The following is a 72,089-nucleotide window of genomic DNA, read 5'->3' as shown; positions in this document are numbered from 1 at the left end:
ATGCATCACGTTCATGACAAAACAATGTGAAAGGCTTTGTGTAATCAGGCATACCTAAAGCTGGAGCCCTACACATGCATTCTTTCAAGTCAATAAAAGCATCCATCTCATCTCCTTTCAGCTCAATTTGATCCAAGGCATCCTTCTGGGTCAGCTTCAGTAAAGGCTTTGCTAGAGTTGAGAAGTTGGGAATCCACTGATGACAGTAGCTTACCATTCCCAAAAACTTCCTCACCTCCCTCCTTGTCTTTGGTGGACTCATTTGAAGTACACTTGTTATTCTTTCCTTCATTATTCTTCGTGACCCTTTCTCTATCTGGTGACCCAAGTATTTCACTTTCTTCTGACAGAACTGCAATTTGGAAGGAGACACCTTGTGTCCATTCCTTCCCAAATGGTTCAACAGGGCAATGGTATCGGCTGTGCAGCCACTTTCTGTCTTTGATGCAATCAGCAAGTCATCGATGTACTGTACTAGGGTTGATTCGAATGGCAATTCTAATGCTTCCAAGTCTTTCTTTAGAACCTGATTGAATATTGACGGTGACTCAGAAAACCCTTGAGGAATTCGACACCAACTGTACACTCTGTCTAGGAATTTGAAACAAAAGAGGAATTGGCTGTCCTCATGAAGAGGCACAGAAAAGAATGCTTGTGACAAGTCGATGACTGAGAACCACTCGGCATCGCAAGGGACTTGAAACATTATCACAGCTGGATTTGGTACGACAGGGCAACATTTAATTATGATGTCGTTTATTTTCCTCAAGTCCTGTACAATTCGGACCTTTCCACTCGGCTTTATTAGTCCCATGATTGGTGAATTACATGGACTGCTTAACACTTCTTTCAGTACTCCCTGCTTTACAAATTCGTCAATGAGTTGGGCAACTTTCATGAGGGTGTCTTGTGCCATGTGGTATTGTGGGGTCTGGGGAAAGATTGCATTGGGTTTTACAGTCACTTTCACTGGTTCCACTCCTTTCATCAATCCCACCTCTTTCCCTGTCATATCCCACACTTCCTTTCCGACTGTTTCCCGTAATTCAGCTGGAATATCTTCTTCAGTTATCATCGGGAAAAGACAAATCAGAGGATACTCTTCATCGACAGTTTCCATCTCATCCCCCTCTACACTGTCCTCTTCTTCCCCATCACTGCTCGTCTGAATTTTAATTCCCTCGTTCGAACACATAATCGAACATCCCAACTTGCACAATAGGTCTCTCCCTAACAGTGCTATCGGGCTTGAGTCACACACCACAAATTTATGTAACCCTTGATAGTTGCCAATGCTGACTGGTACCGGATCTGTGATTGGGTTCGTCAGGTGCCTGTTTGCTACTCCCACCACTTGAACTGTTCTCCCTGAGAGTGGCAAATTTGGTACTTCAATGCTCTTAACAGTTGAACGTGTGGCTCCAGTGTCAACCAAGAATGAGACACGATGACCCATTACTCTTCCCTCCACGTACGGACCCCTTTGATCAACTTCCAAGGATGCTGCAAGCACACAATCTCCTTCCTCTCCTGAACTTTCACTCTCCCATACATTGTTTATTCCATCCTCACTGTGTAATGGGAACTGTTGTACGGTGCCATTTGTATTCATTACCTGACCCGAGACCTGTGGAGGAACCATCACTTGCTGCTGACTCATTGGTGCCAAGGGTATTTGCATTTGCTGATTAGGTACCATGGGTAACTGCTGTTGCATTGGCTGCATTTGCGTCATCTGCATACGGGGCATCTGCATCTGCTGCGGCTGCATAGGTTGTAATCCCTGCAACTGATTTATGGTCTGAAAATTTGGGTTTGGACCTCTCATTTTTGGTCCCCTCATTGTCTGAAATGCATTGACATCATTGTTTTGCTGACCAACACCTGCACCTTCCTGCACCACCATCGGGCACTCGCGTTTCCAATGACCGACGATTCCGCACACGTGACACGGCATCACCTTTTTCAATGCCTGCACACCATTCGGAGTCACAACAGTGTTCAAATCCGGACCATTATTCCCAAAACCTCCTCTGCCTCTGCCTCTCGCCTGTGGCTGAAACATTATATTTCCCTGCAACTGCGGCTGCGGTTGCGGTACCTGCTGTTGGAACCCTTGCAACCCTTGCAAACCTTGCAGACCTGTCTGAGCTGCTTTAAGTTGCATCATCATCACTTTCTCTTTCAACTTTTTCTGTTTCACTTCAATTTCGTCGCTACAGTATTTCGCATAATTCAACACCTCATCAATAGGTTTCGACTGCCAACAAATCAAATGCGACTTTATCATCTGACTTATCTCTGGTCTCAGCCCTTCCACAAATCTAAACACAAAATGAAGCATGTCCTTCGCCTCTATTGTTTCCGTGCCGCTGTAGTTCTTGAACGCCTTCAACAACCTCTCATAGTAACTATGAATCGATTCTTTAGCCTCTTGGGCAGTTCGATCGATCTTCTGCCAATCCACGTTTTTCACGGCAACCTTCGTCTTCAAATGCTCAATCACCTTATAGTACAAGCTCATCACCATAGGTGATGGTGCACCCGTATCCCTGTCTCTCTCTGGTTCACTTGTCGGCCAACCTACAGCTCTTTTGCAATCCTCCCACAAATCTGCCGGAACCACAATCTCAAAGAGAGTGTTCAGGTCTTCCCAGAGACATTTTGCAAGCTTCACAAACCTGTCAGTCTGTTGATACCATTCAATCGGTTTCTCTCTCAGTTTAGGAAAATCATCCGTAAAAGACTGAATGTCGCTTCTGTGCCATGGTACATGTATTAACTTTCCCCCTGCTGTCTCCCTCATTGGTAACATTGTTACTGCATCACTACTCTGTGGTCTTTTCTCGTTGAGCTCTGGGACACTGTCTTTCCTCTTTTCTTTTCTCTTTACCCATCTGCTTTCCCATTTGTCTAAGCACCTCCACACTTGTGCACTCTGCAGCAATTCTCTAAGGTGCGCCTTCATGCCTGCTGACCTCATGTGTTCAAAGTCTGTGGTCCCAAAGTCCAATCTGTAGCTCCTGCTCAAGTGTTTTGTCTTGTCTATGTCAACCCCGTTTTTGTCAGCTATTTCCTGCAAGCTTTTATGTACCTTGTTCACTTCTCTCGTAATCCTGGGACATAGATACCTCAGCTCTTCTTCCGAGTAGGACTCTAACCTATTCACACCCATAGTCCCTTCCACCAATTCTTGTGCTTCCATGTTCAACCTGACCCTATTCAGATAATCTTCTCCCTTCCCACTGGCTGAGCTTTGTGTGGAATTCAGACTGTTGAACCACTGTGTCAGCTGTTGTGCATTCAACCCCGTCAGTGTAGCATTCACATCGACTGCCATTGATGGTTGCGGCAACTTTTCAGTGTTCGATGTTAGAGGTATTATCAATGGGGGACTCGACCTCACCAGTGTCGAATGAGCACATATAGGACTAAACTCCATCAAGGACCCAGATCCAGTTGGCTGAGCCGCTATCGGAGTTATCCCTGGAGTGTTTTCTATGCACCTCCTTTCTGTACCATTCTGCAGCATTGATCCCTGACCGCTCATACCTAAGTTAGGCTGACTGTACAAAGGTACCGGTGGACCTACAGTAATGGGAAGTGATATCGCATCTGGGTTCTGTCCATTCCCCATGTTCTGAGACATGTTCATTCCCACACTATGGGTCATCATTGCCGGCATGCCCCTCTGACTCCCCGTCATTTGAGCATGTGCAGTTCCCCCCTGCATCTGCTTTTGAGGCATCAAAAACTGGGTTGATTCAGCTTGTGCCAGGGTTGGGTTGTGACCATTCTGTCCTCCCATTACGGTTGGATCTAGAATCATTCCCGTACTGTTGTCGCTGCTGTAATACCTTGGGACCTGCGGCTGATAATTTTCTGCTGGTTTCAACATGGGCACATCTGGATATATTCTCCTAACCTGCGGTATCTGCGGGGTGAACAGTAAACTCGGGTCCTTAGACCCCGATGATGCTCCTGAACTCTGAGTTTCACTGTTCTGTACCGGTGCCGGAGGGGCAGAACTGGTACTTGGACCTTGTCCACTCTCTGCATAAGGTGGTGGACGGTCGTTCAGCAATTGCATGATTAACTCCTCATCCTCTAACTCCTCTTCTCTTCTCAACTTTTCCTCGTCCTCCCTATCCTTGGAACACTTCCTGTTTGTCTTACAGGTAGCTTTCTTACCTGTCTCCTCTTCTTCCTTAGTAATTGCGGGAAACAATTTTATCCCCTGCAATACATCTGACCTCCACACCTTCTGTGCATTATCCCACCTAGCGTCCGCTAGTGTCTTTTCTACCTTTCTTATCCTGGTCTCGAACTTATTTTGCTGTTGCTGTCTAGCCATCAGTTCCCAAATTGCTAGAGCCTCAAACTGTGCTGGCCTTGGAGGTACCTTCATGTCGTACATCGCGAATCTCAAATTCTCTAGGATCCTTATATTGAATGTCCCATGGATCGGGAACGCTACGCTCCCATGTTTCTCTGTCAGCTTGTGCCATTGCTTTAGCCAAAGGCACGGAGCTACCCCTTTTTCCTCCATTACAATGTAAGCTGGTGTACCTTCGGGCGGCGTCTCCTCTCCTACGCTCGCTTTAATGTAAGACTCCCCTTTCATCGCACTCCTTAATGCTTTAAAAAATTTCATTTTTCTCGTCTTTTGTTTCACAAAATTTGTAATCAATAGGTGACTTTAATTCCCGGAATACTCTTCGCTTGCCTTTCCCCTTCCAATCGAGCCCTACGGACTGCGTCCAATCCGTGCGCGACCCTTCTCTGCAACCAACCTATCCCAGCGCGGCTCCTAGTGACGTCACACTCATACACACTGCGGCTGACAAAGCCTCGCGGCTAGTCTTCCTTCACTCAGCTCCTCTCGTAACAACTTCTTGCATGTATCGCGAGCTACCAAAAATATAAAACAGATCTGTCGGTTTACTACAGGAAGGGTAACACAATCGCTTCAGGACCTTAGGGATTTTTCACTAGCCTCGGCAGTTATTCCATCTTTCTCGGTCCCCACATTCGCAAGCAAATCTGACCCGCAGACTCTGCTCTCAACTTGTCAGTGATCTATTCTAGCGCACTTAGAATTTTGTCAAAGCCCGAAGTCGAAGTTTCTTTCACTCCCTTAACACGCGTACCGACTCGTTGACCACGCCCGATCAACCTACTAAACCGCCCAGACCACAACATAAAACAACATACTCCGGAGTCTCTTGACCTCGCAGGGCCCGTCTCAACAACAACAACCACGTGGACCTTTTTATGCACGAAGCGCCACACGCACATGAAGTTCGACGACTTCCCTACTCTCACACTCGGAGTCGCACCTCCGCTATTTCTATGAAGTTCGACGACTTCTCTACTTCTACACTCAGAGTCGCACCTCCGCTATCCTCTAAAAAGAAAAAAAAAATTCCTCGCAACCTTTTCACACAATCTGCGGCAATAAGCTGTGCAAGCGCAAAAACCCTAACTTCACTCATACCATCACTAGTACCGCCAACGCTGACCTCACACCTCCATTCTGTTCATTCGCAAGCTCCGAGATCCCGGGAAAGTCGCGGTGGACCTAGCCCATCATCATTCTGTCAATCTGTTTTATACAAGAAAAATCTAATTCAACTTCTCTGGTGGGGTCTCAAAGGGCGTAACCGTTAATTCAACACCATGTACTTTAAGAGTACGGGGTCCCAAAAGGCGTAACCGTCCTCTGCTACCATCTACTGATAGAGCGTTCCGTACTAATAATTTACCTGTTTCTGGACGCTCTTTAGGCCGATGAATCTTTTGGCTAAGTGGGACTCTCCTTACTCTATATCGGTCAATTTAATCTAATCAATAATCAATAACGAACATAAGCAATACCCTGATCAACATAACACTTAACAATTAATCCAGAATACATTTTGGCGAACCCTGACCTTTCAGTCAGGAATAACCACACCAGTTTATTCAAAGTTAGTGAATTTATTTCCCTATATTAACAAAGCTAGCACAATATAGATGTGTCTCAACACCAAATGATAAACATAAATGAACATTAATAGCTGTCCATAACGGCGAAACAAGTGCAATCTATGCAGCATTTGAATAACAAGGCATTCGATAATAGCAATGCAAATCACTAAAACTATAATCTGTAATGAGCTAATTGCATACATTTAGCCAGCATAACAAGGTCTCAAATTGCATCGTGCAACAAAAGGAATCCTCATCTAACCTCAAATTAGCATCGGCATGTGGGACTTCATGCAAAAACAATTTAGCAACATTAATTTAGAAAACTCCTAGCTAGGGATCTTGTCAAAAAATCAGCAGTTGGTTACCTAAAAGAAACACAATGCAATTGTACAATTTCCTTTCATATTTACCAATTACAATCAGCATTCAAGGAAGTCTTCGTCTCACAGGTACCGTTTCTCGATCAGCATGGGACGGGGCAAAGGGGCAAGGTGGACGGGGCAATTGCCTCACAGCGCCAAGATAAACTACTACTTCATGCAAAGGGATCAAAGTTAAAGTCTCTAGGGCAAGAATTAATTAAAGTCTCTTTCAAAATGGCGTCGCAGCAAGGTGGGCCATAATAGCTGCAATGTCCTGCAAAATGGCGGGATGTCCAATAATGGCTACTTTCCTCTCGTGCACCTGGGTTTTATAGGCAACAGTTCAAATCCAGTAGGGTCTTCCATTGGAGGGTTCATAGGTTAGCTTCAAATTGTCCAATCAAAAACGACAGTTCTCAAGCTTTTACTTAAGCATACATTATCCTTGGAGACGGGTACGCAAGTTGCAACATTTTATACCAATTAACTCACTTTCAGAGCTTCCATTGTCCGCACCTGCAGATTGACCTTGGAGCACAGAGAAAAATGCCAAGCTGGCACGAAACCTTAAGATAAGCATGTGAACGATCTCAGTGGAAAAGTACAGCTTCAAGCAGAAATACACGTTTATTAGCACATTGGAAAAATACGAGCATCTAAATCGTGAGACCAGGCAACTAGGCCGAAGCCTGCACTAAAGTAATGCTAAGCTAAAACATTTCAAACAAGCAAATCATAGCACACGTTTACGATTATGTCGGATTAGTGCAAATCTAATACATCACATTATATAAAGCACGCTTATAAATGTTGGCAAACTACTCTGAGGGCACATTTTGTCCCCGTACAATCTTTATTAGTTCGGTTAAAGTCACACATGATTATTTCACACTACGTTTATGCGTCAAATAAATGTAAAACCTTCATTTCAGCTTCATCAAAAGGAAGAGACACAGTAGCAGCTTTTTTGTCCCACCTTGGTGCCCTAGTCACATTGTGTCTTGTATGCTGGGCTTGTGTGCGCTCTGCTAGGATTTTGTAGAGGTGGATGAAATCCATACACTCTGGGGAAACCAGGGGTTAGGTAGGTCTCTGTTCAGTGCAGTGCTTAATTTGTGCTTGTTGTTTCCGGTGCTGAGCACCGGCACTTATTTGTGAGGGCCGGCGCTTATTCTTCTGCCTCAAGCATTTGCTGCGAGCAAAAGACACATATGGGAAAGACGAAAGAAGGAAAAATTAAAAAGCGTCATAAAGGGAGAAAGTAAAAAGTTGCAGGATGAGCTGAAGGGGCGCGGTGGCCGTAAATGGATTGAAGAGGCCCGAGGTGGCTTCAGGATTACGCTGCCTCAGTATTTAGTGCTGGCAGATTTAATTACAGCAGCCGCGTGTTTAAGAGAAGGGCTGTGAGCACCGGCACCTCTTTATTTACAAATTAAGCACTGGTTCAGTGTACTTAACTTAGCACCTAATCAGCAAAACGTAACAAATTATATTGTTTTACTAGACAGCATTGCTATCACCGTTATGTGTGAGAGGCTGCCACAGCAAGGACTGTTCCAACAATATGTATGATTTGATTGCAGGTTGTTACCTTTAGAAGTACACTAGTGTGTGAGAAAAGCAACACCTAAACAGGAAGTGCCAGTCATAAATTTATCATACGGTCAGGTGTGCAGTATAACGTGTTGCTTGAGGTTTACTGGCTTGTGTTAGACATAAAACAACCCCCTCCAAATGCTGGCTTTAAAAGCAAAATAGAGCTAGTTTAAGTACACTGATAGTAAAAATTTTGATTCTGGTCCAGCCCCATAGACGGTAGTCATCAGAATGCAACTCTACAGCCATTCTCCAGATACTGCTAAACTGGCTTCCAACCATCCCTGCTGGAGGTGTCATTATTCACCAGACAGAGCTAAACAATAATGTTAAATATGACACCCTCTGTGAACTGCCTGGGTCACAGAAAATGGAAACAATATTTTTTAATACTATCTTACCCCCCTCCTTCTCAGACCTTCTTAGTCGCCACTTTCTACAGCATGCAGTGATGAAAATGCAAGGTGACCAGGGCATAATCGATAATTGCTGGTACATGTCTTTATCAAGCAGCAGGCAAATGGGCATTTTGCCATGTATTCTCCTGACAAAAGAGAAATATTAAATGGCTGAAGGCGACAGAAGAGGCGGGAGATTAATATTTACTCATATAGAACCTGCCAAGGAGGGCCACACTCTGGGACTCGAAGAGAAAAGTTTTTTTCTTAGCTAAGCTCGTGGGAATGTTTAGTAGAGAAAGAGTAACCAGATCTAAACAGTTCTGCGATAAATTAGCAATTGTGTTGAAATTTCAGGTGCCACCGAGTGGAAAGGCTCCCGAGACTTGATGGCATGGGTAAAAATGTAGGTATGTTTAAGGTAAAATAGAACAGAATATGCCTCGGTGTGGCATGAGCAAATTCAAAACGAAAGCAATCAAGACAGTTCCAATTTGATATCAGTGAAGATGTCAACAACACTGGTCTTTCTATTCATTCCCTTAGGGTAACTCGACCAACAGCTGAAATATTCAATGTAATCCCAGTCTGTGTTAATATATAACCCCATATTGCCATATTTAGCATGGAAATCAGGTCCAGCTTTATGACGGCTCCACCTTGCTGCAGTCCTCTGAATGTCACGAGCAGGCAGCAAGAGAGCAGTTCTAGCCAGAGGAAACATGACTGCACAGTGAGCGGGGATACTGGGTGCACTTCCCACTATAGTACCCTCCAACTACAAAGTGTGAGGATTTTGTGAAGTGAACAATGTGACAGGCTTGCTGGGGTAGGGGGTGTGTGAAAGGAAGGTCTGTAGCATGTCAATTTTATTCTAATACACAACAACATTTAAATATCTGGAAAATGAACCACACAAATATTTTAAAAATAAATGAGCCATAAGGAAATCACACAACACACATTTTTTGTAACTATGAATTGTGATGGAAACAAAGATGTAATGGGATTAAAACAAATCAAGACCCTTTTCTCTGCCACGTGTAAATGATAAATATTTTCTGAAAACTCTATTTCCACATATCGTTTGTGCACTATATAGTTTTATCAGTAAAACTGCATGTTTGTGACAATTTAGTGGCCATTTCAGTGGAAAATGTGGTTTCTGTAAACAACAGTGCACTACCACACCACGCTTTAGTAATATATCTGTGATAAGGGTGCTCCAAAATGTACTACTCGCAACACACTACAATCATATCAAATGGAATGGGTTGGCTCATTTGCTACACTTGTTCTTTGTGTGATGCATTGACTTCAGTGAGGTAACATTGATGGCAGCATTTTCACTCTAAATATTATTCCAGCTCCACTTTTAAAGCATGCTTGTAACAGCCGTACAGATCGAGAAAATAAAGGGCGCCTGCATTAGTGGTAATGTGTGCACCAGCACCAGGAAAGAACAGGAGTGTGCCTTATCCTTGAACATATGACACAGATGTGCTCTCTCCCCGTCACACAATAAAGCACGTCAACTTCACTTGCTTTGTTGCATTACATAACATTTTATTAACTATGCCCCACAATCCCTCAATTTATGTGACTTCAGACAGAGGTGGCCAAAATATTTTAAGCAGTAGGACTTTTCCATCTATTCATCTAGGATCTTGAACAACATCCCATGTCCACGAGGACCTCCCTAACATTGTCTCAATTTAGGAAGAGTTGAAAACACTCCTACATCACAATGCAGTAACATGGCTACCTCTTATATCACTCATGACTTTGTGCTTGTCCATGACCCTGTAAAGTGCTTTGCTACGTTTGGCTAGGTTTGTGCTATATAAATAACCTCTACACAGATGAATAGATACACACTGCAAGATAATATGATAAAATTACTGTAATATTGGCATGTTATATCTATGCTTCGCCATATTGTACATACAGCAATAATGTTTCAAGCAGTACATATCTGAAGGCATACTGAACAGTGAGCTAAATCATAGAGCACAATAGTATTCTGGTGATTTAAGGCTTATAAAATCAAAGTTGCAATGCGGGGGAATTGGAGCTCCAAAGAGGTAACCTGAGTTGTGTGCGAGATTGATAAATGTAGAGGGGGATGATGGGTCACCCCTGAAAATCTGCTGTGATAAAATGAAGTTGGTGGGTTGGCTGCATGGAAGTTGGTAAGATCTATAACAGTAATCCTCTGTGGGAGTTATCTCTAAGTGCAGGCAAATGTTGTTTCAGTCACCAGTAATTGGCAGTCTACATAGGTCTTTGACTTCTTCTGCTTAAAGATCTGTACTTTCAGATTTCATCCAGTATAGTAGGTGTTAAACATAACAGACTGGTGTGGTCTTCCCCCATGCTTTTTGCCTTCTTCCCTCCTGTTTGCTGAAATTTGTTTTTGTTGGCTTTTGTACTGTGTGCACTTTGACCCTGCAAACAGTGCTAAGGTGTTTATGCTCACTCCTTGAAACATGATAAATCTGGCCTACTCCTAATGGGCATGTTTAATGTATGTGTAAGTTTCTTATAAAGTGCTGCAACATGTACCCATGGCCTGTAATGCAAATGCTACTAGAGGGTCTGTAGCATTTATTCTCCCATCCATTTTAGAAGCCATTTAAAACATGAATCGGGCCTGCCATTTCAGTCTTTGTGCATTTCAAAATGCCATTTCAGTCTGGCAAAATGTTTTGTCAAGATTAATCCTTCATTTTTAATATGTATAAGTCCCCACAAGGTAAGCTCCAAACAGCCCATAGAGCAGGGTGCAATGTATTTAAAAATTTCAACATGTATTTTTAAGTTTTACATGTTCTGGCGTTTAAAAACTCTTAAATTCGTTTTTCAGTACTGCAAGGCCTACCTCTCCCAAAGGATAAGATTGGGTTACCTTATAACATTTAATAAGAGCTAATTTTTGATTTGGAATAGGTAGAAATGTCACGTTTTGTCTCAGAAGAATTTGAAATCCTCTATAATGGTAAAGTCCGATTTTAAGTCACAATTCTGAAAATGTCACTGTGGGAAATTGGCACTTGTTGCAGTTACCCGCCCCCTCCCCCCCCCCCCCCAACACACACACACCTTTTGCCTGATATTGATGCTGACCTGACTGAGAGTGTACTGGGATCCTGCTAACCAGGCCCCAGCACCAGTATTCTTTCCCTAAAAAATGTAACATTGTTTCCACAATTGGCATACCTCTGGCACAGGATAAGTCCCTTGTAAAAGGTACCAGTGGCACTGAGGGCCCTGTGACCAGGGAGGATCCCTATGGGCTGCAGCATTTGTTGTGCAATCCTAAGGGACTCCTCACCTAACACATGCACACTGCCATTGCAAATTATGGCCCTCATTCTGACCTTGGCGGGCGGCGGAGGCCGCCCGCCAAAGTCCCGCCGTCAGGTTACCGTTCCGCGGTCGAAAGACCGCGGCGGTAATTCTGACTTTCCCGCTGGGCTGGCGGGCGGTCGCCTTCAGGCCGCCCGCCAGCCCAGCGGGAAAGAGGCTTCCACGATGAAGCCGGCTCGGAATCGAGCCGGCGGAGTGGAAGCTGTGCGACGGGTGCAGTTGCACCCGTCGCGTATTTCACTGTCTGCGCAGCAGACAGTGAAATACATTTAGGGGCCCTCTTACGGGGGCCCCTGCAATGCCAGTGGCATGGGCACTGCAGGGGCCCCCAGGGGCCCCGCGACCCCCCCCTACCGCCATCCGGATCCCGGCGGTCGGACCGCCGGGATCTGGATGGCGGTAGGGGGGGTCGGAATCCCCTCGGCGGCGCAGCAAGCTGCGCCGCCTTGGAGGATTCTATGGGGCGGCGGTACACTGGCGGGAGCCCACCAGTGTTGCCGGTCCGACCGCGGCTTTACCGCCGCGGTCGGAATCCCCATTGGAGCACCGCCGGCCTGTCGGCGGTGCTCCCGCGGTCCTCCGCCCTGGCGGTCTTTGACCGCCAGGGTCAGAATGACCGCCTATATGTGTTGGTGGGGAGAAAAAGGCAAAATAGACATGGCGCCCCCCTCAGGGTGCCATGCCCACAAAATACTGCCTGTGGCATAGGTAAGTCACCCCTCTAGCAGGCCTTACAGCCCTAAGGCAGGGTGCACTATACCACAGGTGAGGGCATAGCTGCACGAGCAATATGCCCCTAGAGTGTTTAAGTCCATTCTTATACATTGTAAGTGCAGTGTGGCCATATTAAGTATATGGTCTGGGAGTTGTCAGAACGAACTTCACAGTTCCAAAATGGTTACACTGAATACTGGTAAGTTTGGTATCAAACGTCTCAGCACAATAAACCCCACACTTATGACAGTGTGGGATTTATTAAAAAATGCACACAGAGGGCATCTTAGCGATGCACCCTGTATTTTACCCAATCCTCTAGTGTAGGACTGACTGGTCGGTGCCAGCCTGCCATTAGCAGACAAGTTTCTGACCCCATGGGGTGAGGGCCTTTGTGCTCTCTGAGGCCAAAACAAGCCTGCTCTGGGTTGAGGTGCTTCACACCTCCCCCTGCAGGAACTGTAACACCTGGCGGTGAGCCTCAAAGGCTCAGGCCTTGTGTTACAGTGCCCCCAGGCACTCCAGCTAGTGGAGATGCCCGCCCCCCAGACAAAGCCCCCACTTTTGGCAGCCAGCTCAGCGAGAAACTTAAGAAAAACAAGGAGGGGTGACCACTTCAGCTGAGACCACCTCTAAGGTGTCCAGAGCTGAAGTGACCCCCCCTCCCTGCAGAAGCCTCCATCTTGGTTCGGAGGACAGGGGCCAATAGGGATAGGTGTGCCCCTCTCCCCTACAGGAGTGGGCACAGGGAGGGTGTAGTCACCCTCAGGGACAGTAGCCATTGGCTACTGCCCTCTGACCCCTAACACGCCCCTAAATCTAGGATTTAAGGGCCTCCCTGAACCCAACTCACCAGATTCCTGGTGACCTACAAAAGAGAATAAGGACTGCTAAGCTGAAACCCCAGCAGAGAAGAAGGAAGACGACAACTGCTTTGGCCCCAGCTCTACAGGCCTGTCTCCTGCTTCAGAGAACTTGCAAAAAGACCAGTGACGCGTCCAGCGGGCCCAGTGACCTCTGCCAACTCCGGAGGACTGCTCTGCACTCAGAAGGACCAAGAACTCCTGAGGACAGCGGATCTGTCCAAAAGAAACCTACAACTAAGGACTCCCACCTCACTCCAGATGCGTGAGTCCTGACCCCTGTGCACCCGACACCCACGGGCCTTGTTCCGGTAATCCACCCAGAAAGAAAGGGTCCCCAGGCGATTGGGAGCCAGAGCCCACCCCGGGTTGACCCTTCCAAACCTCCACGACGACACCTGCAGAGGGAACCCTGAGGACCCCCCTGACCGTGAGCTCCGGACGAAGATATCTGACGCCTAAAGGACACACTTTACCCGCAGCCCCCAGGTCTCCTCCCTATCCAGCCAGTGGTTTGCCCGAGAAGCCCCCCTGGACCTCGTCTGCAGTCTCAGAGCGAACCCCGGGGTCCCCTCAGAGTGTTGCTTTGAAAACCCTGATGCCCTGTTTGCACCCTATAACTGGCCGCCCTAGTGCCGCTGAGGGTGCGTGTTTGGTGCCTACTAGGGGCCCCTCCAGTGCTCTTTTAACCCCCCTGGTCTGCCCTCCGAGTAATGGGTACTTACCTGCTGGCTGACAGTATTCCAAGTAACCCTTGTCTCCATAGAAGCCCAAGTTAATTTGGTTCCTCTTTGACCTCTGCATCGGACTGGCCCCGTTTTGCTGGTGGTGGGTTATTGGAGTTCACTTGTACCCCCAATGACTGTCTGCCTAAAACCCGGAGGTAGGAACTGTAAGTTGAATACTTACCTGTAAAACTGTACTAGCTTTTCCTCCCCAGGAACTGTTGAAAATTGCAGTGTCCACTTTTAATAAAGCTTTTTGCCATTTAAAAAAAAACTGTATACATTGCTGATTCTATTCAAAGTCCTTATTACATATATGCAAAGTACCCTTCATTTTATATACTTACCTGCAAACTGAATTTTGTGGTTCTAGAAGTAAATTAACAAAACATATTTTTCTATATAAATACTATTGTTCTGGAGTTAAGTCATTGAGTGTGTGCTTCTTCTATTGCTTGTGTGTGTACAACAAATGCTTAACACTATCCTTTCATAAGCCTAACTGCTCAACCACACTACCACAAATAGAGCATTAGTACTATCTATTTTAGCCTCTGTCAAGCTCTGGGGAACCCTTGGACTCTGTGCACACTATGGACTTCATTATGAGAGTGGGGGCAAATGCCGCCTACCGCCACGGCAACGGTTGCCGTAGCTACCGACCGTCCATGGCATTATTTCCATCCTTATTAGATAATATTGCGGACAGCAAGTTCATTAGCTAGCCAAGCCATCCTTTCTCCTTTAATGCCCTGTATCGTACAAGTCCTCGATAGGCATGCCTTTCGTCCCGTTTGAGCTACGAGACACTAGAATTCCAACATGGCAGCATAAGGAGACCGCAACGGTGTACCGCGAGGCCGCGGTCTAGTTTAGTTTGAACACCAATTAGCCGCCCTATTATAACCCTGTGGAGCCGCGCCCGCGATGCTTATCGACCAGCGAGGAGGGTTCGAGTATATCGGTGAGTTCCTTTTCCTCCCGACCTTGTAATACCTCCCAAGCGACCTGAGCTCGGAGAGAGCCCTTCCGGACTTCTCCTTGTTCACGGAAGATTCATATTTTACCAATGCGGTACCTCTTTTAAAAATTAAAAATCTTCAATAATATCAGGCTATCCTAATCATGACTATTTTTATACGCCTAGGATTATCATCTAAAGTCTCACTAACTCGGAAATAGAAAAAAGATCATTTAAGAAAAGCTATTAGCCCAATTTGTTACAGGCACAGCAGGTAACCAGAAGCGCTTTTATATTTTTTACAATTTTGCTTTAAAGCCTCTTTTCCATAATAGACTCTAGAGTTAACAATTAATACTGTTAAAATCTTATATATTTCACTATTTAGCCTCTCCTATTGGATTGCAAACATACACCTGTGTACCTACATATATTTGTTCATTGCTTTACATTGTAGCCAGATCATCTTCCCCCACTATACCAGATGGTGGCATGTCTCTACAAAAGATTAGAACAACTATATAGTAGTAGGACTGCCTGAGCTTTCAGTCAAGACAATTCAAGTAAGTTAGTAAATATTTATCCTATGGAAGTAACCTTACAATACACCTGGGTGCATGTCCTCACAGTTATGAGATAAAAGATTTAAACACCAGTGCATAGAGTATTATTCCATCATTTTTTAACTATTCCACTAACTAATATAATTAATACAACTACTGTTAGCTATCTATTTTGATTCCCCTATTTACACTCTTCATTTGTTCTTTTGGTTTATTTTCATATAATAATACACACTCTTTCATTTAGTTTTCATTTAACTCCTTATTTTCTTATCATCTCACTATTTCCCTCGTTTTAACTATAATTTATATTGCCTTCTAGTCTCTACACTACCTATATGTAGAAATATATATCCACTTTTATATATATATATATATAGAAATTGAAACCAGTAACTACCGGGTCGCTAACAGCATCATTGGAGTACATAATAATATATTCTTTTCTTATCAGATGACATGACTATGCGATCTAAACGTACCAAGCGTCCAGTGTTCAATCAACTTTAAAATCTGGCTGCCAAAACTTGATCTTTATTGTATTAATTAAATGGGAATGGCCCTGAAGAAGGTGACATATAATCACTAGGAATACCGAAACGCGCGTAGGCCGCCAGTCCCTCAGCACATCTTTGCTGTAGCGTTGCTACCTTGATTCGTTATCTCCTTTTTTTAAATATAGATCCTTTATAGACTATTTTTGTATCAAATTATTACTTATATATATTTACCAGTTATTGTGTATTGTTTCTTCCTGTATGTATATATATTTTGTATTATTTCACTAATTGTGTGGTATTTGTACTATGATCTTTCTTTATTGTATTATATTGTCTATTGTCGGGTAGCTTGAATGAGGTGTGCTTGCATTAAATTTTTTGTCCATACATTTAGATATTTTGTATACTTTGTGAATATTTGTTTCTTATTTACTTGATCTGATTAAAGTTCCTTGTTTTGTTATTTTGTTCCTTCTCTCTTGTCATCATTGGTGTTGGTTTAGCAGCCAGATATCATTACGTATGACTTATTGATCGTCTTGAATTTATCATAACGTATGAATCAGTCCCTATACGGATTTACGTCTGAAGTTTATCATATCTTCAGATACAGTATTATTGTAGCTCATGTTCTAGTTTTTTCTCCCACGGAATACCACCAGAAGGCTGGCGGAATTCCGTCAACCGTCATGGCGGCGGACGTCAATAAGGTGGCGCTGCTGCCAGCAGCACCGCCTATAGTATCATGTTTCATTACACGGCCTGGCGGTGTTTTGCTGGCAGACGCTGCTGCTGGCAGCAGCGGCGCTTCCGTCTCCGGATGGAGGACCCCCTGCAAGCAGGAAAGTCGGGTTCTCTGACAGGAGAGGGGAGTGGGGGGTTGTGTGCCTGAGTGGGGGTATGTGTGACTGTGTGTGAATGCGTGCATGTGTGTGTAATGTGTGTGTGGATGAGTGGGTGTGAGTGTACATGCATGGTGTGTTGTGAGATTGTGTGTGCTCCTGGATGTATGTTCGTGAGTGTTGCTGTGAGTGTGTATGAATGTATGAATGTGTGGGTGAATGTGTGTATGCGTATGTGTATGGGTGTGTATGTATGTGCGTGTATGTGTGTAAATGTGCGGCGGGGTCAGGAGAGGGAGGGGGAGAATTCTGTGGAGGGGGCGGGGGAGACCCCCTTATCGGTGCCAGGGAAGGAATTCCTTGGCACTGATAGTGCCTACCGCCATGGTTTCAGTGGCGGTACCAAAACCACTTAAACCAAGGCGGTGGGCGAGGTCTTAATGCCATGGGCAGCCTAGTGACGGCCGCCGGGCTGGAGACTGAAGTCTCCAGCCCGGCGGACGTTACCGCCGTGGCAGTCGGTGTGGTACATTGGTGGTTTGGCTTTGGCCAAACCGCCAAAGTCATAATAGTGGAGGTAGGTACCGCCAGCCTGGTGGCGGTAATACCTCCACTATTCCATCGACTGCCAGGGTTGTAAGTAGGGCCTATATCTCATTTTGATATAGTGTACAGATAGCTAGCTTCCTACAGTCACTTTTAGAAAGTTGGTATTTTCTTGTCCTCACCTTTTGATGCATGCACCATGTGTCTCAAGTCACCTGACTATGAATAGTTGGCATTTGTGTATTCCTCGCAGGCAGTGATGCAAATGGGGACTAGGTGTTGGGAGGATAGGCCATGCTGTCAGGATGAGTGGAGCAGAGCTGTTCCAAGCACCACTTAAATCTCAAAGTGTTGTGTAGCCATTTTAGTTATAGCTCCGTGTACGTTATTTTAACATACTAGGCCTGCCGCTGTGCACTTTAACCTAGATATATTTTATTTGGCTTTGCTTTATTATTGTTATAGTAGCCACTTTTACAGTCTTGTTTTATTTTCTCTCTAGCTGACTGTTTCTGCCTCGGTCAGCACTCTGTTCTCAAACAAGACATTCTTGCTCACTCTGTGCTTCTTCCAAGGCTGCAGTAAGATAGGTTGCCGGTGAACGTGGTATAAGTTTAGTCTCTGACATTCATAGAAAATACACATCCTTACGTAGGGATATTTTCTCAGAACATCAGCTGTTTTATGATAAAAACACTTACCTGTCCCTTACACGTTAGAGGGAGATTCCAGCCAGAGGACCACGACTGTATGCTGATTGCTGAATGCTTCGCTACAGCTGCCTTTGCAGACTTCAGGCCTTTGCTCAGGTATGGGGGATGATGTCTTCCCAGGGTAACCTGAAGGGCAGAATTAGAGCTTAACAGCCTGTGCTCTATTATAGCCTAGGTAAGAATTAGTCTGTTGACTCTAGTGACAATATGGGAGCACTATTTTTATGTTTTACTTTCCTTGTCACAATTTTAATCTTGTCATGCTGTATCATCCTGGTTATTGCAGTCCACGCTTTGCTAAGATGCAGTCGCTTTATTAAAGCATTATTGAAATACATACTGCCTCTGTTTGTCATTGTGTATGTGAGACTAATATAACTGAGGGAAACGGATGAGACCTTAGTAACCACGGCTTCCCTGAGAAACCAGTTATGTCATGCACTCGGCTGCCCAATCATCCCTGCTTTTGGGTAGAGATGAGGCACTGCTAGTTAGCCGGAGCAGAACCCAAATTAAAGCGACAGGTGTCACCTGTAGTGGGTCAGGCTCAGTCTCCCACACCACAGGCGATTCTGCCACTCCTAATCCAGTAGTCTCATTGGAATAATGAGAGCCTACGCGACAAAAGGGTTGCTTCAAGCCCACACATAAAGGAAATTTAAAGCAGTCTTTTGTCACCCCAGATTTCTTTGAGCATTGGCAGGGGAAAAACTTTCCAGATTCAGATGTGGGGGTGGCCTAGGAGTATCCCCCACTTCAAATGATAGGACCAGGTATATATATATATTTGTTCCTCAGACCAGCTCTTCAGTGTACTCCTGGACCTGCGGAGGAAGGCCCAGCCTTGCTACTTGAATCCAGAACTACCAGAGTGACTTCAAGGGCTAGTTTGCTGGCCTCCTCTGTGAGCTACATGGATATAACAAGCTTCAGATACCTTGAGCCCTGGTAAAGGTCCTTCTCTTGCCAAAACCTGAAACCTGGGACTGAGAACTGACAGGAGACTGTGACCTTCCTGCTTGCTGATCTGCCCAAGGTGCATCAGTGATCGTCCTGACTTTGTGGTAGCTCCAGCTACTTTCTTTTCTGCAGAAGCAAATCCTGTCAGTGGGATATCTTGACAACGGTATCCGGCCACGTGGAGCTCTTGTCAGCTACACCCTGTAACCCCATCCTACTTGAGATTTTTGACTTCCCAAAAAGTGACAAAGTCTGAGCACAGAAATCTTTACTGCAACTTCGTCCTGTGGCTCCCCGACGACAATGTCTCATACTTGGACACCACCAGCTGCTTTGCCCCGCTGAGCTTTACCTTCTCAAGAGCCTTTCTTCAAAATTTCTTTCAAGTCCAAATAAAAGCTGAGCTCGGTCACAATCCACCTCATGTATCTGAACCACACTCCATCACAGTCAGCCATAACTTTTGACTTTGCCCTGGTCTTGCATGACTAGATGCCTGTGGTTGGCACTTTGATCTTTTAGGAACCATATTTCTCTATAAACTCTGGTTCCAGTGGTTGGATTTAAATTGTTTTGGTGTCATTTTAATATTTTAAATTTTCTAGTTTTCCTAAATTGGTTTGGGATTTTTCTTGTGTTGTGTTTTCACTTTATTACTGTTTATGTGCTTCATAAATTCTTAACACAGAGCCTTTAAGATAAGCCTGATTGCTTTTGTACCACGCTACCAAAAGGTTAAGCATAGGTTAATTTAGTGAGTTTTGTGGTTCACCCTGACAAGGACTGTGGTTGTTGGTTGAGCAGGGTTTCACTACTTTCAACCAATAACCCAGTTTCTTATACCCACCCATGCTGTGTTGCCGTGGCATAACTCACCCTCAGAACAAGTCATGCAAAAGAGGCAGACCCCAACCTGCTGCGAAGTGGGAGCTGGGCTGATCCTCTGTGTTTCGTGCACTGGGGTCAGCTCGTGTCACATGAATTTCTATGGGAGTGGCCTCGAGGCAAGCCACCTTGATCAAGTCACCAAGTTGTTCACTGAAAACCAGCTATGGTGATCCGACCATCCAGGAAATCCTTGCTGTGAGGCTCCGTATCAAAGCCAGTGGTTTGGGACCAGATGCTGAAGATAATTATCAGGTAGAAGGTAACTCCGGTACGGAAGCCCTCTGCTTACAAGTCTACCTTGATGGTCTCCTTGGCCATTCCCGAACTGCTTCACTTAAAAAATCGTTCTTAAGGGCGCTACATTCTGCAATAAAAACAAATATTAAGAAGACACCATGGGCCAAATGAAATAGAGCATGATACATGAATCAGCATGACACATTACCAGTTACACAGACCCTCCAGTATTTCACAATTTGCAAACAAATCACTAAATCAGCACTTTTGTAAAAAGCCTGTGCTTTTTACAAAAGGGCTGTGTAATTTGGCAAATGCCCCCTGGGCCCAAAACATGCTAAAAATGAATGCCTCCTGGGCCTGCTGCACTTGGGGCACCTGGGGAGCATTTATTTTTATCAAGTTTTGGGTCCGCTGGCCCCAGGGCACATGGCGGGCCAAGGACTTATTTATTTTTTCAAATGATTAGGGTTCGCCACCCAGGGGGCGCCCTGCGGGCCTTAATCATTAAACAAAAATGCCCCATTGGCCTGGCATCTCCCGGTGGGTGGCAGGCCTAAAGCTTGATAAAAGTTAATGACCCCAGGGCCCGCCACCCACAGGGCACCCAAGGGGCATTAGTTTTTACCAAGTTTGAGGCCCGTTCCCCATAGGGTTCTGCGTGGGCCTTGGGGGCATTTATTTTTAAAATGATTAGGGCCCACAGGGCTCTCTGCGGGCCCTAATCATTGTAAAAAAATGAATGACCCCTGGGCACGCTGTGTGCTCCTTGGTCGGAGAGGCCAAAACTTGATAAAAAATGATTGCCCCCAGAGCCTGCCACCCAGAGGGCATTCTTTTTATTTAAATGATTAGGCCCACTATCAACAGGGCATGTGACGGGCCCAGGGGACACATATATTTTTTTAATGAGGAGGGCCCGCTTCCCAGCTGGCATGCGGCTGACCCAGGAGGCATTTATAATTTAAATGATTAAGGCCAGCCACCTACGGGGCATGCAGTGCGCTCAGGAAGCATTCATGTTTTTTAATTATTATCGGCCCGCTGCCCAAGGGCGGTGAGCCTAGGGGGCATTCATTTTTTAAAATGATTAGGGCCTGCCACCAACAGACATGTAGTGTGCTTAGGGGGCATTAATTTTTTGTAATGATTAGAGCCTGCTGCCCAAGGGACACTTGGGCGTCCCTCGGGCCCTAAGGGGCATACATTTTTTTAAATAATTAGGGTCTGGTGACCAGGGGCAGGAGCAGAGGGAATATATTTTTAAAAAATGATTATTAGGGCCTGCAGCCCATAGGACATCCTGTGGGCCCAGGGAGCATTAATTTCTTTAAATGATTGGTGCCCACCGCCCATAGTGCATGTGTCAGACCCTAGGGCCATACATTTTTTAAAATGTATTAGGGCTCAGGGGGCACGCGGTGGTCCCAGGGGGCATATATTTTTAAAAAAGTATTAGCCCTGCCGCCCATGGGCATGTAGCAGGCTGTAGGGGCATTTATTTTTTAGCAAAATAAATTGCTGCAAAAATGTCACTAAATTTGCATATTTGTGCTGCAAAATGTGCATATTTGTGCAGAAAAATGTGCATATCTGCTAGAGACTTCTAGTTGCAGATTCCTTTCCTTTGAATTCCCCAGGTGTCAGTCTGGATCCGAAAATGTATCTCCGAGCAGTACCTCTGTGCGCCGTCAGGTGGCGTTGGTCAACTCCGTGGGCGTCATTGGCGTCATGGTCACTGTGATGACGTCACGGTCGTATATAGGCACGACCCCGCGCTGACGTCAGTTCTTTTCTTTCTGTGCCAACCTACGCGCAGATCAGCAGAAAAGCTACCTCAGTCACTTTTTGACTATGACAACATTTTTGTCGAACTATTTTTGACGAGGTCATGGATGCGTCGAAGGATGTCCCGCAAGACCGATTTTAAGCCCTGCCACTCCTGTCACCGAATGATGTCGGTGACTAATCCTCATCTCATGTGTTTTTGGTGCCTGGAGCGCGATCACGACCCAAAGACGTGCTACGAGTGTTGTGCCATGAACCCGAAAGCTTTGAGGGAGCGGTCCCTAAAGCTAATGGCAGCCCGACACTCGACTCTGTGGCGCCCACGGTCTTGTTCGAGAGGAAGGTCTCAAGACCGGCAGCGGTGCCACCACCACTCTTTGTCCTCAAAGTCATCAGGACATTCAGGTTACAAGAAAAATAAGTTGAAGAAGAACAAGCGTTCTTCGACTTCACCCCGTCGCTCGGTTGTTGCAGCATGGGAAGAGCTTCCAATCTCGGATCTTTTCCGGCACCAGTCATGCCACAGCGACCTTCCCCGGTGTTGGGTCAGACGTCAGTGCTCCCGATGTTGGTTGGGCCCTCAATCGACGTCGATCCCATTCTCATACTTGACGTCCCGGAGCCGGAACAACGTCGCTCTATACCAATTCCTTTCTCTATGGGCTTTACTGGGCCCAGGGTTGATCCAGACCCTTATGCTTACGGGTATGGATACAGGAGAGTTTGGAGGGGTCGCTGGACCCTTTAGAATACCAGCTTGACCCTCAAATGGACTGGGTGCAGGATTTGGGTGATGCCAGTAGTCTAGACACCTCCCCTGACAATGGTATGCTCTCTCCCCCTACCGTAGCTACGGAGGAGTGAGCCACATACTCCATGGTGGTGAGAAGGGCAGTGGAGGTCTTGGACCTTGTGCTAACTTCTTTGGAGGTTAGGCCTCACATCCTAACCAATGTACTTCAGCCGGAGCCTTCCACAGCAGAACCCCTTCATCCCTTTAATGAGGCACTGATGGATGTCCTTTTGGGCACTTTGTCCAGGCCCAGCACAGGAGCTCCTGTGAATAGGACGATTGCCCGTCACCATTGGTCTGCGCAGACAGACCAAAAATTAATCACCCAACACCCCACACCTGAGAACCTTGTCATCCAGGCTTCATCTTCATCAGGTGCATTCCCTGCCGCACCCCCAGATAGGGAATCTGAAAAGACTGGACAACTTGGGGAAGAAGATATTTTCTTCAACAGTCTAGCACTGCAGTACGTGAACACTGCATGCCTTTTTGGCCTCTATTCCCCGCAGATTGGTTTAATTGATGGTGGCATTGAGACGCCACGCCTGGCTGAGAGCATCTGGCTTCTCAGAGGATATCCAATAATCTCTGATGGACATGCCCTTTGATGGCACATGTCTCTTTGGAGATAAGGCGGACTCAGCGCTCAAGCTCTTCAAGGATTCCGAGCCACGGTCCGGTCCCTTGGCCTCGCGCCTGCTACGAGACCCCAGCAGTCTGCCTTTCACCCCTTTTGTGACTACTGAAGGGGTATCCAACCGCATTCTTTCCCCCCCGGCCGTCGACCAGCACATGCTGTAGAGCCCCTGCGCAGATGCGGGATCCACGCCCTCAGGGATCAGGGAGCCAGCGGGTCGCCCACTCCATCCCCGCCCCCTCCTCAGCCTCCAAACCTTCCTAGTCCGTGGGTACAACAGGAACTAGTTGGTGGCAGGATTCGCCATCACCTGCCCCAATGGCAATCCATTACCTCGGACAGGTGGGTTCTCCAGATCGTCCGAAGAGGCTACTCCCACCACTTCGAGACATCTCCTCCAGCCATGCCACCTTCATACAATCGCATATCGGTGGATCATATGGCACTTCTCTGCGAGGAAGTCCAAGCGATTTTGGCCATAGGAGCTATAGAGAGGGTTCCTCTGCCAGAAGTAGGTCGTGGTTGTTATTCCCACTACTTTCTGCTGCCGAAAAAGGATAAGGGTCTTCGTCCTATGTTAGATCTTTGGTCCCTCAATCTCTTCCTCAAGAAGGAGAAGTTAAAAATGTTGACATAGGCTCAGGTCCTATCCTATCTGCCCTGGACCCAGGAGGCTGGATGGTAGCGTTGGACTTACAAGACGCATACTTCCACATCCCTGTCTTGCCGGCCCACATCTGTCAAGAAGCAACGTGGGCATCTCTGCACACTTTTACCAAACACTACTGCCTGGACAGTCAGGTCCGCAGACACGGCTACTTTGGCCATTCGGTCCTGCGGTACGTCTTGGTGTGATCTTGGTTTGCAGCCCACCACAGAAGATGGTATTGCTCAGGTATCTATTCAAAGGTAAGGAATCTGCAACCCGCCCATCCTCCCCGCCCATCCTCCCCGCACTGCGAACTGATTTCTAGGGACGGGAACTTCCCTTTAAGGGCCTTCGTTTTGGCACACCACTCTCAGTGTTCTTCATGGCTCCTTGCTACTGGCGTGGAAGGTCGTGAAAAGAAACTGACGTCAGAGTGCCGGGGTGGTGCACTATATATGACCATGACGTCATCATGGCGACCAAGACTCCAACGAGGCCTGGGGAGTCGACCAACGCCACCAGACGGCGCGCAGAGGTACTGCTTGAAGAAAAATCTCCAGATCCAGACTGATGCCTGGGGAATTCAAAGGTAAAGAATCTGCAAGTAGATATATGTCTGTACCAGATATATCGTTACTGAAGGTAAGTAACTTGTACATTTGTGCATGCTAATCCATGCCACAATATCCTGGGGTGGAGTGGTCTAAGAGTAATCAGTGAGAGCAAGGTTGTTTGGCTCTGGAAAAAATGTGATAGCACCCTTTGTCTATGGTAAATAAAATACATTTAAGAGAAATACAGAATACATTTCTGTATGCTGCTGGGGCAGAAGAAACAGTAATCATCCTTACCAGCTTGCTTTGCTGTATAATATATAATAAAATTGTAGACATGGTTACCATGTTTGAGTTAGAAATTATTCAAACAAAAGCCTTTTCTTTGGTAATTTAGCATTTATTAACTGCTCAATATATACCTTGCTAGTAAACACATATCTCTGCATATTCCAGGTTTGGACTCCAGTATTACCAGATGGTGAAGTCTATGCTCTTTGCCATTGAAGAGATTAACAACAACACAAACCTTTTACCCAACATTACCTTGGGATTCCAGATCTATGACACTTGTACGATGCTCCAGCGATCACTGAAGGGGACTCTATGGATTCTATCAGGACATGAGGAGCCTATTCCAAACTTTCGGTGCCAGAGGAGTTTGCCACCAGCAGCTATCATTGGGGAGTCCATATCCACACACTCAATTAGTATTGCTCACATACTGGGTCAATACAGATATCCACAGGTAAGACACTGACATTATGACACCATTTAAACTGACTCATTAGGATGTGCAGTTATGAGCATGCTCTACCTTGTCCAGACAGGAAGGGGAAACAAGCCCCCAAAAAATCATGGTGGCTTACAAGCCACACACAGCTGAGCAGCATGGCGCACTCAGAAGGCCAGCTTGCTAAGAGGGCCAGTTTGGAAGTGCGCTGCACCCGGGACCAGCACCCTGCCAAGTACCTTGCGAGGCCTTTGCAAGTTCGAGGCACTCTGAGCTCTGCTCAGCCATCTCTCCAGGTCAGGTAAACCTTTTTGACTGAGAAGATCAGTCATACAGTGAAAGTTTGTCCGGGACTCCCAAACAATAGCAGGGGCCCAGTTAACCAGCACAGCACAGATGAAGTTCTCAACAATGACGTAAACCTTTAAGGTAATCAGTTAAAGCAGTGGTTCCCAACCTTTTGACTTTTGAGGACCCCCCACTTCATTATTACTCGAGCCCGGGGGACCCCCACTGAATCTTTCTTGGAATCCGGGGACCCACCATTGAGTCATTACTGAAAGCTGGGGACCTAATCTGTTAATATTATTTAATTTTCTAAGCAGTCACAGACCCCCTGAGGAGGCTTCGCGGACCCCCAGGGGTCTCCGGACCACAAGTTGGGAGCCACTGAGTTACAGCAATGCAATCTGAGTCTCTGCTTACATTGCACAATTTGGTGCTGTGTTTCTTTAGGTTTGTTCCTAGGTAACATATGACTCTAGTAGAGTTCATATTGTGAACCGAGTCGCCCCTAAGTGTCTGGGTAAGTGAAGGTTATGAACTGGTGGGGAAGACAGGGAACAATTTAAAGGTCTGGAGTTGAGGTGGAAAGTAGTGATTGATTTTCACTGTGACAGTGGGTGATAAAGGTGTTTAGACTACATTCTCATCCAGTTCTTGGCCTCTCTGCAGAGAGCACAGATCGATGGTCATATATGTGCTAAATGTAATTAACATTTTACATTAAAGTACGTGAAACTGATACACAGGGCAAAGGAAAAGAAAATGGTGTGTTTACAGGTGAGGAGACGGTTTAGTGGGTGTGTAGTGAACGACGGGTAATATAAGTAAGTTTGTAAGGGGAGAGTAAAATGATGATGATGAGGAGGAAGGAAATTAAGTGCTATATATGAAGAATGAAGATTTAGTTAATATGTTGGGAGAAAAAGGACATGAGGGGATAACAGGGAGACAGCATTGGAAAGTAGTATGGAAGGGAGAACCTTAGTGATTCAGACACTAAGAAGACTTCCACAAACTTAGTAATGATTAATTCAAAGTCTAATATTTTTAAACATTTTCAATTCTAATTATTCAGAACAAAATAATTATTACTCATTTACTACTAACAGGCATTTACAAGAGCAATAGGCCAATCTTATTCATTTTAACTTATATGGCCTTTACTTGTTGTTCATTGTCTCACATGTCTGGATACAATAACATAAAATTCCCAGAGAGGCACCCACATACTGGCAATCACTTGGATAGACATTTTCCCTTTATGCTGCAGACTAGGAGGCTGCATTCAAAGCACTAGGAGCTTCAATGACCCAATCATTTCCCCAGGGTGGGGTTGGTTTGAATAGTTTTCTTGGGGCTGCTTCAGGTTTCCAGTCTGTTCACTTACTGCAAACTTTCTAGGCGTTAAGTGGTGAATATGTAAAGCATAGTCAAAATAAAAACCTGAAACATTGACTATTTAGCCAACAAATCCATGGGCGCAATTGGCACTTCAGGGTGTACACCCATCCATTGCATGACGAAATTGAGGTTCACAGAACAGCCATTTTTCTCCACGTTTTACTCTATAACTTTTTACTGTGATGTCAGATGTTTGAAAACAATATATCATTACATCTGATGGACTCTTCTGGTTGCGGGGATATATAGGGCTTGTAGGTTCATCAAGAACCCTAGGTACCCAGAGCCAATAAATGAGCTGCACCTTGCAATGGGTTTTCATTATATATCGGGTATACAGCAATTAATTTGCTGAAATATAAAGAGTGAAAAATAGGTATCAAGAAAACCTTTGTATTTCCAAAGTGGGCACAAGATAAGGTGTTGAGAAGCAGTGGTTAATTGCACATCTCTGAATTCCGGAGTGCCCATACTAGCATGTGAATTACAGGGCATTTTTCAAATAGACATCTTTTTTACACACTGTCTTACATTTGGAAGGGAAAAATGTAGAGAAAGACAAGGGGCAATAACATTGCTATTCCATGTTCCCCAAGTATCCCGATGAAAATGATACCTCACTTGCGTGGGTAGGCCTAATGCTCGCGACAGGAAATCTAACATGGACACATCACATTTTTACATTGAAATCTGACGTGTTCTTTGTAAAGTGCCTAGCTGTAGATTTTGGCTTCTAGCTCAGCCAGCACTGAGGGAACCCTACCAAATCTGTGCATTTTTTAAAAGTAAACACCTAGGGGAATCCAAGATGGTGTGACTTGTGGGGCTATCACCAGGTTCTGTTACCCAGAATCCTTGACAAACCTCAAAATTTGGCCAAACAACACTTTTTTCCTCTCATTTCGATGACAGAAAGTTCTGGAATCTGAGAGGAGCCACAAATTTCCTTCCAACCAGCGTTCCTCCATGTCTCCCAATAAAAATGGTACCACACTTGTGTGGGTAGGCCTACCGCCCATGACAGGAAATGCCCCAAAACACAACGTAGACACATCACATTTTCCCAAAGCAAACACACCTGTTTTTAGCAAAGTGCCTAGCTCTGGATTTTGGCTTCTAGCTCAGCCGGCACCTAGGGAAACCTACCAAACCTGTGCATTTTTTAAAACTAGACTCCTAGGGGAATCCACAATGGGGTGATGTGTGGGGCTCTCAACAGGTTCTGTTGCCCAGAATCCTTTGCAAACCTCAACATTTGGCCCAAAAAACACTTTTTCCTCTCATTTCGATGACAGAAAGTTCTGGAATCTGAGAGGAGCCACAATTTTCCTTTCACCCAGTGTTCTTACAAGTCTCCTGATGAAAGTGGTACCTCTCTTGTGTGGGTAGGCCTAGCGCCCATGACAGGAAATGCCCCAAAACACAACGTGGACACATCACATTTTCCCAAAGAAAACAGAGCTGTTTTTTGCAAAGTGCCTTGCTGTGGATTTTGGCCTCTAGCTCAGCCGGCACCTAGGGAAACCTACCAAACCTGTGCATTTTTTAAAACTAGACACCTAGGTGAATCCACGATGGAATGACTTGCATAGGTGGGGCAAGTGCCTGTGACAGGGAAGAGCCAAAAACATGTCGAAATTGAGGGGGAACCAAAGCGGGTCCAAAAGGGCAGTTTGAAAAAAAAACATTTTTAGGCTGACAAGTGCAGCAGAATTTTTATCGGTAAAGATGAGACAATGTTGGGTGGTAGGAAGTTTATGGATTCCTGCAGATTCTGGAAAGTTCCATCACAAAAATGTGGGAAAAATGTGTGATTTCCAGCAAAGTTGGAGGTTTGCAGGGCATTGTGGGTAAGAAAATGGTGTGGAGTGCATGTGAAGCACACCACACTGGAATCAACCAAATGTTTAGTTTTGAGATGTGTCTCGGTCTTGTCAATATTTCAACATGGCAGCGTCCCTAAGTCTAAAAAGTGCAGCCCTCGCCATTCCAAGTGGGACCATTTTGAGAGTTACCAAGCTCTCATGGCCCAAATGTAAAACCAAAACCCAAATTAATCAAATGTCCTCTTGCTTGCCGTGGGCTAAGATGTTTTAGTGTGCGGGGGAGAGCTGAAAGACTGTTACCCCCTTCAGTTGGGATGGGGGCATAACCAGGCCCATACTGGTTGGTAGCCACGACCCCACTATTTTTTTTTTTTTATTCTCTGGCACCTAGTAGACTTCCCCCCCCCCCTCCGGGGTATGGATCGGGGGTAATTTCCCAATCTGCCCACTGTTGGGCAGAACAACTTTGGCCCCATTTATTTGAGGTGGGGGTATGGCCAAACCCCCACCCTCTTATTTTGAAAATAATCTTCCCTGGTTTCTGGTGGGCTTTCTGCCCCCTTTGGGGGCTGATGGGCCTTAGAAAAATAGGGCAATCTGCCCCCAAGGGGGGCAGGTATGGCCGACAGAAATGTGCCCCCATGGGGAGGGAGCGACCCTTGCCAAAGGGGCTGCCTCCCCAAACAAAACACACACATACACACACACCAATCCCTGGTGTCTAGTGGTTTCTGCCCCCCTTGAGGGCAGATTGGCCTAACAAAAATAGGCCGATCTGCCTCCAAGGGGGACAGGAATGGCCTAAATACAATTTGCCCCCCAGGGGAGTGACCCTTGCCTAAGGGGTCGCTCCCCAGACATAAAAACATAAAGGACATAAAGTGAATAAAATATATATATATCCCTGGTGTCCAGAGGTTTCTGCCCCCAGAGGGGGCAGAAAAGGCCTAAAAATGTTTTGCCCCCCCCCCCGGGGAGCAGCCCTTACCCACGTATGCGTTAGTATGATACAAAAAAAATCCCTGGTGTCTAGTGGTTTCTGCCCCCGGAGGGGTGCAGAAATGGCCTAAAAATAATTTGGCTCCCCCGGGGAGCGACTCTTGCCTAAGGGGTCACTCCCCACATATAAAAAAAAATAATTACAAAACATTTATCCCTGGTGTCTAGGTGTTTTATGCCCCTTAAAGCTGATCTTCCCCCGGGGGGGGGGTAGAAATGGCCTAAAAATATTTTGTTCCCCCTGGTGAATGGCCCTTGCCCAAGGGGCCACTCCCCTAAGTATTAAAACAATAAACATTCCCTGGTGTCTAGTGGTTTCTGCCCCCGTGGGCAGATAGTCCTAATTATATTAGGCCGATCTTCCCATGATGTCCAGGGGTTTGAAATGGCCTTAAAATATTTTGCTCCACCTGGGGAGCAGCCCTTGCCCAAGTGGCGGCTCCCCTTACGCGTAAATATAAAAAGAATAAAAATTCCCTGGTGTCTAGTGGTTTCTGCCCACCCAACCATGTCTATGGGTTTTCTGCCCCTCCCGGGGGCAGATCTGCCTAGTTATATTAGGCCGATCTGCCCCCATGGGGGACAGAAATGGCCTAAAAATAATATGGCCCCCTAGGGAGAAACCATTGCTCAAGGGGCTGCTCCCTTTTTTGAAAATACCTAAAAAAAAAAACCCTGGTGTCTAGTGGGTATTTCTGCTGCCTGATCGCATGCTGTGAGAGACAAGAAAAGAAAGGAAAGGTCTTACCTTTCCTTTATTGTCTCTCCCGACCACCTCCTGGTTTGCATTTCTCTTCCGGGATTGTGCTGCCGAGGTGACCTCTGATGAGGTCAGCGTGCAATTTGCGGGCTGACGTTATCAGACGTCACTGGGGTGGTGGGGGGTCGGGTGGAAGGGGAAGCGATTCCTCTTCCATCCCCAACTGGGGGGCGTGGGAGGGAGGCCCGCGGGGGGAGCGCTAGTGTTCCCCCGTGGGCCGGGTGCAGGATGAGCTGGTCTCGTCCCAGGCACACGGCATCCCTCTGCCTGGATGAGACCAGCTCAACCCAGGCATGGGAGGGGTTAAGCACACTGCGGATCTCCTCATAGATGAGTGCAGAGATGTGCTTTACTCCTCCACAGATCATTAATGCGGGCTTGGGAATGCCCTGCATGTTCACCCAAAGCACTTCCCTGTGCCTTTTGGTGCTCCCTTTGCTGAGACCCTTTCATTCTTTGCCACATCAAGACATGGCCTTCTCTCACTCAAAACAGAGGCAAGAACTAAAACAATGAAGGGCACAAAAATGAACATATACGTACCTTTTTTCTTGTGGCAAATGGCCCGGTTCACAGAATCGGGCCGTTTGCGAGGAGAAAAAAGTATTTTGGTATGTACAGACCCATTTTTGCGCTTCGGTAATCTATTTACCGAATTGCAAAAGGGTTTGCGAGTCGCAATTAGGGAGGGGCGTTCCCTTCCTAATTGCGAGTCGCAGTCCGATGTATAATCGCTTTGTGATCAGCATTTTTCAGCACAGAAGCCCCTTTTAGGGCATTATGCACCATTGTTATTAAAACAGCATGTTCCCCTGATACCAAGTAGATACAAAATGCATAGGAAGAAGAGTAATGCCAATAGCAATGGCAACTGTGTGTAGGTGCTGGTATCCCGAAATCCTGACTACTTCCACCTACCACTTTAGTTGCAGCTTATGTGACCTCATTGTGCACTCCCCTACATCTCGCTAGACCCATATACAGTAAATATTGGCAAAGAACAAAAGCATGATATATTCTGAGGTAAAATCAGAAGTGCAAAAAAGAAAAAAAACAAGGCAGCAAGTCATCTACATCTATGCATCCAGAATCCGGAGTGACATAGATGCATCTATTAGAAATGCCCTAATTCTTCTCCAATTTAGGAAAGAGCTGAGGACGCACCTCTTTTAATCACTGTATGTCCTGATGAATTAACAGTTCTCTTCGCTCTAATAACCTAGCAACTCTGTAAATCACATGTTGACTGCGTCTTTGCCTTTTATAGAAGTTTCCTCAACTCTGTGCTGTGCCACTTCAATGTATACCACTCCACTCTACACTAATCCACTAATCCACTGTACAATACCACACTCTATGTCACTCCAGTGTACACCACTCCACTCTATGCTGTTCCACTCAATGTCACCTTCACTCTTCTACACTCCTCTGTACAGTATTCCATTGTATACTATTCTATTGTGTGTTACTCCACTTTACGATAATCCACTCTAGACCACTCCATCATAAGCTACTCCACTCTACGACACTCCATTGTATGACACTCTCCTCCATTTTGTACACCTCCACTCTATAAAAGTCCACCACACTTCATAGCACTCTAGGACATTCTACTCCACTCTATCCTTGTACACTCCACTGTCCAACTGTATACTCCACTCTATACCCATACACTACAATGTACAACACCATACACTACAATGTACAACACTCTATTCCACTATACAATGCTTTTTTATACAACACAGCACTCCACTCTACTGTATGAGGCACCACTCCAGTTTATAACAGTTTACTACCTATGCTACAGCAGTACACTCCACTCCGTGCCACTCTACTCTACGACACACTAATACGCACTATTGTACTTTACTCCACACTACATGACCCCACTCCACTCAATTCAACTCGACAGTATGGGAATCTACCTCACTCTACGCTATTATACAACAATCCATTCACTACAATGTACAACACTCTATTCCACTATACAATGCTTTTTTATACAATACAGCACTCCACTCTACTGTACGAGGCACCACTCCAGTTTATAACAGTTTACTACCTATGCTACAGCAGTACACTCCACTCCGTGCCACTCTACTCTACGACACACTAATAGACACTATTGTACTTTACTCCACACTACATGACCCCACTCCACTCAATTCAACTCGACAGTATGGGAATCTACCTCACTCTACGCTACTATACAACAATCCATTCTACGCAGCTCCACTGTTTCACACACTACTGTAATCTATGCAACTCTACTGTACAACACTCTACTACACTGTATGCCACTCTCCAACATTTTACTCCTGTCTATACACCTTCACGCCACTGCATAGCACTATTCTTTGCTGTACGCCACTGTGTAAACACTCCATTCCACTGTACTCTATAATACTCTAGTCTACTGTATGACACTGTACACAACTCTTTGTATGCCACTGCACTCCACTTTATTCCACTCTACTCTCACACCGTACTCCACTTGACATCACTACTCCACTTCACTCCACTCTATGCCATTATACTCTTTAACAATGTATGCTAATCCACTCTACCAAACACTCCAACACTGCTCCGTACTGTACACCACTCTGCTCTACAAAAATCAAGTAGACTGTATGCCACTCTACTCTACAGTAGTTTACATCACTTTCCCATACTGTACAGCACCCCATTACACTCTATTGGACAACAGAGTACTCCAATGTATGACACTTTTCTCAACTGTGTGCTACACCACTCCACTCTACTGCACTTCACACCACTATAGTCTATAACATGCCACACCACTCTATGACACTTTACTCCACTCTCCAGTAACCCACTCGTGTACTCCACTCCACTATACTTCACTCTACCTCACTTTATCCCACTCTATGACACTGTACTATACTCCATTCTATGCCACTCCACAATCCTAAGCTGTACTCTACTGTATGCAACTCCACTCTATTACAATGTACTATGCTCTATTGCACTCTACTCCACCCTGTGCCCATCCACTCTGTGCCACTGAGCTACACTGTATGACACTGAACGACACACCATGCTATTTCTCTCTATGATACACCAGTCCACTAGATGACACAGCATTCTGCTCTACAATACTCCCCTCCACTGTACTCCATGACACTCCACTTGATGATACTCCACTCTATGAAATTCTACTTCACCCTACTCCACTCTAAAACAATGTATTCCACTCTATGACAGTCTACTACACCCTACTCTATTGTTCAACAAGTAATTCCATGGTACAACTTACTGCTCCCGATCTATTGTACTTGCCTCCACTAAATGAGACACCATGCAACTACACTATATAGCCCTTTACCACACTGTACTCTACTCTAGACTCTCCACCACTGTACTATATGGCACTCAACATAACACCTGTTGAATTGAGACACTTGACTCTATGATTTGAAACACATTTTTAGTCAAGATTAATAAAAAACATTTAAATTCAATGAGAAAACCAAAAGTTAAAGCTCATTTATTGTTAGGAAAACATATTTTCCTTATACAAACCAAGTTAAAACTACACAAACTTTACCAATTCCAAAGTCATAGTTATAACTTTAGTTTAGAATTTATCCACCACCTTCAAATTATTGTAAGTGGTGGACCTGATTACACAATCTTTTCAACTCCCATCCCAGATTACACAAACTATAACCCGCCATTTTACCATGCATTGTGTTCTCATAAATAATGACACAACACCAAACTGTACAAGACTCTCTGCCACTCTGCGGCGTGACACTACACTTGACAACATTGAACTATATGACACTCTACTTCACTGAACTCCTCTGTGTGTGATTACACTCTACAACATTCTGCTACACTATATGCCACTGTAGAACACTCAACTTAATGACACTCCACTCCACCACGCTCCATTTTATCACACTCCGGTTGATGATACTCCACTCAGCTCTACTGTTCGAAACACCACTACACTGTACAAAACATAGCAGTGCTCTATGATACTTCAATCCATCACTCAACACTCCACTCCACTGTATAACACTTTACTCCACTGTAAGCTACATCACTCCACTCTACTCAACTCCACTCTATTGCACTGTACAATACTCCACGCTATGACACTAGACTCTACGACACTCTTGTTCACTGTACTGTACTGCACTTCACTTTATCACACTCAAATCAATGACATTCCACGCTGTGATTTGAAACACATTTTTATTAAAAATTTAAAACTGTACATAAAACAAAGGTTAAGGATAATTTATAGTTAGAAATACCTTGTGTATACTTTCCATACAAGCCCAACTTAAAATTCACAAACATTGAAAATTGTAAAGTTATACTTATAACCTCAATTTAGAATTTACGCACCACTTTCAAATTACTATAACTTTCCCTCCTCCAAGCACAGCCTTATCACCTCACTCACCACGCAACATTAACTATTACTCATTCATTTTCAAGGCACAGTTTATACCCCTGCGTACTACATCACTTATAACATGTGAAATCATGCCATGCATAACATAACATAACTTCTCAAATTACATTGTTTGTCACAACACAATGCATGGTAGAGTGGCAAGTTATAGTTAGTGTTGTCTAGTTAGTGAGGTGAAAAGAATGTGTAACAAGGTCCGCTCCTTATAACAATGTGAAGGTGGTGGATAAATTGTTATTGAACGTTATAGCTATAAATTTGAAACATCTGTGTAGTTTAAATGTGGTTTGCATAGGGAAAATAAGTTTTGCTGACTATAAATAAGCTTTAACCTTTGATTTTTATTGATATATATATATATATATATATATACTCACACCCACATCATGTACATGTAAAACAACTGTTCATCAATTACTCTTCTACAGCAGACCTCAAGTTTACAGCAGCCACTGTTAACAAAAAGTCACACTGCAGATTATACTGTGAAAGTCACCCTTCAGCTGGAAACATTACTGGGCATATGTATGAGAGGCTTGCACAGGCGTTGCACCATGAATTGTGATGGAATCGCAGTGCAAGCCTAAAGTAATATTTATAAAACAACGCATTTGTCAAAATGGATAATTTTTCTAGATTTGCGTGGGGCAAAAGCTGCCTCAAAAGCTGCTGCGTCACCCAATATTTAACATACGCAATGTATCCTTTCCCCGCAAATTCAGATGCAAATGTAATGCATTGGTATTTATATGTTTACCACTGCACCACACATCTCTGGGAAGTGCAGCGCAAAGCCTGAAATGCACCAGAATTGCTGCACATCGGCAAGCCCGGTGTAGGAAATGATACAGTGGCTGTGGTATAAAAACCTGAACACTTTGGCAAGCTGAACTATGCCATGGAGGTCATCATTTCGCAACTAGGAGTAGTAAGGAGACCACCACCACCTAGGCAGCAAAGGAGGAGAGAGCTTGTGTTCCGGCAGTGTGTATTCCTCACTGACCCCAGAGAGTAGGAGGTCATGAGATTCTACAGACTCAGGAGGTAGTCTATCATTAAATTGCTGCAGAAAATTGGGTCAGTTCTCCAGCCATCAACTGCAAAGCCCACTAACCTCCCCCGCAAGTGAAACATATGGCTGTGCTACACATGCTGGCATCCGGTTTCTTCCAGATTACAGCAACCAGATTGGTAGGAATCTCACAGGGAGCATTTTCTGCCTTCCTCCCCTCTGTCTTGCATGCCATCATCCAACTCACACCCCAGTACCTTCTCTTCCCCAAAATTCAACAACAACAACTGGTTGCCAAGCAAGAATTCTACGCCATTGCTGGATTCTCACATCCTTGGTGCAATGGATTGCACACATGTGCAGTCGGTGCTCCCTTTTGCAACATCCCACTTCTTCCGTCACCAGAAGCACACATATTCAGTCAATGTCCAGGTCAGAGCGGATCATCAGGGGATATTTATCAATGTGCTGGCCAAATATCCAAGGAGTGCACACAATGTCTTCTTTTTCTACCGCAGCATTATAAAGGAGCGGTTCCAGAATGAGAGATATGAGAATGGCCTACTTTTCGGTAAGCTTAGCGGAAGTACACAAGATACTAACAAAGAAGTTGTAATGTATGACATAATAGCCATCTCTTTGTTTGTGTATGGCGCTCGTGTCATGTGCACATAGTGGGAATACGTTAACCCAAACATGTAGACAATTAAGTTCAATAGTGTCATTTACTCACCAATTCCGCAATTTTATTTTCAGAATAACAACTGTGTGAAGTATTATCTCAATGCACACTGTGTGAGTGGACAGAACCACATATTCTGCACTGGTTAACAAATCAATACACATATCACGTGGCACACAAGCAGAGAGGTCAATAATAGTTCAAAGGGTACATATTAGCTAAGTGTGAGATGAGTGTACGTTAAACGGTGTACATAGTCTTGTTATTAGTCACAGTTCCACTAAAATATATATTTTTTTCAAATATTGTGTTCTTAACTAAATGTGTCACACGTGGCAGTAAGTGTACATGTTGATCAAAGTATCAGGAGTACTAATGGATGGCGTAGTGGTAAATTCTGTTTGTTTCTTGCATCATGCACTTAAAGTATAGGACCAATTCCTGTGTAATTGTCAATTATAGGTACATTTTTGAAACCAACAGTACAAAGTACACATATGTCTTAGCTATTTATACAGTCTAGGTCCAAGCAAACACAGAGGGCCTGATCTAGAACTCGGTGGATGGGTTATTCCGTCACAATGGAGATGGATATCCAGTCTGCCAAAATCTAAATCCCATTGGATATAGTGGAATTTAGATTTCAGTGGTGGGATATCCGTCATCCTTGTGATGGAGTAACGTGTCTGCCGAGTTCTAAATCAGACCCATAGTCATAAAATAATTTGTCCCATATAAAAATGGTTACATTGCCATACTAACGTGTCAATCTAACTTCACCATGACACCCTACCCTACAAAAAGCATTAGCTGATGATTGACCACAAACTATTCAACTATCCACGTCAGATATTGGGAATGTATTACATGTAGTAAACAAATAGCCATGCAAAACATAGTGAACCACTTTACGGCTGTGCTAATGTCATTTAGGCAAGCAACTACATCAGAGATTTCAAAAGGACAAATGTATGTGTGAGGGTCAAACATGTCAGAACTTTCACAACCTACCTAGGGCTCAATATATGCCAGAGAATCTGATTATAACTTTGCCACTTTACACATATGGTGAGTGCAAATATAATAGAGCTGTTAAGAACATCCCAAAGTACTTACCATAGAAATCCACTGCCTAAACATAAAAGGCAGCATGTAGAAGTATCCAAAGTATTAGGACATGTTCAACGTTTGGTATGAGACATACAAATTGAAGATACATGTGTAAACAAATGGCCAACAGTATTTAATAAATATTGTTCGATCTGTAAGAAATGTGTATGAGTTTGCCATCGTACATAACACACATGGCCAGTTAGATCTCTGTAACACTGTGCACAATAATTTACTGTTGTATTTTTGTATTTTCACCTGACCAAGGACATGAGTTGCATCCATGGGTCATGACCCCATTCACCTATCCCCAGATGGAGGCAGAAAAACGCAATAACATGGCACACTGCAAGAATAGGAATATTGTTGAGAGAACGTTTGGAGGTCTATCTGCAATATCATTCTTGTCTGTGCTATACTGACAACATGTGCTGTGTTAAAACAAATGCCCTGTTGGACTATGAACCACTTCATATTGAGAAAATGGACGAGGATGACCACAATGAAGGTGAAGTCCAGCACACAGTGGCCGGTCAGCAGAGACCTGACCAGATTGTGGCTATTTTCTTTAGCTAAACAAATCACCTGATGGTAAAAGCATGACATTTTGTCAAATTATCAACATTTAAATACATCAACAAACATTTCATTGTGTTGTTTCTATGTGAAAGTCAGTGTAAAAATCAAGTCACTCACATCTTCTCAAATGGATGCAGACCTCAACATGTAACAATCATGTTGTCTAAGCTGTTGATCAACGTGGGGCCCTAACTGTTCAATCAATGCAGCACCCCAATGTGATGCAGTGTACTGCATTAAAGGGACAGGACAGGATTGCCACATGTCTACATAATAATGGTCCATTCCTGTCCTCATAGAATTAAGTAGTCCAGTGCAGCACATGTAGTAGTCTTGCTGTGTTCCGCAGCAGCAAAGTGTGTTTCATATGGTACTCTGTGACAGATGGAACACAAATCTCACAAAATGTCTATACCTGAGGCTAAACCCTCATTGTATTTTGTCTCACCACTGGACTGGCATGCAGGATGTCAGCACTTTGCAGAAGCAAATGTTGTTGCAGGTAGCATCTCAGATCATGAGTGACAGTTGTCATGGACAAAGGCTTAGTCTCAGATGTTGATGGTAAAATGTCATAAGTAAAGAAAGCATACATTTATGGTTGGAGCACCACTAAACACTACACGTGTGACATCTTTCTGGATCAGATTGATTTCAATACCACATCTTGCCACAGTTGACAAAATGCCATTAACCATACTTGGCACAGCAATGCAAGCAGGTTCCATGGCCTCTAGCAGAGCACAATAACCAGATGAAGTAGCAATGTCTAGCATTAACCAGAAAAATAAGACAAGGGAGATACATCACATCAACTCAAGAATATAGATGCTAAATGTGTGAACCATATATGTCAAAAGTCAATCACAAATGTATGTGTACATACACAATCTCACTGAATTTTGATGCAATGGAGGTGTAGGCTATGCAAGCACCCCTGCATGTTAAGAGTACTGTACCCTTGCCCTCAAGATAGTAGGCAGAAAAGTATTATACCCACCATTTTGAACCAAATCTCTTGTGACACCATGGAAACAAAACAAATCGTCACAACTCTCCCCAGAAGAGTTTGCTTGTCTCTTCCATCCAGGCAACTATCCCATCATCCTTTTATCCTTGCATCCACCTGCTGATTGCTACAATTTCACCTCTAAAGTCTGTAATTCATTAATTCATTAATTCATCTAGCATTTCATCTTTCACCATTCTGTCCGACCACCCATCCATATCCAAACCTATACATCCTTATGCAAATCTATCTATCTATCTATCTATCTATCTATCTATCTATCTATCTATCTATCTATCTATCTATCCACTCACCCTTCCACACATCCATCTCGCCTTCTACCTTTTCGCCCATCCATCCATCCAACCTTTCACCCACTCACTCACCCACCCTTTCACATTATTTTCATAAGAGTCTTTGTTTGGTGAGTTGCAGAAAAAGGGGTCCCATCAAGCACTCCACCTCCACTGTAGCTGCTAAAGTGGGTGGTTGACAATGTCCCTGCCTTCCCTGAGGTTAGAACAGCATAGTTGTGTGGCTCACCAACTCTGGTATAAAGTGGAAAAGGGAATATGCATGTGTGCCATGACCTAGGCCTGTTTTAAGGATTGCAGTCTGCTTGCCCCATGAAGGCCACCAAACCACCTGCCCCCATTATAGATGTACGCGTCTGCCTTTGCCAGGATTAAGACAGAGTTAAGGTGTGAATGGCAGCATGTTGTGCAGTGAATAGTAGTAGTAGTGTAAATTGGGATTCAGCCCAGGTTCCCTGCAGTAAGGCCTTCTGTATCACACACCTCTTCAAAAGGTCTGATGATGTGTGTTACACTCACCCTTGCACAACAGCAGGTTGTACAGCAAATGTGAGCAAGACAAAAAAATGTGCTGAATGCATGTACCTGTGCAAGACATACCCAACACATAGGACCTCATTATGAGTCTGGCGGACTTCAGACCGCCAGACTCATGGTGGCAGTTGGCACGGTCCGACCGCCACATTATGACTGTGGCGGAGCCGCCACAGTCCGATCGCCAACACCGCCAGGCTGCCGCCAGCCTTCAGCCTAGGAGTCCTGGCGGTTGTAATCCCCCAGGGCAGCGATGCAAGCAGCGCTGGCCTGGGGATTGCGAGTCCCCATCCGCCAGCCTTTCCATGGCGGTTTACACCGCCATGGAAAGGCTGGAGGAATGGATGCTTCGGGGGGCCTTTGGGGGTCCCTGCACTGCCCATGCCCTTAGGATGGGCAGTGCAGGGGCCCCCATGCACAGCCCCGTCACACATTCCACTGCCCAAATTACAGGCAGTGGAATGCGCGACGGGTGCTATCGCGCCCGCCGCACCGCCAAATTGCAGCCGGCTTGATTACGAGCCAGTTGCAATGTTACGTTCCTGTTCCCTGCCATCCCAGCGGGAAACTCATAATTGGGCCAGCGGGGTTTAGCCCTCAATGGCGGTGTAGTGTCATAATGAGGGCCATAGTTTGAACTGTAAAACTGAGTTCACATGGGTAAAGTGTGTCTGCTGGAACTTTGTGTTCTACGTGGGACACCCCAAACCAGTTTATAGGTATTTTCAAGCTAAACAGTGGTGTTGAATAATAAGTATTGTCATGCAGTTCTGCAAGTCACCTTGCTGTGCTGCACTGTGTGACAGGGAATTAGCAGGTATGTGCTGAATCTAAAAAATATTGTGTATACCGGCTTTTCCTCCTGCACTGGTGCCGTTATGGCTGCCTTGCGCAAACTCAGGCACCCTTGCACCATGGTGCAAGGGTGCTGGTTTTGCATGCAGGAGTGCTTGAGGGGCTACCTTGAAGCAAATTTAGATTCCTTGATGTACATGTGTGGCTGAATGCAGCATACATTGATTCAGAAATGGTAGTCTGCTGACCCCAGAGGGCCACCATCCCTTTGAGTGTGGCCATTCCCATAGGGAACGCAAATTGCGACCTGACTCATGAATATTAATGAGGCAGGTCCCCTTAAACCCATTTGGGAATCCCAAAAGTGAGGTTAACACTGTTGTACGTTTTGTTTTGCCACTTGCAAAATGTCATACATCTGGCCCTCTGGCACGTATAAATATAACCCCAAGTGTCACATATACGAAAGAAAGAAAACACCCTGCTTCAGCACCTAGACACTGCCATCTGTCACTCTGACCTGCCAAGTGGGGCCACCCAAGTCCAAGAACTATAGAAGTGGTCCTGAGGTGTATGATCCAGCAGGAGCCATGCTTCTACTACAGATCCTGCTAATTCTCCCTGTTGCGCAGCTCAGAACCCAAGCATTGACCCTGTTGCGTAGCTCCAAACCTGTGCATTGCCAGCTGGTGGTGCCTCCTTGTCCTTCCCTTTGGCAGCTGGTGCAGGCACACTGTCAGTGGTTAGGGCTGGTTCCTTGGAGCCTCTCCCACCTGCAGTAGCTGCCAACACTACTGTGGCCATGGACTGAGTTGCTGAGGTGCTAGCCTGGGTTCTGACCACCCTGGCCCGACGTGAAGGACAGGGGGAGGGATAGGGAAGAGGTCAACAGTGGAGAGAAAAAGCTTCTTAGGGACACTGGGGTGGGAAGAGGGTGAAGGTCTGGGATGTCACGTAAGACGGGCTTCAAACCCTGTGACTCCTGCCACTGAACTGTGTTGGTGATGGATCCGCACCTCATGTGCCTCTATTGCTTGGAGCACGATCATGACCCGAAATCGTGCCCTGAGTGTCAGGTCATGAATCCGAAAGCTTTAAGGGAGCAGTCCCTAAAGCTGCTGGCGGTGCGACACTCGACTCCGTGTCACTCCCGGTCTGGCTCGAGAGCAAGGTCTTGAGACAGCCAGCGGAGTCACCACCACTCTTCATCCTCGAAGTCTTTGGGGCATTGGGATCACAAGAAAAAAAGTTGAAGAAGTATAAACGTTCTTCGACTTCACCCCGTCTGTCGGATGATGCAATGCGAGAAGAACGTCGACGCTCTAGGCCTCAGGCAGTGTTTGTGTACATGGCACCATGAGGGGGATGCCATGTTGACTTTGCCTTTTTCTCCCCACCAACACACACAATCAGCAATGGCAGTGTGCATGTGTTAGGTGAGGGGTCCCCTAGGGTGGCACAACACATGCTGCAGCCCTTAGGGACCTTCCCTTGTCACAGGGCCCTTGGTACCACTGGTACTTTTATACAAGGTACTGTGTGCTAGCGGTGTGCCAATTGTGGAAACAATGGTACATTTTTAGTGAATGAACACTGGGCCTAGTTAGCAAGGTCCCAGCACATTCTCAGTCAAGTCAGCATAAATATCAGGCTAAAAGTGGGGGCATAACTGCAACAAGGGCCATTTTCCTACAGTGCGGCTGAGGTCTTCGACCTCGAGCTTCCTTCCTGTGGAGGTTAGGACTAATCTCCTAACCGAGGTGTTTCAACCAGGTTCTTCTTCTTCCGAACCTCTTCTCCCGTTTAACAAAGCACTGACGGACGTCCTCTTGGGTACCTGGTTCAGACCCAGCACAGGGGCTCCTGTGAATAGACCTGCATCATCAGACCCCAAATTCCTCACTCAACATCCCACGCCTGAGAGCCTTGTCATCCACGCTTCATCTTCATCAGGCACATTGCCTACCGCACCCCCGGATGGGGAAACAAAAAGATTGGACAACTTGTGGAAGAAGATGTTTTCTTCCACCAGTCTAATGCTGCGGTCTGTGAACACTCCATGCCTTTTGGGCCACTACTCCCATTCTCTTTGGGATACGGTTGTGCAAGTGCTGCCTAGAGTTCTGAAGGAGGCCTGGACTGTCCTTTCCCAAGCTGTGACAGATGGGAGGGACGCAGCAAAGTTCATGATTTGTTGTGGGCTGGATATGACCGGCTCTTTGGGCAGATCAATTGCATCGATGGTGGCATTGAGATGCCACGCCTGTCTGAGAACATCTGGCTTCTCAGGGTATGTCCAGCAATCTCTGATGGACGTGCCCTTTGATGACACACGTCTCTTTGGAGAAAAGGTGGACTTAGCACTTGAGCACTTCAAGGATTCCCGAGCCACTGCCCGGTCCCTTGGCCTCGCGCCTGCTCTTAGACCCCATAGGTCCACCTTTTGCCTCTTTTGTGGCTGCGGAAGGGGCACCAAACTGCGTTCATTCCCCACTAGCCATTGACCCGCGCATGGTGTACAGCCCCTGCGCAGCCACATACACGGATCCCACGTTCCCGGGGATTAGGTTGCCAGCGGGTCACCCAGTCCACTTCCGCCTCCTCCTCCGCCTCCAAACCTTCCTAGTCTGTCAGTATACCAGGAACCAGTTGGTGGCAGGATCCGCCATCACCTGCCTCAATGGCAATCCCTTACCTCGGACAGGTGGGTCCTCCAGATCGTCGGAAGGGGCTAATCCCTCCCTTTCGAGACATCTCCTCCACCCATGCCACCTTCATACAATCACATATCGGAGGATCTTATGGCACTTCTCCGCAAGGAAGTCCATACACTTTTGGCCAAAGGAGGTATAGAGAGGGTCGCTCTGCCAGAAGCAGGTCATGGTTGTTATTCCCGCTACTTTCTGGTGCCAAAAAAGGACAAGGGTCTTCGTCCTATATTAGATCTTTGGTCCCTCAATCTGTTCCTCAAGAAGGAGTAGTTCAAAATGTTGACATTGGCTCAGGTCCTATCTGCCCTGGATTTAAGAGACTGAATGGTAGCGTTGGACTTGAAAGATGCATACTTCAACATACCTGTCTTGCCGGCCCATAGGCGTTACCTATGATTTGTGGTAGGTCACGAGCACTTTCAGTTCACTGTGCTTCCTTTTGGCCTTACCAGTGCCCCTCGGGGTTCACAAAAGTGATGGTAGTTGTGGCAGCTCACCTGTGCAGGTTAGGGGTTCAAGTCTTCCCCTACCTCATCGATTGGCTGTTGAAGGTGAACTCGCCCCAGACATTCGTTTCCCACCTCCAGACTACGGTGAACCTTTTGCACTCGCTGGGGTTCACTATCAACGTGCCGAAGTCACACCTGACTCCTTCTCAGATGCTCCCTTTCATTGGAGCTGTTGTGGATACAGAGCAGTTTTGGACATATCCTCCTGAAAAGCAAGTCCAGCAATTTCGGGCTATGATACCGATGTTTCAGCCTCTATCCTGGATTTTGGTGAGAATGACTCTGAGGCTGATGGGACTCATGGCCTCCTGCATCCTGCTAGTTCAAAAGGGCAGATGGCATATGCGGGCTCTGCAGTGGGACCTGAAGTTCCAGTGGGCACAGCATCAGGGGAATCTCTCTCACAAGGTCCGGATATCAGAAGGAACTGCGAGAGACCTGCAGTGGTGGTTAACAAATCAGGATTGGTTCAAAGGCAGATCCTTCTCCTTTCCCCAACCAGATCGTACAGTGGTGACAGATCGGCACTCCTGGGATGGGGCGGCCACATGGGTGAGGCGGAGATCAGAGGCCTCTGGCAGAAATTGGGCTCCATATCATCCTTTGGGAGCTCCAAGCGATTCGACTAGCATTAAAAGCATTTCTTCCCTCTCTCAAAGAGAAAGCAGTGCAGGTGTTCACAGACAACACCACCGCCATGTGGTACTGCAACAAGCAAGGTGGAGTGGGTTCGTGGACCCTTTGTCAAGCGGCTCTTTACCGCTTGACTTGGCTGGAACATCTGGGTATTTCCCTGGTGGTTCAACACCTGGCGGGCTCCGTGAATGCCAGTGCAGACGAACTCAGCTGACGATGTGTGGTTGATCATGAATGGTGTCTCCATCTGAAAATTGTATACGCCTGTCTTTGGAAGAAATTTGTGGCATGGTGCATCGACAAATCTGTTGATTCTCTGTCTGCTCCTCTCGCTCAAGTTTTTCTCTTTATTCTTTCCCTAGCCCAACAAGGCTCTACCCTGGGCACCCTTAAGGGATATCTCTCTTCTATTTCTGCTTTCTGGAGGTTACCAGATTGACCTTCTTTATTCAAATCTCCCATTGTTGAGAGGTTTCTTAAAGGCCTCACACATCTTTTTCCTCCTATCCCATTCATCATGCCCCAATGGAATCTGAACCTAGTCTTAACATAAATTCAGAACCTAACTATAACATCCCTTTAACCTCTGTTTTTTTAAGTGAATTTCTAAGGGTTTATTTAATACTATAGCCTAACTATAACATCCTTGTAACCTTTGTTTTTTTCAGTAAATTTCTATTTTTTTAACTTAATTTTTTTTTTATTACTATACATTAATCCAACCACCGCAGTGCACGGCCTTCCCCGTGTGCAGTGGAGGTTGAGTTCAGGGCCTGGCCTGGAGCCAAGCCCCTATAACCATCAAATCCCATACTGCGCACAGCCAATGGCCATGCACCGCAGGGGGTGGCCTGCAGGGCCTGCCCACAACGCTTGGCCTTCAACCGTGCATGGCACAGGTTGGCCACAGGGCCTGCAGCCAAATACTATAGCCACCCAACTCCATGCCACCCATGGGCTTCGCTATGCGAAGCAGGGGTTGGATGCCAGCCTGGCCTGTGGCCAGGCCTTGCAGGCAACTCCCTATAACCACCCAGAGAGTTTTTCTAAACTTTGAAAAACAATATAGTTAGAATTATATATTTTAGTACAAATTAAAAAGAAAAATTTAATTATCAAGTAAAAAGAGTGACCTTTTAGTATATTCCTTAAATGTTTGAAGTTGAAAAGAAATTGAAAGAAATTAAATTAGGCAAATGACCAGAGACACACTAAAGGCCTCATTATAAGTTTAGCGGGCCGAACATCTGCCCGCCAGACCTGTGGGGAGGAGACCACCACGAAGCTGGAGGTCTCCTTCAGCCCTATTACAATGTTTCCACTGGGCTGACCAGTAGAAACTCCGTATTAGGAGGATTCTGCTGGTCAGCCTGGTGGAAACAGTGCAGCAACATTGGCCTCTGCTCCTCAGTGAGCCAAGACCAAAGCTGTCTCACAGAGGGTGTCCCCAGCATATTTGCGTACAGGGAAATAGGTGAAAACTTCGCTTTCTGCAAGCAGGAGCTGTTTGAGTTGAATCTTTTAATATGGTGGGGCATTATAAAGAAGCTGTAAATGCGAAAAGGGGTAACAGAGTTAAGCCCACAAAAGATGGAGTCCTGTGTAATATTCCTTCTATCCATGGTCATACCAAATAACTCAACACAGAATAAGGTCTTCATGTATTTTTCTGAACTATGAATATAATAAGTAACCACTGCGTTTTGACTTTAAGATAGTGAATGGTATTAATTGATTATTTTGAAACAAAGAAATGTCCCATCTATGTAACCTTTATTGCCTATTAAGGTTTACTTTTTTTTAAATTGTTTTAGGGGTTATTGCTTTATATGTTTCTGTTTGTGCAGAAACTTTAGGTTGTAGTCATGTCCGGGTTTTCTATTATATTGTAGTGCTGCACTATAGTTAAAAGGGTTTATAGAAATGTGTTAGAAAAAAGGTCTGCTGTAATGTTCTTTAGAAGAGCTGACTGAAATGATTTAGACGCTATGTAACACTTTGCACTGTTACACTATCAGCAGTTTGTCACTTTTTTCTATGCTGCTGACCTATGGTAATGGATTCTAAATAAATACATCAATTTGTTGGAGTTGGAGTTCCTCTTCTGCTTTAATCAATATGCCTGCCCCACCTTTACTGATTTTACCACTTGCAGTCCCTTTAAAATTACTGTTGTCAATGTTTCTTGTTTTTGTGTCTATGTAAGGTATCTAGTTCAAATATAGGTTTATGATACAGTGCATTTAAAGTAACATTATGCTAAAAGGTGTCTTTTTCTATTTTGAGAAAGGTTAGTTATCTTTCAACAAGTCCGCTGCTAAGTGATCGGAACCAATTCCCTTCCTTTTTCCGCACCATCCCAAGTGATGACTTCCAATATGGAGGACTCGCCCAATTAGTAACACATTTTGGATGGACTTGGGTGGGTATTGTAGCCTCAGGAGACAACTACGGACAGCTGGGGAGTCAATTAGTGCAACAAGAGATTATCAAGAATGGGGCTTGTGTGGCCTTCACTGAGAACATTATTTTAAGCAGGGTGGACAAAAATGTTTTTCACATTGCCCAAGTTATCAAAAACTCAGCAGCCACTGCCATTGTCATCTTTTCCTCTACTTCATACCTGATTCCTCTCTTAGATGAGATGGTGAGGCAAAATGTAACTGGAAAGACCTGGATTGCCAGTGAGGGATGGTCAACATCTTACCTCGTCCCATTTGAGAAATACTCAGAACTCATGTCCAGTACCATAGGACTTGCAATGTTCAGTGGAGAGATGGTGGGCTTTCAAGAGTACTTCATGAGAACCCACCCTTCTAAAGCTCCAGAGGATATATTTGTGAGAAGGTTCTGGGAAGAAGCCTTTGGCTGTCAGTGGTTGGATGAGGATGCACTCATGATGAAGGACAATAAAATCAAGAAATGCACTGGAGATGAGAAACTAGAAAGCCTTCCAATCAGCAACAACATGGATGTGAGAACCACATACAATATCTACAAAGCAGTTTATGCCACAGTACTGGCTTTAAAGGATCTGATGATGTGCATAAAGGGTGGTGGGCCTTTCATTCAAGAGACCTGTGCAAATATCTCAGACTTCCATCCATGGCAGGTATGTTTTCACCTAAACCTTATTATGAGGAAATCTCATATGTGCGAGGAAGAGAAGAGGCAATAGCATAGATATTTCCAGCTCAAATATGTAACCTTGTATTAGTTACAAATAAGGGAACACAGTGTTTTATGTATTTGCTGACAATGGCCCCAAAGAGTGTCCTTACATTGTGATCAAAGAGCAGCAGGAAACACCTCCAAAAAGATATCAGAACATCAGGATTACCTTTAATTAGCATATCTTTACATTCAGAGGATTGGTTCGCATTCACAGCATTTAGAAGAAAGCTGTTGTAATCATCACTTTTGCTAATTACATGCTTTAACATTAACCTGACTCTTGAGGTGGTCCAGGAAGGCTACCCACTGCACTGCTTGGTTATAAGCTGATTTCATGCGGCTAAGGCTCATTCGCAGATGCTGATTCAGAATCTCAACCACTGGAAATGATGGCCTGCTGAATTCACTTCTATGGTTGCACTTCTCCTTGCATGCTGGCTGTGTGAGTTAAGAAAGTTAATATTGTGAGGCTTTTTCACCCAGTCCTGGACAGTCTAATGGCCATAAAGTATCAGATCACTGTAACATATCACTGAAAAACACTGAAAGCAATGAAAGTCCATTGTTAGATCTCTATACACCACAGTGCTATGCAATTAGCACCTGGTAACTTCGTTATTAGCAGTTCATTGCTCCTGTCAATGATGCTTACAGGCATATACCGATTACTATTGAGAAGCACATGTAGCTTGGTTAGGCTGGGTGTAGGCAACCAGAAATAGCATAGACCTTAATAGTATAAGTATTTAATTCATTCAGTTGGCATGGCTTGATTCATATGGCATAGCCAGCTCTCCTACAACACTGACCTGAGTGGCTTTTCACCTGAGCTGAGCTAAAGACTCTATTTTCCTCATCCTTAAAAATAACTTGAATGGTGATAGGCAGCATCAAATCCTTTTTAAGTGGTTCAATATCTGGATGAATGTTCAATACATAAGCTAGGCTTTGAATGTCAGAAAACTGTGGATATAAATATCAAACTACAAAAATGTGGGGGCCAAAATATCCTCTACTAAAATATCATAACTGTAAGTATATACAGACAAGTATAGATTTTCTAAGATTAACTTTACATCTGCTCATTTGAAGATGTATATATCATTAAGATACATATCTGGGACAAGTTATTAAATATAATATGCCCTGGTGCTGTCAAGGGGATTCTCTTTTAATGTTTTTATAGGCTTGTTCATTTTAGGGTGCTTAGTAGGAGTTAAAGTCTTTGATTCTGTTATGTATGATTAGTCCAAGTAAAATGTCTATGCTGCGTGGTAACTCACAAGCCATGCTTGTCATCTCATATAGGAATGCCACAATATTCAGAATTTCCTACAGAGTATATTAGAGGAGATCAGCATTATGCTTGGGAAACCATCTGTGACATCTTTTGAATAATTGTATGCATTGGGGAATATTTATAATTCTGACTAATATTTGCCTGAAGGCTAATTCTTGTTTGCTGTAAGACCTAAACAAAGATTTAAAACAATTGATGCCTGCTAGTTTAACTGCTACAAATTTCCCATATGAACATCTATTTTGCCCATGGTAAATATACTGTATTCCAAGGATAAGAAGCAACTTTTGGAAAAAAATGACTTTTTTGGCCAAACTTTGGACAGAAAAAGATTGATCATACCTATGTCTTTGTGGACTGCAAAAAAGGCCATATTATGGAGGTGAACTATCAAATACTCTGAAAATATTATTGGTATGAGCATCAAAGATGGCACCCTCTAGATCTTCTCTGCCATCATTGAGATTGGAGATGAAATGAGAAGTGATGTTGCTACTATGTTTATGCTTTCATATGTTCTGCAAAATTATCAAAAAACAGAGTTGGAACAATTTGTTGGATACATTTAGGCGCTGGCTTGTTGAATTTTTCAAGTACACCGCTTTAAAAAAAATCATTATTTGGAGGAAACTAGGTGAATGTATGCAATTAAGGGTATCTGTAAAGCACAACCTGTCTGGAGAACAAAGGAGCATTGAACTTGGTCATGAGCCAAAGCATACCAAAGGGGTCCATTACAAAGAGACAAAATATTTCAGTGAAGATATTCCTATTTAGAAAGTGTGTGTTCTTGAAAAAAAGGTAGATCTTCACCTCCATTCTGAGTTCCAAGCTCTCACTAATTGTGGGAATACATACTGGGATCTATTTTCATTGGATAGAGCTTTCCCATTTGTTCTTTTTTAATTTTCCTCCCTTCTCTTTCAATATCTAAGGAATAAGTACATTGTAATTCATCTTTAAACACCTTTATACACATCTTTATACCAAAATGCTGTTTTCTACATACCAATCTTGGAATACTGTTCTGTGAAAAAAGAGAAGAACAAAAATGTGAAGGTTAGATGAGGAAATAATGGGGATGGAAGACGTATTTCAAGTTACAGTGGGTGGAAGACCAGGATCCTAATGAAGAGATCTTGTGATTTGAAAATTTGACATACGATTAAATAATTTATTTGTTTATTTAAGATTTTGTTTAGCTAGAATAGGCTGAAGTAAAAGAAAAGCACATCACAGAGTTCCTGATTTATAAACAAAAAGACATTCACTTAGTATAATAATGGGATAAGATAAAAAAAATCCTAAAAGGTTCAAAGTATTTACAACCTTAAGTAGAGCAGTGAAAGGTATGATGGGCATTAGTGCGTCCGTCCATGGTTAAATGACACCTATATTTTCAAGCAATTGCATTGTTTACAAACTACATTGGGACCATTTTAGGGCATGAGCCATTCACCAAGGTAAGTCTAGTTCACGGGCATGGAAGATTTGTTTGAAAGTTTCCATTGCAAAGAGACACGATTAGTTAAGTAAAACATTGTTGCTGTAATAATATTTTTTTTCAGTTTGATATTAAAGAATTAAAAGAACGGATTTGTCCTGTTAATGGGTGGAACTGAATTCCACAGTTTCGGTGTCCATCTAGTAAAGGATACGTTAAAGTTTTTTTTTCTTTCTTCAGACAAGGCATTCCAAAAAAAGAGTCTTTGCGCTGAAAGTGGAGAGATTTATTAATAATGCTAGTAAATTTCAAGATGTTTGTCTGTCAAAATATGTACGGCAAAAATATAGTGTGGCCAAAATATTTAGGATAAGAATATCAAGGAGGTAAGCGGAAATAGGTAAGTATAGATTTTTTTCTTAACTCCAGATCTGTGCTTCTTGAAGATATATGTATCACCAAGGTACATATATCTGGAGTTAAGCAAAATAAAAGTTTGCTCACACTTGTAAAACGTGCCTTCAAGATATTCTTGTCCTAGGTATTCTTATTTTCTTACTAGAATATTTTGGCCACACAATACTTTATTTCGATATGTTGGTCAATCACTTTTCAGGATACTTCTTGCTTCAACTGTGTGCAGTTCAATGAAATGAGGACAAGTGTAATGTAATCTCTTGGCGCCTTAAACTAGACCCACTGCTGCATGAAGATCAGCTTTCAGTGTAGCTATGGTAGACCTGTTGACAAGGATTTATACGTGTCTAATCTTGAGAAGTCTAGGGATTGGACAACATGGTTAGTATTTGGCTGGCAGGAAGGTTTTGATTTTGGGAAGACTTCCTATTTGCAAATAGGCACCTTGAAATGGGGTTGATATGGGTTTAAAGACTAACATACTTGTTTACCTGGCTGTCAAAATATTTCGCATAAGGGACAATTGAGAGTTGAAAGTCAAGAATATTGAGGGTATTTTAGCCAAGATGTCCCTGGGCTTGAGAAGTTAGGTTGTGAAATCAATAGCAGTGCATTTCGAAGGAATCAGTTTGAGATGGAGGTCCAAGATAGTATATTTTTGCAAGTCTAAAGAGAAATCCAGGCCTTTGGAGAGATACTCTCATATACAGCTTTGCGTCATCTAAAGTGTAGTGATAGGAGAGATTGGGGATTTAGCAAGGCGTCACATGGTTCCATACTGTAGAGTTTATAGAACATTAGGATACTCATTGATGTGGACACATGAGGCTGGAGCTGTCAGACTTTCATAAGTTCAGAAACGCTGTATACATATGAAAAGGACCATTGTGATACCACTTCTCTGAGACACATTGTCTCATCAAGAATCTTAAGGTGAGAGGGATGGTTAATGGTGTTGGGTGTCCCAGAGAGATCAAGGAGGTTGATGAGGCAGAAGTCACTTTGTGCAGGAGTACATCATTTACAATTTGAAGCAGTAGGATATCAGTGCCTCAAACTGTCCTGAAACCTGATTGAAAATCATTAAGAAGATCATTATAGGTGATTAACAAATATAGTTGCCTTTTAACACATTTTTCTAGGACTTTGGCCAGAATCGTTGATAATTGCTCAACTGCTCAAGATCTACCGCTGACTTTTTTCAGGAGGGTGATGGCTTGAACAGTTTATAGGTAATGATGAATGAATTCAATTTATCCAGAATGGTGGTAAGGAGGGGCTAATCTCTTTGAATTTGCAGGAAGAAATGGGGTCTGTGGGAAAGGTAAAAGGTTTCAGTTTTGCTGTTGTTTTGCTTTGTTTGGTTTCTCGGAATTCATACAAGGTGTTTATGGAATTCTGGATCAATGCTTTAATAATGGAAGAGGTTGGTGTCAGTGCAAGTTGAAATTTGATTTTGTTGATTTTTTGTGTGAAAAATAGTGCAACGTTTTTGTAGTTCATTTCAGGTTTAGTTTTGGGTACAGTATTTAGTATATGATTTGAAAACTGCCTGATTCTCAGGACTTTTTTTAGAATAATTATCTCTCTACACTAATCTAGGATGTATTAGCATCGAATATGAGATTTTAAATGCTTTTTTGTTTCATTATATAAAGTAATGAACCAAGTAACTGCCTATAAGCTTTAGCCAATATTTTCTAAGGACAATTTTGAAGATGAGTGCATTAATAAACAATAACAAAATAATAATTTGTGATTGTCATTCTACAGACATAGGAAATTCTTCCACGTTGTGAGGAACAGAGTGAGGTGTTTGCTACACCTTGTTAATACCATTACACATGGTGAGGTATTTACCAGATGTGGTCTGTAGCTTACAATCTCATAATTATTTTACTAAGGAATGTATTACATGCAGAACTAATATGTATTTTAGACTCCAAATTCTGCAGTTTTGCTCTTCTCCATGGTTTTTCTCAATGATATCCTTAGGTAGATTAGACATGCTGAAATCTATCAGGGAAAACAGTAAATATGTGATATTCATTTCACAACTCAGAATGTGGATGCAGACTGCTGTTTGCATAGGGTTTGTAATTTAAGAGCCAGCTGGTAATCACAACCATACAGTAGTGACTTAAGCAATTTATTGTACTAGCTGATATTTTCAGTGGGTATGACAGACAGGGAGTGTGCGTGCCATGAGTAGCTTCATGAACAAGACAGCAAATCTTAAAGTGGATACCTGCTGAGATGGAGAGCCAGCAAATATCATACACTATGTAGGTGACATGGTTGAACTTGCTAATATAACAGCAGATTGTAGAACAACTGTAAGCTGAGAACATGATGACTGGTAAACTCTTACAAGTACAAGTAATCTGGTGATGTGGTTTGTGCAAGTTAGAAGCCTTAAAATTTTAGCAAACCAAAAAGCTTATTTAGCCCATGGTGAGCAGTCTTTGTCTTCTGAGACTTGGTAGCTCCTCTGAACTGTCCGTGGTCAGTTTATATTTTGCTGATCCCTTGCCCTTTCTATGCTTATGTGGCACATGGAGGTACTAAATAATGGCTCAACTAGCCCACCTACTGCATTGTTCTGCCTAGCTTGCCAGGCTGCAACTATGTGTGTACAATCTGTGCTCGCTGCATCTTCTTCCCCATACTCTCAAACTGTGAGCTGTACAACTGCCGCCATACATATGAAAGGTGTATTTTTGTGAACAGAGGGCTTTGAGTTTTATATGTTTACATTTCTTAATATGCCGTGAGGAAAGTTTCATGTACATTTTGGAATGTTGTAAAACTATGCTATCCTTATACATTCCTAGTTGTTATGAAAAATACTGTTATAGACCTAGATGAACAGTGGTTCAAAAGTGCACCCTTATTATAGCAAGACATGCAGAGGAAGTCTCTAAATCTGCTTACACCCCGCTTTATTCCTAGCTCCTGTGCTACATCAAGAGGGTGAGGTTGAGTAGAGAAGACACAGAACCATTCTTTGATGAACATGGCAACCCCCCAGCACGATACGATATTGTAAATTGGCAGCCGGGTCCCAAAGGGACCATCAGGCACGTGAAGGTGGGCAGCTATGACACCAGTGTAACAGCAAGAAAAACATTTATGATCAATAGCAGCATTGTTCAATGGAACACAAAGAACACACAGGTAAGAGATGGCAAATTTCAGATGGAAATTTGTCACAGCTGTTGACTTTATCATATTTGTTATCACCCAAGTCTGGACAGCAAGACAATACTTTCCCCCCACCATGATGATGCGGTTCCTCACTACAAACACACATAAGGATGCTGCTTAGAGCTTTGGGGGTGGGGGAGCTCTACATAATCTCCACCTGCAGAAAATACATTTTGACGCTCATCTCCTGGTCAGTTCAGGAAGTGCACTCGAAGAATGAGAAGCACAATCACTGTTGTATGTTGGCTATGCAGTTAAGTATCTAATACCACAATTTCTGTGACCCATTCAAGTAGACACCATCTGAGCATATTAGTGTGCCTATTTCATTTTAAATAACGTAACCTACTTGTGCAGACTACGGATGCATTGATGCAAAAAAGTAACATTTATATTTGTGAGAAAGATTCTCTTTCAGTCATTACTAGAGGGCACAAGTGAGTGTAGTCCATCAGATTTGTCCTTCTGCTTTGCTCAAAAAGACCCCATCAACAAGCATACACATTATTATGAAGAACAAATGAGCCCCATCCAACCACTCAAGCATATGCAAGAGAACAAAATAAAATATTTTCAAAGTTCCTAATCATATAAAAGTAGGCATCCTAAAGAAGTTTTGTGAGCGGCTCAAGCAAAAGAATGCTCAGCTGAGCCACGGTTTGTTTTGGTGACAAACAACTATGGAGAATTTAATAATACCAAATGTATCTTCAATGGAAGTATATTTCAATCAGTTAAGCAACACCATTTGCAAATGCAAAATGGCATACTGCTTGGCTCGTTGTCTGTTTTTGAAAAAAGATTCTACTGCACAAAATGAAACCTGGTCACCGGACAGTCATACTTTAACTCAGGGACCAGAGTCAGCCTTTTGGCTTAGCTCTGTCTCAGAATGTTCTGATCTGTCAAACTTAACCATCAACCTCACAGTCCATGATCGAAAGATATTGAGACAACATCCACCCTGGATTAAGCTACCACCTTATTGGAATAATGTCCATCCCTTGATTAAGAGACCCGATGTAGCAAAGAGGTAAGCATGAAGAACTTCCCTCTCTATAACTTTTTTTTTCAAAACTAAATGAACTTTGTGAGATAGTCATGCTAGTCATCAACTATGGCAGCTTCCTTCACTCATCTAACAGTATCATCATTTGTGTTCCCTACTGCAATAGTCTGTCAACCAGCCCAATTTGCAATACATTTTACTCAGAGAATAAGTATACTCTTCAGTTCATAACAAAGACTCATATTCTGCCTGTAGGGCACATCCTTTTGCAGCTTTGCTATATATTGTAGACACGCTTTTCCTAGCAGACATCTTTTTTGCTGCAATGCCAATCTCGATCACTGCTTCAGCCAATCATATGTACTATTGTTAAAAGTGGCCCTGTTTTCTCCTTCTAGGTCCCTGTCTCTGTATGCTCTCCCAGCTGTCCAAAAGGATTCCGAAAAGTAATCATACCAGGAAAGCCAGTTTGTTGTTTTCAATGCTTACAATGTAGATTAGGAGAGATATCAAACCAAACAGGTAAGGCCCAGCCAAGAGTTACCTCCAGTTAAAATCTTATATTTGTTAAAGAATTAACTATTATATATTTCTCCATGTTACCTTTTCTAGATTCCATTGAATGCTTTAAATGTCCCTGGGACCAGTGGTCCAATGAGAACAGAGATCAATGCATTCCAAAGAACACAGATTTTCTTTCCTATGAGGAAACCTTTGGAGCTATTTTGGCAGCAAGCAGCATTTTCTCCTCAGTGATTCCTATTATCATTATGGGACTCTTTTTTTGTTACAGGAACACGCCCATCGTGAAAGCAAACAATACTCACCTCAGCTTCCTCCTGCTCGTGTCCCTCACCTTGTGCTTTCTATGCTCACTGACTTTCATTGGTTGGCCAACAGAAAAGAAATGCCTCATTCGCCAGGCGGCCTTTGGCACTACCTTTGCACTTTGTGTTTCTTCCATTTTGGCCAAAACCTTCATGGTGGTCATTGCCTTTAAAGCCACCAAACCAAACAGTAACTTAAGAAGATGGGTTGGTCCTAAACTGTCATATACCATCATCATTGCCGGTACACTCATTCAGGTAGTACTCTGTGCCCTTTGGTTGCTTCTCACTCCCCCTTTCTCGGACTATAACATTCACGTTTATCCTGGGCTAATAATAGTTGAATGCAATGAAGGATCTCCCATTGCTTTCTGGAGCATGCTGGGATATCTTGGACTTCTAGCCACCATCAGTTTCATTGTGGCCTTCTTGGCTAGAAAGCTGCCTGACAGCTTTAACGAAGCCAGATTCATCACCTTCAGTATGCTCGCTTTCCTCAGTGTATGGCTTTCATTTATTCCAGCCTATCTCAGCACTCGAGGGAAGTACATGGTGGCCATGGAGATTTTTGCTATCTTGTCTTCCAGCTCTTCCTTGGTTTCCTGCTTATTCTTCCCCAAATGCTACATCATCTTGTTTAGATCAGAGATGAACACAAAGGATTATCTGATGGGGCGGGATGCAAGCCAGAGGAAGGTGGTGAAAAGGATTTAAAGCATGAAGCTTCAATACTGACAATTGCTCCTACCTGATGACAAATTGGTTTTAAAGTGATTGATCTAGGAAGAGTGTCATGAACAAATAACACAACTGTGGTCTCGAAGGTTGGTTGGAAGGTGAAGCATTTAAGCAGAGATACCTGTAATCTTATTGTCAATAATAGCCCCATCTGGGGACAATTGGAAGCTTTTGGCTCTTGGCTTCACAACATCTTCTGATTGGCCCAGACCCTCTTGAACTGACCCAGTAGCGAAAATAAAGACTCCTTAGATTAGGTCTAAATTAATTACCTACAACATGCTTGCCCTCCTCAGTGCTTGGCTCTTATTTCTGGTTTGTTTTGTAGGGTAAAATATTACATTTTTCTCTTGAGGCCATATAGAAAATTGAAATAATATTTAATTAGCAAGAGGCAGTGGCACCAATATAATGCAAACATTTTTATTCCTTAACATACCACAGTAACAACTTCTTATTCGTTATAATATATTATTGTTATTATTATATAGTATTTGGAGATTTATTGATACCATGTTTAGTCAATTCAGCTCTGTAAATATGTACAAAGTGTACCACGAAATTACATATTGGCACCTATTGTTTTGTAGAATTGTATGGGCAGATTTCAATGCAGTGATATAACACAGTTGCCAGACATGTTTCAGCCTATTAATTTCTAGGCTTTCTAATTTGTTACTGCTATAAGCCTTTTGTAACTAATTATGGACAAGTACAAAGTGTTTATATGTTGTCATTACAATTCCTAGGAGTTCAGACTGTTAGGAGGGGAGTTTGCAAAATGTTCCATAACTGGGACCACAAGGGCATCTAACTGTCAATGTCATCCAGTGGATCATTCTTTAGTTGTCAGGACTGGTCTCTGTGGGCAGTCTTCTAAGGGTTAAGACACAACTCCTGAGTGCTCTATATGTCTTCAGAAAAGAGTCTGATTCTTCTGCACTGTAGCATCCAGGTGCAATGCCCTGCTGAAAACAGTGATCACTGAACATAGTAATTCTCATCCTGATATCTAATTTAACATTCTAGGGGAACAGTAAGGAAAGCTTCACAATGACCATGCTTGTGTCCCATGTGCCAGGAGAGCACGTCCATTGGTATCACTTTGTTTATAACATTAACTCCAGGTGTGGGTTGGAAATTGCTCCAGTTAAGCCCTACCTATTACCTAATGAATTCCTCAGGTGTTGTTTAAATAGGAGGTCCATCCATCATGCATCTTGTGTTTCTGTTTGTATTCCCGTGCAGACATTTGTCCTTGACAACCTGTGTAAAACGTATGTACGCTCAATGTGGCCAGCGTAATCTGGGTCCTGATGTATCCCATAGTGTTACAGAGAGGTCTAATGATTTACTGCTGCGTCCCCACACTCTGAAAAAGTAGAGAAAACCTGACACTTTGGACCAGAGACGTTTTGGAACTGCTAACCTTAAATTTCAGATAGGAATGTAACAGTGTTATTTCATAAGCAATGAACATGAACAAGAGACAGAGTTCTCATTTCTGTCAGCACTGACCCAATTTCAACATAACGAATGAGGATGACATGCAAACTGTAATGGTCTGGGTAGTCATAGCATGAAGCACAGTTTATAACTATAAATTCACAGTCATTTCTCATTTATATTAAGAAAATGCATATACTCTTTAATATATACAGGGCAATATTCTTGCATTTGTTGGCAGCATTGCATGACACTTGGGATTTGACAAGATTCTCCCCATACTAAGTAGGCCCGTGAGCATTTCTCTCGGATTGAGGGTTGATGAAATTAGATGCTTTATATTGCAGTCAGAGGTGGAGTGGTCTATTTGATTTTTGCACCTGGTGGGTACTCTATCTTCTTCCAGTCTATCACAAGGGTGGTAAAACCCTCACCAAAGCAGTGGCATGCTTCCTCATGGGATTCTCCCATCTCGCAATGGATAGCATCATGTGCATAGTTCAGAGACAGCCCTATCGTTGGCCTCCTGGATTTAGGTGGCTATTGGTGTCATTTGAGTTGTCATGCTCTAAGCCAACTACAACTCTAGCCCCTGCCATGCACAGTGTTGTCAATGATCTCTATGCAAGTGTTCCAGTGCTGTTATTAATGATGATATAGAACATGTCATGAGTGATGTAATATAGTGTAATGAGCTAAGCATGAGAGGACGTGACTTAAAGTTACCTTAGAGCATGAGTATAGTTGCCAAAGATAACTATAACTGGTGAATTTCAGTGGGTGTTTTAGTTTAACATGTTACGTTGTCACTGAAATTATCCCCTGAATGTAATGTCACTTTACATTTGGGTTTTTTTCAGTGAATTTCTAGGATTTGTTTTACATGAAGTTATATTTTATTGCCATACAGAAACCAACCGTACACCCAGCACATCTTTTGCATTTTTTTTTGCTTGTCCCCACTAGGCGGGAGCAGTGTGTGCTTCTCTGCCAGCAAGAGTGCAAGCAGGGAAACAAATGTGTGCTCCTGCCCAGTGGGATCATTTTTAAAGCTCCCACCGACTGGGAGCAGACATGCCTTCCCTTCCTGCTTTCACGCGAGGAAATATATTTTTTTTACTCCCACCAGGAGAGTTTAAAAATGCTCCCGCCAGATAGGAACAGACATATATTTCCCTGCCTTTGCTGTTGCAGGCTGGGACACTACTATGTCCCAGGGTGAGATCCCAGGGATACAGTAAATATCTATATGTATTACCTAGTGGTGGTCACCACTAGTTAGTTATAGTTAGTGTCTAGTTTCCATAGATGGAAAGGTTTTTGTTTTACCTATAACTTTGGTGCCGCTTGACGAATCTTCACAAAATTTTCAAAACTTATACTTTGGTCAGTTCAGCTTCTGTTTTCAAAGGTATGCGGAGGTCCGTCAGGTGGGGGCCAAGAAAAAGGGGGGTCCCAAAACACATTTTTCCCATTTATTTTTCCATAGGGTCTTTATACACGTCTACAGTCCAAACCGCTAATTGAAATTACACCAAATCTGGCACAAAGCTAGATCCTATTACACAGCTTATGCTTTTTTGTGGTTTGGTGCAAATCCATTCAGTAGTTTTGGAGTAATTTAAGGCCAAAAAATATAGATATCTAGGGAAGCGGATTGTCTGTGGATCCAACTGTCCCCGTGCTGATATCTGACTGGCTTCCTACACTTCAACAAGGAAGTGATGGCAGCCATCTTGGTACTTGGCTTCTGCCGAGTCCCGGAAAAATGAGTTCAGAAAAAGAAAAGGGGCCGAGGAAGAGTCACCCTTAGCTCCTGTGCTGGAGTCCCTGAAGGACTCCGCCAGGGCAAAAAAGCATTTTTTTTTAAACAAATCTTGGAAAAATCCACAGTTCTGGATCCGCAGATTTTTCAAAGATTATTTATTTTTAAAAAGGACAGTCTCCCACCCTTTTCTTTTTATTAGCCCCTGGGTGGGCCCTGTGGGAAGTTAATTAAGAAAGGGGGCATACGAGGCCCCTCTCCTAGAACTTCAATTATCCCAGTGGCTGCTACCTCCCTGGGACAATGAGTAATTAGAATGTGGTGGGGCTACCACCTCCCCAGAGCAAATTGTATTGCTTGTGTATAGGAGGCCGGACGAGGCCCTCACCCTTAATGAAAATTACTATATGTTATCAAAAACATAGAAGTTCATTGAAAAACCAAAGGTTACAGATACGTTATAGTTAGGAAATAGAATTTTTTTTAAACATAGAAATTCACTGAAAAAAAACAAAGATTACAGGGATTTTATAGTTAGGATCATATTTTAAACCTAAAAAAACATAGAAATTCACCTGTTATAGTTAGAGTTACCTCAACTATAACTTGCACCCTCGACATGCACTACTAATTATCCCACAAATTATAGCACTCATGTAAAATTTTTGACAAACTAACTGTGCATGGCAGGGGCGCATACTCTATCTAACCGCCAGTCTGAATCAGGAGCTTTTTCATTGCATTGTTCCTGTGCACTGGTGTGTGGCATCATGCTGCCCTGCACAGGCTTCATACTGCCCAGGAAGGTACATTGAAGACACATTTAAGCACCAGCACTGCATGCTGACATCCTTGTCTGTCTCGACTCAGACCGCGCCATCGGACGTGGAGCTCTATAAGTGATAAGATATGACAGTGTCTAGGTCTCTCATGTTGAACTTTTTTTAGATAGATAAAACAGCACATTTCACAGAAAAGGGAGGTCGTGGCACAGGGAGAAATCTTCAGTTAGATAGAGTATCCACGAGAAAGAGCATTTCTGAAGGTAAGTAACTTGTTCTTCTGATGAATACTTGTAACTACAGATTCTTCACCTTGTCAATAGATGGTGGATCTTTGTAAAAGCTATAACAAAAAAGCCCTGCAAGACTGAATGGGCAAAATGCACTTCCTGTGGGACCTGGCAATCAAGACAGCCCTGCTTCAAGAACATATGGCTTGACGCCCATGCCGTAGATTGACAGATGTCCAGATTAGGTTAACGCAGTGGTAGCAGCCTTGGCTCTGGTCAAATGAGCCCTCAGACATTTTGAAGTCTGCTTCTTGACCAGTGCATAATAAATTGTAATATAGAGGACAATCTACCTTGATATGGTTCTATTTGCCCTGCCTTACTCTTTTTGCAGCTGTGAAACACACAAAGAGCTGATCATCACCAGATGGTCCTTGGTCCAAACAGTGGAGCCTCTTCTCATTTTTCGAAGCTTGTGGTGGAGTAAAGAATACAGGAAGAGTGATGGATTGACCTACATGAAAAGGTGTAACAACCTTCAGCAAGAATGGTGCCCTAGTCCTCAGCATCAGTCTGTCAATAAAAAAGTGGTGTACAGTGAATGAAAGGACCAAGCTTGTAACTCACTCGTGATGACCTGAAGTTATGGCTATGAGGAAGTCTATTTTGAGAGTAAGAAAACGCACAGGACCGCTGGGCATACATAAGAAAAATGAGAACCAAATCAAGGTCCCATGGCAGCATCACAAAAGATTTGGGTTTGAAACATATGAACTAGACCTTTATTAAAATGTAGCACAACAGGATACTTGAATGAGGATGGTTTCTCCAGTAAGTGTAAAACGACCATAAGCGCTAACAAGTAACACTTTAACATTGCCCTTGTCAAATCCTTGATAGGATAAAGATAGCACAAGAATCAGAACATCTGATAACTTAGCATGGAATGGGTCTGTATGGCATGAATTACAGCAGGCCACAAATGTTTCCCAGCATCGATGTCTGCAGAGTTCAACAGTAGATGGACACCTGGCTGCTGGAATCTCATCCACTACTTTGGAAGGGAGGTCAAAGGCAGTCAACTGTTGCTGCTCAATCCCCACACATGAAGTATACATTGTGCAAGCCTAGGTGCAATACCGTGCCCTGCTGCTATGACAGGTGATCCTCCTGACGTGGCACATACCCAATCCGCAGCTACTATGATGACTTAGGCATGGTCATTACTGATCTTCAGAACTCAGGACGAAAGAGGCAGTGGTGGAAATTAGTCCAGTCTATGCAGAATGTGTGTCCAAAAAAGAACCTTCTTAGGAATTCTAATGCTCTAATATGTTGGCATTGCGTGTTCTTGTCAGCAATGGTGTAATTCAGCCGTGACTCTCCCCAGTGCTGGAAGATACCAGTAAGACATTGGATTATTATTTGGGTTGGGCGACTGCCCACTGCATGGAGAAATCCCAAATCTTGTCAAGGTAAACCTTTTAAGTAACAAAAGTAAAATTAGCTCAACCCACTGGTAGTTATGGTACAGAACAGCTAGGCTTTACCTAGGGCACTGTATAAAGTATTTATGCAGTAGCAAAACAGTAATAAAGTCTAGTGTTGGGCACCATGTAGCCATAAGCAAGGACTTTATAAAAATAGTTTTATAAGTCCTGGTAAGGTAAAACGGCCAAATTTGTTTTTCCCTCATTGTAGTGAAGGACCTCCATAGGCTAGACTGGGGAGATTTTATTTTAATTCATAAAGTCCACTTAAGTGTCAGATGACTCAAGTTTAATATCAATTTAATTGCTATAATAAATCCCACAACTTACAATTGTTGGATTTAATATAACTTGTTCAGGTAAAGAATTTTAAACTCTACCTAAAAAGTTGCCAACTTCAGCCCTGTAGTGCTCTGCTCTGATTGGCCAGCCTCTGGCAGCCTGGCCAGGCTGCCTTGATGAGGTGTGAAGTAGCCTGAGCTGAACACAAAGAGATGTGCCTGTGTGAGGAGAACTTCCCCAGCAGATGGAGAAGCAGGAAGTGGGACAGCTGCCAAACTGGTCTTCAAAGGCAGAGAAGGACATTTGGAGCAACCCAGCACCTCCCTCACATCCTGCAAACACAGACAATTAGATGCCCCCTTATTAGATTAGGAGGGGACAGAAGAAGGGTGTGTTTAAGATTTTTAGCCACACTGTCAGAAGAGAACTCATTAAATCAAACTTCCACAGGAGCAGATGTCTTTTACCCAACTCCCTCCAACAGATGCGTGCCCAGACTTTAACTGATTATCGAACCCTGCATCCGCTAGGGGGAAAGGGGATTGGGAATAGAAAAAGAGAGACTGCCTCCAGATCCAGTTCCAGCCTGTGTTTCCCACTTGAAGATAGGATATTTGGTGTGTGTGTCTGAAAACGTGCACCTTTCTTCTTATTGGGATTTCTTTAAAGGAAGGACCTGCAGTCGGATAATAAGAGCATAGATAAGTACATTCCTACTGTGCATTCAACTGTTCAGCCATTCACATTCACCCAATTCTATTGTTCTTCTAACCTGGATCTTTTGAGTAACTGGCCTCTCTCTAAGAGAACAATGTTAACTTAATATCTTATTTTCTCCATGAGTCAGGGGTTTCCAAGGTTCTCTGGAGGACAGTTCAAAAGTTCACAAACATACAAACTACTAATGTCTTTTACAGGAAACGAAAACTCCTTCTCAAGGTTCAGTTTTCTCAATCATAGTCTCTAGGAATTAGTCTGAACACTGAGGTTTGTCTCTAAGACTGACAATTCTGCAAAGCAAAGAGCTCTTAAATGTATATGTACATATATATATATTGGCAAGTCTGGAAATCATACAAAAGGATTCCTTAATGCAGTTGCTTGAAGTGCTGTTAAGCCAAAACAAATTCTCGTCAGAAAGCCGATAGCCAGTTGTTGGAAGAAGGAAAAAATTCAGCTTCTTGAAAAGGGAAAAAGTAGCTGGCGGGCACACCGTAACTATAAAAAGAATGAATTACTCAAAACTGGAAGAATTCTCTATGAAAAGAAGCGCCTCAGGAACACTGGTCATTCTCCTCAGGTTGACAGTTGAAGTGCAGGGCTCCCAGAGAGAAACAGCTGGATGGAAGCTTCAGCACGAGACTAAGGTCGAAACACTAGAGCGCTGACCTTGCAAAGATTTGCAGCCCCCATCTTGAGTGGCAGTTAAACCTGAAGAAGCTAGTTCTAAGAACAGCCTCCTCAAGAGCCGTCTGGAGTGAGGACGTCGCTGCACCCAACGTGGGTACAAGGAAAAGGGTAATCGTTTTTGCTGAGGGAAGAACTTAACAATGCTGGCAATAGTTTTCCTGACAGACACCAGTGGGTGGGTCAGCCAGATGTAACCTCCAAAAATCAGTTTGTGCCATGATGGATTTTTGAGGAATATTGCTCCCTGGGATTGATTTTTTCAACACTTCCCAGGAAGTGGTCATTACAGGGGGAAGAACCCTGCACCTGATTGGATAACCAGGACCCCCCTGTTTTTCACCCAGGAGCAAGGATAAATATGGCAGGGCTGCACCCACACCTCAGTTCCCTACCAGACACCAACAATGAAGAACGTCAGAAGAAGAAGGACTGCCCTGCTGAATCCCTGACCTGCACCTGGACACTGCACTCAGAAGGACTGCACCATCTGCACACTTGGGCTTCACCATTAAAAGGACTTTGTCTTCTACTGCTTCAAGAAGGCACTCCCTGTTTGCTGCAGGTACAAAGGAGCTGCCCAGAGTCCCCTGCATCAAGTCCTGCAAGCAGAGCCCAGCTGACCCGTGTCCAGTGGCCATTTGAAGATTCTGACCTGGTGCATTCTGAGAATTGTAGTCCCAACTCCCAAAGAGCAACTCAGAGCTTCTGGAACCTTGGATCTTTGGATCAAGTTGTGGACACTTCAAGGACCCAAAAAGAACCTCTGGAAAAAGATCCAGAAGTTTGGAGATGTTTGGAGCAACTCCATAAGTTGAAGAGGTGCATTGTGGGAGCCGCAGTCCCAGACCCAAAGAGGCAAACCAAAGCCTCTGAACTCTTGGCTGGTGCTGTGGACCACTTTCCTGAATCAAGAAACACTTCTGAAAGTAAGTGTGACAGTGTTACCTCGTAGGTGGCCTGAACTCTGGACTTTGTTCCTTCCCAATGTGACCTTTTTTTTAACCCTTTGAGTGCTAGTTGCTTCTATGCACTAGAAAGCATTAATTCTTTACAAATTCAAATCTCTGGTTCCCCTTATCCGATTTTAATCGTTTTTGTGTCATTTTAAAGATAAAAATATAATTTATTTTTATAAATTGGTGTTGGATTTTTATTCTGTTCTGTGTTTTACTTATTTATTTTTTTGTGATTTTTAAATGCTTTACACATTTGTCTCCTAAGTTAAGCCTTGTCGCTCTTTGCCAAGCTACAAAGGGTTGACCTGGGTTTAATTTTTTTAGACCTAACTTGACCTAAGTGGAGGTTGCTAAGTTGCTAAGTAGATACTTACCTGCCCTTACTAATAATCCATTTTCCAACAGATACACCAAGTAGATTGGTTGTGGTAAAACTGTGAAAATCAAAAAGTTTGAAAAAGTTTCAAGTTACATTTTAAAAAGGGACTTTGCTGTTTTTTGAAGAATGGGATCAGGCTGAAATTGTATCTGAAGCAAGAGAAGTGAACTGATCCCATTGATTCTTTGCAGCTTTTGAGATTTCAGGTTGAAAAAGGTTTGAGGTACACACACAGAAAGGAACTCAGAGGTGCTGGAGCCTTTCACTGGCTATAAATGTGAAATTCAAATAGATGATGTAAGGTACTTTACGGACCCTTTTCTCTGAAGCTCCAGAGCAAACGTTTCCAAACATTTTCTTGGTGTCCAGACAACCACATGAGTGCACTTCCAAGCCCCCCCCCCCACAAAGGACATCAGGGGAGGCACTTCAAGACTATCATGGCATCAGGCGGAGGTTTCTAGCAAAGCCCTATCCATAGTCAAGTTGTCACTGATTAGCTGGCAGATTCCAGAAAAGTATCTCTTGCAGCTGTGGTGTCCCTTTAGGCACAGACAGATCAACCAAATGACCCTTGGACTTCACTTTTTTGACCTGGGTACAACAGGGACCAGGTTCAGTCGTTCAGGGTGCCTCTTTGGTCACAGACAGCATGTCCAGTCCTCTTCTGATCTTCTGCAGAGATCAAAAGTGCTCTGGTTGGGTGCATTGGGGTGCCATATTTATGCCTGGTGCTAGCTAGTGGATGGGGTGACTTCTGAGCACTCCAGAACCAATGGGGTAAAGTTCCCAGGGACAGCCCTACCCACCTTTTCAGCAGGTCTTATTTTTCCTAGTGAAAGCAATCCCACAGTATCTCCCACTCTCAAAATCCAAGATGGGGAAATCCTTTTTCCCTTGCATCCAACCGGAGTTGTGTCCAGGGTAATGAGCAGTCACCACAACTGTGGTCACTGGGTTCAAGGGATAGTTTGCCTCCCACCCAGCCTGACTAGGGTGACACAAGGTGAGGTATTTGCAGCCTAACATTCACTTGTGACAAGGAAGGCCCCTTTGAAGCACATTAGGTTTCTTGGCTCTCCTCAAGTGGTCTTCCTGCCAAGAAAGTAAACACCTCCCCATGCCCATGCCACTGTCTCTGCTCTCTGAGCAGTTTTCACACCTAAATCACGCCAAGCACTAGCTGGGCAGAATTTGGGGTGCTAATGTAATTCAACATCTAGCAGTTGAAGCGTAAAGCTAAGTTCCTAAAAATCACATTTCCGCTATATTTAAAAAAATCATACTTAACTCATTGAATTGGATTGTAATTCAGTATAAAAATAGGCATTTGAATGCAGTCAGTAGCTAGTAGAAGTGAAAAGTTATAGATTAAATGTTATAATGTATCTGAATTTTCTATGTACCAGTTACAGTCTGACCACAGATAATGTAATTTTGGGTCAAGCTAATTTAATCACATTTTAACGGAGCACAAGTACTTTACTCCTTTTTAGCAGGGTTAAGTGTATAGAAGTTTAAAACCACCAGCAAAAATATGATCAATCAAAAAGATTAAGAATCTGGGGTTACCTTGCAGGAAAGGCGGATTCCCTAAAATGGCCTGCATCTCCTCCAGGTGTGGCTGCCATTTGTAATCTTCTAGGCATCACCGATTGAGGTAATCTGCCCTGGCATTTAAAGATCCCACTAGGTGGTTCACAACCCGAGATTTGCTCTGCTGACTGAGCCAGAGGGGCAAGGAATCCTGGCACAGGGCCCAGGACCCTACTGTGCCCTGCTTTTTACAGTACCATATTGTTGCAGTACCGTCTGGCTGTGGTGTTGTTCATGATTACCTGGAACAGCATCTTGTTGATGGACTGTAGGACACCCTTCAAAGCTGAGCAATTGGCCTGCAATTTTAGCAGATTTCCCAGATTACCATCCTAACCCAACTCTAACACATCCGTCACAATTGTCAGCTCTACATGAGGTAAGGAGAGGTATCTGTCGCCGGTCCAGTTGCAGTCGAGCAACTACCAATGCAGGTCCTTTTCAGTCTCTTTCAGTCTCTTTCAAAACCTGGATGGAATCTGACATGTTCCCTTGGTGCTGAGCTCATGGAGCCTTCAGATATCACTGCAAAGCCCACATTTGCCACCTGGATATGAAAGACAGTAGGCTAAGAAGTTAGAATCATCCTCACTAAGACCTAGGTCTGAGACTGAAACATAGGGATCATAGCCCAAATGTCCTGGGCTAGTTGAAAAGTGCAACATATCCAGAATGGCTCCCATGAATTGGAGCTTTTGCAAAGGAGTCACATTTAGCTTTGGAACTCTGGTCAAGAACCAGAAAGATGTGAGGAGGTTAGCCATTATCTGGAGGGGGTCTATGACTGGCTGTGCAGAGCCCACCTTTAGCAAACAGTCACTGAGGTAGGGGAAGGCTGGTATCCACAATCTAAGAAAACTCACTGTAATCACTGATATCACTTTTGTGAACACTCAAGGGACATTGATATAGCCAAAGAGTAGCACAGAGAATAGAAAATGCTCCTGGCCCAGCTTGAACCACCTGTGGGACTGAAGAACAGGAATGTGAAAATAGACGTCCAGCATGTCCAGCACTACTATACAGTCTTTTGGATGTAGGACAGATAGAACCTGGAGCAATCCAAGCATCTTGAATTTGTCCTTTCTTATGAAGATATTGCGAGGATGAAGATAAAATATAGGACGAAAGGCTTCATCCTTTTTCAGCACCAGGATGTTAAGGAATTAACAACTAGCCTCTGTTTGTGATGTCAGGACCCTCTATATGTCTTTTTTGTCCAAAAGAGCCTAAACCTCTTGCTTTAAAATGGACAATTGGCCCTTCCACAGCTGCTCTGATGTGGGTGGAATCTGCAGAGCCCTGGAGAGGAACGGCAGGGAATATCCTGGCTGGACTATTTGAACAAGCCATCTGTTGGATGTAATACTCAGCCATCCATGAAGATAATACTTTACTCTGCCTCCAACAAAATGGCCATGTGGCCCCAAGGGCAAGCTAAAGCAGTTTGGTGATGGTAGAGGAAGGGGTGCAAGACTGAGCAGTGCGCTGCCATGGGGCCTAGACATTGTTGTTGGATGCCCAACTCAGGCCTTGAGAACTAGGGGGTTCGTTATTGCATCAGTGGATCTTGGCATCATCATTGAATGATCTGTACAAGGTTGGCATGGCATTCATCAGGTTCTTGCTGACTATACCCTTTAGTGCATGTGAGTATCATCCCAGGAGGCTGCTTTGCATTTATAGAATGAAGAGCCAGACTGGCAGAGGAAAACATCCTCTTCCCAAAGCCCTCCAGGTGTTTTGATTCCGTAGGGGGGAGACACAGTAGGGAACAAGTTAGGATTTAGTCTACTGGTAGATGCGTGGTCCTCCAAACTTTCAGGAGTAGGGTTTTGTGTGAGGAATTGTAGGTCACCAGGTGCAGATCTGGGTCTTCTGGCCACTTTCCTATTAACCAGGGGATGAAGAACAAGGTTTGGCCCACTTGTGCATGATGTGTGGATAACAGGTCTTCATTAAGGGCTTCATTAAGAAGTAGTTCCAATGGAAACCTGCCCAAGCTCCAGTACTTCTGTCAGAACTTTGGTCTCAGCTGATGGGAGCTTCATGTCTAGCACTTCGGCAGCCCACCAAATGACCTTGGTAAAACATGATGATTTCTCTATAGAAGGACCAGATAGAAGACTCCGCCCAGTGCCCTCGGGGATATTCAGCCCACTGGACTCCTGAAGATCCAAATAAAGATTGTCCCCATCACAGAGTCTAAATTAAAAGGAAAAGAAAACATGTGTGAGTTATGTCTGGGAAACGGCAGTGCTCTGTTAGAATCAGAATGTGATTGGACCGGTTGTGTCAAAGGTTGTGGAGTGACTTCAGTCGAGATCATGTGAGGTTCACCTCGGAGTCATCTAAGACAATAGGTTCTTTCTCTGAAGTCAGCAGTGTTGACACCTGAATTGACATGCCCAGGACTGACGAGGGTTGCAGTGCCAGGATTAAAGTCAGGTTGATCATCTGCCCCAAGGTCAGAGCCAACCTAGCAGTGGGGTCAAGAGGCACAGCCGGTATTGAGGATGGTACCGCAGAGAATATTCAGACTGGAGGCATCTTCAGAGCCCTGGGTCCTGAAGGCTAACCAGAGAGAGCAATAAGGGTGTAGAAAATGTGAAGCATGCCTTCCTTCAAAGCCTCTTTTTGTTGTGGCATCACTGATGGCCCTGGAAACTCAGGGTGCATTGATGCAAGTTGTGGAATCTTTTCCTTGGTAGTAAAGACATAGGCTAATAGGCACCTTAACATCCATGAGACTTATCTGGTTCAGAGTGGCAGGACGAGGGAGAATCCCACCTCTACTTCTTGTGTTTCTTTTTAGAATATTACTAACCTAACAATTTGGACTGCAGAAATGATCTATTGTGGGAACAACCTTGAGATCAGGAACGGGCCAGTGACTTCAACTTCGATCTCGATTGGCCCTTACTTACTTTTTAATAATGTTTTGGTGATATAGGGGTTGGCTTCACAGCACCAGGTTCAGTCCCCACCAGACTTGGAATCATTTAAAGACCCTATGCACAGGAGACTTCCCTAGTGAGGATCTTTCACAGACATCTGCTTGTGACAGTCCCTACGTGGCTAAAGCTCTGTAGCTTTCAGTGGGTATATGTTCCCTTGCACACTGTGGAAAAATGTTTTATCAGAATATTTATTGGAGCTATACTTTGAAAAATCTCCAGATCTAGTCTAGTGCTTGGGGATATTCATGAGATGAGAAATCTGCGGTTAGAAGTATCCATCAGAAAGGAAGTATTTGTGTTCAATGCTTATTGAATAATGTAACAGCACAAGTGATGGGGCTAGTAACTATAACTTAAAATATGTCAACTGAACACCCAATATACAAAGAATTCTCAACATTATTTGAAGGTGTAGGTTAACTAAACAAAAACACAAATAACTTTACATACAAATTAGGCAATATGTACAGTAGTTCAAAATCATTGTAGCATACTAATACACATGCAGGATCAAGAGAAAGAAGAAAGTCAGCTTTTTGAAAGAAGATATTATTGAGCTGGTTCAGGTCCTACTCTTTAGGTTACAACAATTGTAGTTGTATGTATCTAAAAAAGGAGCACATACAATTTGTGTTTCTGTAGACATGTATCAATCCTATTTAGCAATTGAACAGGCCTAATCCTATGAGAATATGACAAGCTTTCTAAATGGAACCACCATATTTTCAAATATGGATTTAAATAACAATTATCACCATCTTCAATTACATTAACACTTTCATTATATCACCACATTTTTAACTGATGTAGGTTTGTTTCCATATAAAAGACTAGATTTTGGGACTTGGCTGCATATATGTTTAAAGAGAATGTTAGAAAGATATGGCAAAGACATGGAACAACCCACATCAGAGCCTCCTCCTTTCTTCTTGAATTCCTCAAGAAGCTGAAGACCTGGCTCTTCAAATAAGCACCTTGGGACAACACACCTACACATACTGCCCAAGCTCCTGGATACCCTCTCCGGTGATTAGTGCACCATACAAATCAATATAACATAGCATATCAAAAATAATTAGACATGTAAGAAATAGTTTTGTTTAGAATGAAGATATATGTGATTATGGGAAAGATCAAATGAAACATGACCAAACATTGAGGGAGGTATGCATATGTTTCATTGATGCTGGCCTTACTTTAAAGTAAGCTTTCTCTAGTGGTCATTTTGACCCCTCAAAAGTGTGTGCTGCATGTAACACCGCCATATCAACTACTGTTTCTGGGATGAGATGTTTCCTAGGCATAGCCTGTTACTGCTCTTGTTATATTCCTCAGTTTGAGGCTCTCACTGCACCTTTAGAAGAATTAACAAACAAAGGAATATCTTTTGATTGGTCAGAACATGTGAATAAGAATTCAGAAAAATGAAAAGGGAAATAATTTGGGCAAAACACATAGCTTATTTTGACTCTAATTTCTGTACTGAGCTGACTGTGGATACTTGTCTGGCTGAACTAGGTGCTATCTTGGCTCAGTATAAACCAGAAAATAAGTCATCTAGGCATATAGTATTGAATCACAATATCTTTATTTCTACACAATCACCATAGGCCATAAAAGCACATAATGTAAAGTGACAGAAAAGTGTAAAAATTATATAAGCAATGTTTTCCTAGCACGTATTGCTTTACAGATATA

At 43.8% G+C, this 72,089-nt stretch overlaps 1 protein-coding gene and 1 pseudogene across 1 annotated transcript; one reads left to right on the top strand and one right to left on the bottom strand.

Annotated features, from left to right (window-relative positions):
* Window positions 1-8,863: 8,863 nt before the first annotated feature.
* LOC138267780 (cytochrome c oxidase subunit 7B, mitochondrial pseudogene) lies at window positions 8,864-9,053 on the bottom strand (annotated as a pseudogene).
* Window positions 9,054-24,538: 15,485 nt separating this feature from the next.
* On the top strand, window positions 24,539-57,273 carry LOC138267255 (extracellular calcium-sensing receptor-like). Its single transcript, XM_069216112.1, has 6 exons — window positions 24,539-24,612; window positions 25,088-25,379; window positions 47,270-48,091; window positions 54,267-54,491; window positions 55,929-56,052; window positions 56,143-57,273. Exons 1-6 carry the CDS (start codon window positions 24,539-24,541, stop codon window positions 57,069-57,071), a joined length of 2,466 nt encoding a protein of 821 aa, XP_069072213.1. The 3' UTR covers window positions 57,072-57,273.
* The last annotated feature ends 14,816 nt before the right edge of the window (window positions 57,274-72,089 follow it).

The sequence above is a fragment of the Pleurodeles waltl genome, chromosome 12 (assembly GCF_031143425.1).
Source record: "Pleurodeles waltl isolate 20211129_DDA chromosome 12, aPleWal1.hap1.20221129, whole genome shotgun sequence".
NCBI lineage: Eukaryota > Metazoa > Chordata > Amphibia > Caudata > Salamandridae > Pleurodeles > Pleurodeles waltl.
This window is presented reverse-complemented; position numbering and strand designations above follow the sequence as displayed.

Coding starts and splice junctions, on each gene's coding strand:
- LOC138267255 (XM_069216112.1), top strand. CDS start 24,539: ATGACGTCATCATGGCGACCAAGACTCCAACGAGGCCTGGGGAGTCGA. Junction 48,092..54,266: donor CAGACTTCCATCCATGGCAG/GTATGTTTTCAC, acceptor CTTTATTCCTAG/CTCCTGTGCTACATCAAGAG. Junction 56,053..56,142: donor AGAGATATCAAACCAAACAG/GTAAGGCCCAGC, acceptor TACCTTTTCTAG/ATTCCATTGAATGCTTTAAA.